The sequence below is a fragment of the Myotis daubentonii genome, chromosome X (genome assembly GCF_963259705.1).
Source record: "Myotis daubentonii chromosome X, mMyoDau2.1, whole genome shotgun sequence".
NCBI lineage: Eukaryota > Metazoa > Chordata > Mammalia > Chiroptera > Vespertilionidae > Myotis > Myotis daubentonii.
Window position 1 is genome coordinate 113,658,408 of NC_081861.1, and position 72,089 is coordinate 113,730,496.

Below are 72,089 nucleotides of genomic sequence, written 5' to 3' on the forward strand. Positions count from 1 at the left end.
TGACAAAAAAAGCCAAGATAGGTCAATACAGAATGCTTAAGTGCCTTCCCCAGGAGGCCCTCCGCACAGTGGAAAGGAATAAATCCCTTCATGTAAAGCATTCAAATTCATTTGTAAATTTGTTTGGGATAAATGCACAATATACTGTTATAAAGCATCAAAAATTATTAATAAAACTTTGTAGAATAATACCATGTAAGAATATTCTTTGCTCTAGGTCATGGCAACTTAATTTTAAACTCAAGGTTTGGAATGAGGAACCTAGTTTTCAAAAAAAAAAAAAAGAGAGAAATTTACAGAAGCAGAGACAGTAGGCTATCCAAATTACAGTTCTGGGTCTCCAGAGCACTGAGTTGACACGCTAACTGGATCCTTATGACTTTGGAATAGCTATTCTGTCCTTCCCAGGTAAAGGAAAAATGTGCCTTCTAAGACATATGAAACTTATAGTTTTTACCTGAATTAATTGTTACCATACTTCACTTTACCGTGCCCCAGGTGGTCTCTGGGCTGTTGGTTGTCTGGTTTGTCTTCTTCCTGTTCCTCATCTTCAGTGGACTGCTTGGAGTCGCTGCTCTCTGTGGCTGAAGTAGTTGATTGTTTACAGATACATGTTATGGCTCCAGGCGCAAGATCTTCAGTCTGGGTAGATTCCTGATGCAGTTTAATATTTCTAGCAGGAATCCATACAGGTTTGGAAAAATTCTCTGGGAATATACAAGCGTACCCTCTGCCAAAGGTTAATAATGGGTCAGGTCCCTTCCATAAACCAGATTCGGGATCCTTCCATTTAACTAGACCATTTTCTTTTGTTTTATTCTGACACCAATGTAGCTCCATAGGTGTCTTTCCATCAGCATCACAAGTGAAAAAATTTAGAGTAATTAAGGCTTGATGCAGCCTACCTGCAGGTGATTTCTCCATCATCCTCCCTTTTTGTTTTTCTAATTGAGATTTCAGTCTTTGGTGTTGACGTTCAATAATGGCGTGTCCTTGGGAATTATATGGTAGTCCCGTAATGTGCTGAATTTTCCACTTTTTACAAAATTCCTGGAATTGACAGCTTGTATAAGCAGGTCCATTATCAGTTTTAATAATCTTTGGAATTCCCATGATGGCAAAAGCAGCTAGACAATGATTAATAACCTGTTTTGCCGTCTCTCCTGAAGATACAGTGGCCCATAGGACCTTTGAAAAAGTATCTACAGAGACATGTAACGCCCCAAGACGTCCAAAAAGAGTATAATGTGCTACATCCATTTGCCAGATATGGTCCCTTAGCGAACCTCTAGGGTTGACTCCTGTGTTAGGCCCTTGAGGTAGATGTAACATGCAACTGGGACATTCCTTGATAATCTGTTTTGCTTTCTGTCCAGAGATTGAGAATTGTTTGGATAACATTTTAGCAGGCTGATGTAAAAGCTGATGAGACTCTGAAGTCTCTTTTAATAAAGCAACCAATTGATCAGCATGTGCATTTCCTTTAGTTAATGGGCCAGGTAATACACTGTGAGCCCTGATGTGAGTGATATAAAAAGGGTATTTTCTCTGCTGCACAATCTGCTGAACCTGCTTAAATAGTAAGAATAAACTTTGGTCACTAAGCCATTTCAACCGGGCAGTTTCAATTCTACTTACTAGGCCCGAAGCATAAGGGGACTCAGAAATTATGTTAATAGGCTGTTGGAAATCTTGCAATGCAGCCTTAATAGCTTCTAATTCAATTCTTTGCACAGAAGTATGACTGGTCAGTATGACTCAGTGAGAATTTATAGTATGATAGGCAGCTTTCCCATTTGATGACCCATCAGTAAAAAACAGTTAAAGCTCCAGGAATTGGTCCCTGCCTAGTATTTTTTGGTATAATGATGGGGGTCTTATTTAAAAATTGTAAAAGTTTATCTTTTAATAGGTGACAACTAAGTTCCCCTGAATATCCACTTAACCCAATTTGCCAATTTACGTCAGTTTGAAACAACATTTCTAATTGCTTTCCAGTGAGGGGAAGATAGATGCATTTAGGTTCTTCTCCTCTAAGCTGCCTGCAACGCTTCCTAAGCTGATATATTAATTGAGCCATCAGTTCTATATAAGTAATAGCAGTTTTAGAGGACTGATGGCCTAGGTGGACCCATTCAATAATAGCGGGAGAGTCTTTATTTTGGAAGATGACTCCAGTGGGACTATTTGCAGTATGGTTAATCTGTCCCAATAAAGGCAATTCAGGCTGTACCTGTGCTACTTGAGCTGAGGATATCGCTTGTTCAATTCTTAGCAACTCCTTTCTGGCATCATCTGTTAGTGTTCTGGGTGAGGAAAGGTCAGAGTCACCCCTAAGTATATCAAATAAATTTGTCATTTCTCCCGTAGAGATTTTTAGGTAGGGTCTTAGCCAGTTAATGTCCCCTAATAATTTCTGAAAATCATTTAAAGTTTTAAGACAATCTTTTCTTAGTTCCACCTTTTGTGGCCTAATGCATTGGTTTTCAATAATAGTTCCCAGATATTTAAAAGGTGTTTGTTTTTGTACTTTTTCTGGAGCAATTTTTAAGCCCCATTTAGGGAGCTCCTTCTCTAATTGGAAAAATATTTCTAAAGTCTGCTCTTCCCGTGGACTTGCTAAGAGAAAGTCATCCATGTAATGGATAATGTAACATCGGGAATATCTGTCCCTTAAAGGTTGAACAGCTTGAGCCACATATTTTTGGCACAAGGTAGGGCTATTGGCCATTCCTTGAGGCAAAACTTTCCACTGATATCTTCTCATGGGTTCTATATTATTAATAGATGGCACTGAAAAGGCAAATCTTTCTTTATCTTGAAGTGCCAAGGGAATGGTGAAAAAACAATCCTTAAGATCTACTACTATGAGAGACCAATTTAAAGGGATTTGTGAAGGCGCTGGGAGTCCAGGTTGCAAAGCTCCCATGGTATACATAGTAGCATTAATTGCTCTCAGATCATGTATCAAACGCCATTTCCCTGCCACCTTCTTAGGTATAATAAATATAGGCGTATTCCAAGGGCTATTGGAAGGCTCTATATGACCAGCTTCTATTTGTTCCTGTATGAATCCATGAATATGACCTAATTTCTCCTTGGTTAATGGCCACTGATCCACCCATACAGGTTTATCATCTTTCCATTGTATAGGATCAGCATGGGGGCGAGGAGACTGAGCAGTGACCACTCCTAAAAAGGTTGATATCCTCGCCTTCCTGGGTTTTTTACACCTTGATCACTCTGATGTCCCATCTGACTTACAAGCTGCCGACCTTTGCTGGTAATAATACAAGCTTGTAAACCTTCTAAGACATCCCGGCCCCATAAATTGACTGTAATTCCAGAGACAATGTAGGGCTGAAACCATCCTGTCTGTCCTTCCTCATCTTGCCATTTTAAGACTGCAGCACTATGTTGTGTGTTATCAGGAACTCCCACCCCTCTAATTGAGTCCATAGCTTCTACCATGGACCAACTAGGAGGCCAGAATTCTTTGCTGATAACGCTGACATCTGCCCCAGTGTCTACTAGGCCTTTAAACATTTTTCCTTCTATTCTCAAATTAATCATCGGACGAGTTTTGCTAATTTCCTGTATCCAATAGATGTCTGAGCTTTCAAGTCCTTGCATTCTTCTTTTCCTATTTATAGCCTTTCCTTGTTGAACATAAGGTAGAAGTAGTAGTTGAGCAATTCTCTGTTCTGGAGTAATTTGCTTAATATGATTGCATTCCAATATAACTTTAATCTCTCCCTCATAATTTGAATCTATGACTCCAGGCAAAACAGTTAATCCTTCCAGAGTGTTTCCACTTCTCCCTAAAATTAATCCTAAAGTTCCTGATGGCACAGGTCCCCAGATTCCTGTAGGAACAGCTTGCCGAGCCATATCAGGGGTCAAAGTGACCGCTATAGTACTGTTAAGATCTAGGCTTGCACTTCCTGGAGTGGCCCAAATTAGAGATTCCACTGTGGGCTTTGCAGGGCAGATCTCCCCTTTTATTGACGGGGCTGGGGGTTGCCCCATTGGCCGTTTCCCTGTGGTTGGCCATACCCTGTGTCTTGATTTAACAGCTGCCCATTTTTGTGGAATCTCGATTTCCAATGGTAGCCCTTCTGGCATCTAGGACACAGAGAGGTTGGATCTGTTTTGATTGGCTCACGAGGCGAAATGTTAGCGCCTTTCCTTGGAGCGCCCCCTTGTGTCTTTCTTGGTTGTCTACATTCTTTTCTAAAATGTCCTAAGTTTCCACAGTTATGACACCTTTTATTTACAGTAGCAGCAGCAGTGAGTAAATTCACTTGAAAAGTGCCTGACCCCACATTCTGACATGCTCGAATCATTTCTGTAATGGTACTACCTTTTCTCAGAGGCATCAGGCATTTCTTACAATCATCATTGGCATTTTCATAAGCTAATTGTTGAATTAAAATGTCTCCCGCTGCCTCATGTTGAACCTGTCGTCTCACTGCTCGAGTGAGACGAGCCACAAAATCAGAAAATGATTCTAAAGGTCCCTGTAAACATTTACTAAAAGCTCCCTCAGAGTCCCCTTTTGCTGGTAAAGTCCACCACGCTTTCCTTCCACAAGCTCTAATTTGCCCATATGCCAGTTGCACATAATCTAACTGGGTTCACACATCGTTGTATTGTCCCAGTCCTGCTAGCATTTCATAAGTGATTTGAGCATTCAGCCCGCGGTTTATTTGGGCTTGCTCCTGGCATCTCTCCAAGAATTCTCCTTTCCATAGTAAATAATCTCCTCCATCCAGAGTTGCACGTGCTAGAGAATACCAATCATGAGGGATTAGGAAAGCTTCAGAAATACTATGCATAATTTCGCCTGTAAAAGGAGCTGTTGGACCATTTTGGACTACACTTTCACGTAAGGCTTTTATCATTTTAAAGTCAATTTTTACATGCTGTCTGATTACCTGATTTGGTAGCTGTGGATCAGGTACCTCTATGATAGGGAAAGCAAGCCTTTCTTCCGCCGGTATTTCCCTCAATCCTTCTCTGATGGCTTTTTGCACAGGTGATTCAAATGACAGCGAATTAAGCATATCAGAATTAGGACGTGCATGCGGAGGTGGAGAGGACCTTGAAGGCCATTCCTCTAACGTGTCATCCCACTCCTCACTAGGAGGAGCGGAGGGAACGAGTTGAGGAGACTCCTCAGCCTCTGGAAAAGGCTTTGGCAAATGCGCCATTATGTTCCCCATGGAAAAAGGTTTTTGAAATGAGTTTTTTCTTGCCGCTAACCTTTTTTCAAGTTCTAACTAACTTTTTTGGCAACTTCTTAAGATCTAATGTACCTTCTTCAAGAAAAGCAAAGGTTCTGTTCTATAATAACATGCAAAAACTGTAAAAGATTACCTTCTAAAATTTTAACACTTTAAGCATGCAAATCAAAAGCACATAATACAGTTTCTTAGTTTTTAAAAGCCAAATATACCTTTTTAAAGCTGAATCTACTTTTTTAAAGCCAAATCCTTCCCCGTTTGTTAGCCTGGTTAAGAAAACGTTCCCAGTGTACTTACAGACCGGGCTTCTGTAGTTGATCCTGGGCATTGCGTGTGGTAGACTTCCCCTCAACTTTTTTCGGTGAGTTTTCCACACCTTTTCGGTGAAAACTTCCTTTTCTCGCTCCAGCGAGGCCTGCACTTCCAGATTACCCATTGGGCGCCAGATGTTGAGTGTGTCTCCTTCCAGGACCCACGTGGAGTAGGGTTCGGTACCTGAAAGAGGAGCCGCACAACAAATGAGAGAAAAGACACGAGATAATTTTGCAATATCAGAGGTCCAGGCGGGCAAGTCCAACTCAAGGAGAGGGACTTCCACCCATGCTCAGGCTGCTCCAATCTTTTATTGATCTGGAGTAGCCCTTAGGCAGGCGACCCCCCAGTAACAAGCAGACTAGCCAATCAGCAAGGATTTACATAATAATAAATGGGGGAGTAGTTTCAGCTACCACTGTCTGGACAAACAGAGGTGGCGCCTAGCTCCAGGCTTTGCTAGGGCTTCAAAGGCACCCAGCCTTGGGGGGGGTTTCGGGGAGTGCTCTGTCTATGCTTATCAGATAGTGAAGGCAATAAACAGTTTTCCACACAAACCACCAGCAAAGAGGGTGGGGGCAGAATCTGTCAATGCTGAGCTTATATATAGAAGATAAGGTTAAGAATTGGATGAATATGGGGAGGATCTCAGTTCAGTATAGACGAAGTAGAAAGGGGATGGGTGGATAAGAGGAAAGAGAATGAGAAAATATAATAATAAAATCAGAAAAACTTTGATTTCAAAAATGGTTTTAAAAATAGCAAATAAAATAAAATAGGGTGATGGAAAAATAATGTGAAAAGAAATAGAAAATAAAGCAACAAACAAAAACAGAAAAACAAAGAAAAAAAGAAAAAAGAGAGAGAGAACAAAGTAATAAAAATAAAATAAACATGAAAAAGTGAAGTGTTCCTTTGGCTGGCTTACCCTTAACATCCCAGTCTTCTGTACTGCAGTTTTTCTCAGGTTCCGATTGTGGGGACTGAAAGTCTCTCTTTAATCCAGCCACTTTGGACTGGCAAGGACTATTTAGGGGTTTGTTTGTTTTTTAATCCTTCGTTCCATTGATGGTGGAATCTGGGTGTGGCTGTATTGGTTGCCTGGATACTGGGGGGAGGGGCTATCTCTTCAGGACAAAATGGCTTCCCGGGTCCCAGGCTCACTATGACTCAGCACCAAACTCACTGCCACTTCTCCTGGATCCCCCTCTCTCCCCAGATTCCACAATCCCGCACCTTCTCCCACACTCCAGCCACGGGTAAGTGCCTGTCTATGAAAGGTCCTATGAACTAGGCTCCATGAAGAAAGGCACAAGCCACAGAGAGAGAGAGGCTGTACCTCTGTGCACTCCTCTCCTGCCTGCACCCCTCAGCCTTTCCTGACTGTGGACCCAGATCTAGAATCCCCTGGAGGGGGGAAAGGCTGCGCATCTGTGCACTCATCTCCTGCCGGCACCCCTCAGCCTTTCCTGACTGTGGACCCAGATCTAGAATCCCCTGCCGACCAGCAGTTCTGGTACCTTCTTTCCACAGCACCTGTCCCAAGGGACTTGGCCCAAGCAGGTGCCATGTGGATTCGCTCTGATCCTCAGGGATCAGATGTCTGGCCAATTATCTTTCCCAGACCCTTGACTTTACCTTTCTCCTGGAGTCCTCTGCCTTTCCCAGCTTCGAACTGTCTTCCAGCTGAATCTCCTCTGCCAATTCTGGCTGGATGTTACTCATTTCAGCTGCTCCCCCTATCTGCTCTGGGACAAGGCACGGAACACATCTGTCTGTACCACCGCCATTTTGTCTCTCTCACTTGGTCTTTCAATGATTCTTATACACACCAAAATCTGAGAATTACTTTTCATGAGCCCTGTGCCTTTTATAAGCCCAAAACTACTTTTAGTCTTAAAAACCACAGTCTTAATTAATGGTATTATTCAACATAACCAAATTTGGAGAAAATTAAAATTCAGCATATACAAAATGAGAAAGGAAATATCAGAGGAGCCTGTGGACAAAATATTTCACTGAGATAATATATAAATAACTGGTAGGCCCACACGAAAATAGGGTCATGATACAAAAGCTAAGAAGATACAAAATGTGCAAGCATCCAAGTAGCAGTAAAAAAAAAAAAAAAAAGTAGAAAAGGAACCAACTTGTTTATGCAAACACCACTCACCACTTCCTGTATCAAAGAAAAGTGACATCACTATAGAGTGCAGAGAAATTACAACCCGCCTGTTCAATCAACAGGCAGTAACTGCCTTAGTATGAAGTGTTACTCCAAAAATGACTACTTCAGAACTGACAACCCAAAGCAACACCCACCAAGCTAATAAGCAAATGCTCCAGCATGTTGAAAGATTAACTGGAGCACCATATAATGAATGAGCAGGTGAAAACGAGAATGAGAATAAACTATGAAAATCAATGTGATGAAACTCACTAGTTAAATGATGCTTAGGCCCAATTCTAACCAGAACTGCTCCAAACTATAGAGGACATGAGAAAAAAGGAAAAGACTACTGTGTGCCTCTTCCCACCTGCAGTTGCCTACCAAATTTACTGTAGACTTAACACTGGCTCAGGATATCATTTTCATACCCCAACAGATTCAGGTGATCTGAAATCTTGCTCCTTCCCCCACCCACACAGTATGACCAACCCTTCTCATATACCCACTCACATTCACTCTGATTGAACTCACTTAGTCATTCTTCTGCTGGCATCAGCCCTCACTAAAGTTTACCAGCTGTGATGGTTAATTTTATGTGTAAACTTGGCTAGGCTATGGTACCCAGTTGTGTTGTCTAGAAGTCGCCTTGGTGTTTTTTAGATGTGATTAACATGTAAATAAATAGGCTTTGAATAAAACAGATAATCCCTCTATAGCAGGGGTCTTCAAACTTTTTAAACAGGGGGCCAGTTCATTGTTCCTCAGACTGTTGGAGGGCTGGATTATAGTGTAAAAAAAAAAAACTCTGAACAAATTCCTATGCACACTGCACATATCTTATTTTGAAGTAAAAAAACAAAACGGGAACAAATACAATATTTGTATTTGCATGTGGCCCGTGGGCCATAGTTTGAGGACCCTTGCTCTATAGTGTGCATTAGCATCATCCAGTCAGTTGAAGGCCTTAGGAGCAAAGGCTGAAAGCCTCCCCAATGAAAGAATTATCAACTAGGCTGGTGTGTCTCAGTTGGTTAGTGTTGGCCCACGCACCAGACGGTCACAGGTTTGATTCTTAGTCAGGGCACGTGCCTGGGTTATGGGTCCCATGGATGTGTCTCTTTTCTATGGACATGTCCATTTACATTCCTTACTCTCTAAAATCTTTTTTTTTTAAAGAATTACTTATGCCTATAGATTGCAAAATAGAAATTCTGTCTGAATTTCCAGTCTTTGGACTCATAACTACAATATGAACTTTTGCCTAAATTTCCACCCTGCTAAACTGCCCTGAAGATTTCTCACTTGCTAGCCCCCACAATCACATAAGCCAATTACTTAAATCAATCTCTCTCCCCCCCCCCCCTTTTCAGTCTCTCCTTCTCCCACTCTTCTATGCTCTTATATTAATGGTCTACCTTACTATTGGGTCTGTTTCTCTGGAAAATCCTATACATTGCTCATTCTAATCATTTTTCTACCAATAACACTATATCTTTTCTTATAATGAGACTAGAGGAATGGTACACGAAATTTGTGCATTTGGGCAGGTCCCTCAGCCCAACCTGCACACTCTTGCAGTCCAGGAGCCCTCGGCAGATGTCCAACTGATGGCTTAGGCAGGGAGCAGACCTAAACCATCATTCAGACGCCCTAAGCACTGCTGCAAGGGCAGTGAGGGTACCGCCACCAACTCTGCACTCGCCAGCCATGAGCCCGGCTTCTGGCTGAGCAGCACTCCCCATGTGGGAGCACACTGACCACCAGGGGGCAGCTCCTGCATTGAGCATCTGCCCCCTGTTGGTCAGGGCACATAACAGTGATTGGTCCTTCTGCCATCTGGTTGATTTGTATATTAGCCTTTAATTATATAGGCTACATGGCAGCTATTTTACAACTACTACAACTAATGACATTTTTTCTTAGCAAGGTATAATCCTATATAATAAAGAGCTAATATGCAAATGGTCATCACACCCTCACTCTGTGATGCCCTTACTCCATCCCAATCCATCACCATGAGGCTGCATTCACAGTGGGCACACGTGGGTGGGTGAGGCTGTGTGTGCAGTGAGGCACATGTGGGTTGGCAGGGACTTGACACTACATGCTTGGCGCAGAGGCGGGTCCCAGCAGCTCCATGTGGCAAGGCCTGGGGGTCCCGCAGCTCCATGCAGCATGGAGGCGGGAACCCTGGTTCCAGCCTACCTCTTTGGGGCAATCCATCAAGGAGCCCCAGATGGGTGGGTGGGGCCTACCTCTTTTTAAAAAAATATATTTTATTGATTTTTCACAGAGAGGAAGGGAGAGGGGTAGAGAGTTAAAAACATCAATGAGAGAGAAACCTTGCTCAGCTGCCTCCTGCACACTCCCTACTAGGGATGTGCCCGCAACCAAGGAACATGCCCTTGACTAGAATTGAACCTGGGACCCTTGAGTCTGCAGGCCCATGCTCTATCCGCTGAGCCAAACCTGTTAGGGTAGCCTACCTCTTTGGGCCTGCTGACCCAAGGGTCCCAGGTTCAATTCCAGTCAAGGGCATGTACCTTGGTTGGGGGCACATCCCCAGTAGGGGGTGTGCAGGAAGCAGCTGATCAATGTTTCTCTCTCATCCTCTCATCGATGTTTCTAACTCTCTATCCCTCTACCTTCCTCTCTGTAAAAAAAAAAAAAAATTCACTGAAGACACACATACAATCAGCTAAGATGCAGGTTCCCACTAATTTCTACTCTACCTGTCTCATGTCCAACATTGGAAGAGTGGGCAAAAGTATTCAATATTAGTATTATCTATAAAGTATGTCAATCTAACCTTAATTGTGAAATGTAGGTTACCAATTTATGATAATAACTAGAGGCCTGGTGCACAGAAATTTGTGCACTGGGGGGTGGAGCGGGTCCTTCAGCCCGGCCTGTGCTCTCTCTCAGTCTGGGACCCCTTGGGAGATAACGACTTGCTGGCTTAGGCCTGTTCCTGGGTGGCAGAGGGCAGGCCCAATTCCTAGGTGCAGTCCCTGGTTGGGCTCAGAGCAGAGCCAATTGGGGAGTTGCGGCGCCACCTCCTGTCATGCACAGAGCAGGGCGGATTGGGAGGTTGTGATGCCACCCTCAGTCACACTCAGGGTAGGGCTGATTGGCGGGTTGGGGCACCACCCTCTGTCACACTCAAGGCAGAGTCGATGGGGAGGTTGTGGCGCCACCCCCTGTCACGCACAGAGCAGGGCCAATCAGGGGGTTGGGGCGATGCCCCCCCGTCACACACAGAGCAGGGCCAATCAGGGGGTTTGGGAGCTCCCCCCCATCACGCACAGAGCAGGGCCAATCAGGGGGTTGGGGAGCTCCCCCCCATCACGCACAGAGCAGGGCCAATCAGGGGGTTGGGGAGCTCCCCCCTGTCACGGACATAGCATGGCCCATCATGAGGTTGAGGAGCTCCCCCCTGTCACTCGCAGAGTAGGGCTCATAGGTGAGTTGGCACACCGCCCCCTGTCACACAAGGAGCAGGGCGGATCAGGGGGTTGGGGCACCGCCACTCTCACACTCAGGGCAGGGCCGATGGGGAGGTTATGGCTCTACCCCATCACACACAGAGCAGGGCCCATGGGTGGGAGGGGGCGCCGCCCTCTATCACCCACAGAGCAGGGCTGATCAGTGGGTTGGGGAGCCTTCCCCTGTCAGGAACAGAGTAGGGCCAATAGTGAGGTTGCGGCCCCACCCCTTGTCACACACAGAACCGCAGGGCCATCAGGGGGTTTGGACGCTGCCCCCTGTCATGCTGATCCCGGTGCCAGGAGGCCTAGTGGCTCCGCTGATCCCAGTGCTGGGAGGCATATTACCCTTTTACTATATAGACTAGAGGCCTGGTGCATGGGTGGGGGCTGGCTGGTTTGCCCTGAAGGGTGTCCTGGATCAGGGTTGGGGTCCCCACTGGGGTGCCTGGCCAGCCTGGATGAGGGGATGATGGCTGTTTGCAACTGGTCACACACCCTTCAGGGTGGGGGTCACCACTGGGGTGCCTGGCCAGTCTGGGTGAGGGGCTGAGGGCTGTTTTCAGGCTGGGACTGAAGCTCCCAACCGCTCCTTTGTTTCTTTTTTTCTTTTTATTCTGGGCCGGCTTTAGCTCTGAGGCTCCAGCTCTCAGGCCTCCGCTCCTGAAAGCAGGTATCTTGATTATTTTGGTTATCAAACTATGTATCAACTCCAGCTCTGAGATCCCAGCTCACTGAAAGCTGGTTTCTGGAGTTTTGTTTAGCGTTTGTATTTGTTACAATGTTTGAAACTGCAGGCTCAGAGTCTTGCAGTGGCCGGCGGGGAACGTTGGAGTCCTCCGTCACTGAAGCAAGCAAGCCTCATGTTAGTTTCAAGCTGCCTGGCTGCTGGCCGCTGTCCTGGCTGACAGTTAATTAGCATATTGCCCAGAGTAGCTAATGGGAAGGGTAGCAGTCGTACGCCAATTACCATGTTTCTCTTTTATTAGTGTAGATAATATCTCTTCAGAATGCTATATAATAAAAGGCAAATCCACTGAACAGCGGAACAAGCGGTTGTTATGACACATACTGACCACAAGGGGGAAGATGATCAACACAGGAGTTGCCCCATGGTGGTCATTGTGTTGCTCAGCGGGAGTGTTGCTCAGCCAGGAGCCAGGCTCATGGATGGTGAGGACAGCGGCAGTGGCTAGAGCCTCTCCTGCCTCCATAGCATCGCTAAGAATGTCTGACTGGGAGCAAGCCTATGCCATCAGTTGGACATCCCCCAAGGGCTCCCAAACGGAAAGAGGGTGCAGACTGAGCTGAGGGAAGCCTCCCACCACCACAAGTGCACGAATTTCATTCACCAGGCCTGTAGTAATTTATAATATGCATTCGTATCACATTCCACATTAAGGTCCAAACCTCTGTTAATAACATTGACTAAATAGTTTAGTTAATAACATTAGCAATCAAAACTTTATCTGAACATACAAATGGATGTATTTGATACGCACATACACACACCATGGTTTTCTAAGACGTTATTGAACTTATCACAAAATATAAATTGAATTATTTTATAAAAATAGTTCTAACATTATATTATTACCTACTTTCTCTTGTTCATTTAACCCAACAGAACTCCTTTGCAAGAAGATAGCCTAAGGAATATTCTACATTATCTAGCTATGAAAAAGTTTTATAAAACCAAGTGTCTCATACATTTACTCCAATGAAGTGGTTCAATTTAGAATGTAATCTAAACAAATATATTTAATAGCATGGCCAGGAAAATCACCAACATGTATATACATAAAAGCCTAAGTGACCAAACAACCAGTCGACTGGTTGCTATGATGCACACTGACCACCAGAGGGCAGAACGCTCAACTCAGGAGCTGCCCCCTGGTAGTCAGTGTGCTTTCACAGGGGGAGTGCCTCTCAGCTGACCTACGGGTGCCAGATGCAGGGATCATGGCTGGCAAGTGTTGCTGTGGTGGTGCAAGCCTCTCCCAATTGGGTCTGACTGGGCATGAGCCAGCACAGCACAGGCACAGTGGGGCCAAGATGAGCGGGGGCAGCAGGCAGGAGCGACAGGCTGCATTGGACTGCCAATTTCGGCTCAATCCCCGAAGGCCATGCCAAGGGAACCCCACTGCAGGGGTCCTCTGGTGGTTTATAAAACAATATCTGTGAGAGAAAAGGAAGTGGCTTCTTGATTCTGCATGGAATCTTCTTAATTTGTATTTCTACTTCTCCTCCTACATTTGTAACAACTGAATAAACTGAGAATGTTGTTTCTTCTTGTAGCTATAATCACTCTAGACCTGTGGTCAGCAAACTGTAGCACGCGAGCCACATGCGGCTCTTTGGCCCCTTGAGTGTGGCTCTTCTTAAGCCTTAGGAGTACCTTAATTAAGTTAATAACAATGTACCTACCTATATAGTTTAAGTTTTAAAAATTTGGCTCTCAAAAGAAATTTCAATTGTTGTACTGTTGATATTTGGCTCTGTTGACTAATGAGTTTGCCGACCACTGCGACAAAATGATTAGCTAAAATACACTGATATGATCAATATATTTATCAATTAATAGTGAAAAAGGCCCTAGCTAGTTTCACTCAATGAACCATTTTACTTCCCATATTCCTCTAATTCCTTATTCTGATTTTATTTATTACAGCTCTGCATCTATATATTCCAGATCCCCCTTTCTTATTGTTTTTATCTGTTCTTTTTATTCTTCATTTATTTCATTTTATTTTCTCCTCATATGATATACCCTTTTATACCCCTTTTTCTATCATTCTTACTCTATTTTCTCTTTCCTAATTATCTGTTCTCTGATGTTTGCTTTTTTTGGTGGTGTAGGGGTCTTGTGTACATTTTTCTTTTGTTTATTCTGTTTGTTTGTTTTTGTGTGTGTTTTGGTTTTTTTTAAAATATATTTTATTCAGATTTTTTACAGAGAGGAAGGGAGAGGGATAGACAATTAGAAACATCGATGAGAAAGAAACATTGATCAGCTGCCTCCTGCGCACTCCCTACTGGGGATGTGCCCACAACCAAGGTACATGCCCTTGACTGGAATCGAACCTGGGACCCTTGAGTCTGCAGGCTGATGCTCTATCCACTGAGCCAAACCAATTAGGACAGTGGTCGGCAAACTACGGCTCGTGAGCCACATGCGGCTCTTTGGCCCCTTGAGCGTGGCTCTTCCACAAAATACCGACTTCTGTGCATGGGCCACGAAGTTTCAATCGCACTGTACGTGCACGCCACACTCAAGGGGCCAAAGATCCACAGTTTGCCGACCACTGGGTTAGGGCAATGTGTGTTTGTGTGTTTTATGCTGTATTTTGTTCTGTTCGTTCAGCACTTCCACAACAGCACCCATGAAATGGTCGGGGATGAGCCACATAGTCAGCCAGCCTAAGAGGAGACTCCATCCATGAAAAGGACAATAACATTCAAAACCCAACTAAAAGAGCAGAACCCAAATAACTCAAGTAATGGGCTTGCCTAGATTACCCAGCTCAGGAGATCTAAGAGACTGCACTACTGGGTTCCCCAAACATCTACTACAGAAGACCACCCCACGAAATCTGGGAGGCATAGCAATTTGATCTAATACACAGAAACAAAATCAAAGGGACAGCAAAAATGGCGAGACAATAAACAACAAGCCCCAAAAGAAAGAAAAGGTGGAATCAGCAGAAAATGAACTAAATGAAATGGAAGTAAAGAATTTGTCACATAAAGAATTCAAAGTAATGGTAATAAGGGTGCTCAAACAATTCAGTGAGAACTTCAAGCAATTTAATGAGAATTATAATGCTTAGTGAGATCTACACCAACATGAAAAGAGAGCTTGAAACAATACTTAAGAATCAACAGGAAATCAGGAATGACATATCTGAAATAAGTAACACACTGGACGGATTCAGCAGTAGACTAGAAGAAGCTGAGGACTGAATCAGCGAGTTGGATGACGGGTAGAAGAAAACACCCATTCAGAGAAGCAAATAGGAAAAAAATTAAAAAGCAGGAGGAGAGTCTAAGGGAGCTTTGGGACAACATGAAATGTAACAACATTTGCATTATAGGGGTACCAGAAGGAGTAGAATCTGACAAAGGAATAGAGAAATTCTTTGTAGAAATGATGGCAGAAAATTTCCCTAACCTGGTAAAAGGAAAAAATTACTCAAGTTCAGGAAACCAAGAGAGTCTGAATCAAGATGAACCCCAAAAGTCCAACACTGAGATACATATTAATGCCAAAACCGGTTTGGCTCAGTGGATAGAGCGTCGGCTTGCGGACTGAAAGGTCCCAGGTTCGATTCCAGTCAGGGGCATGTACTTGGGTTGTGGGAACATCCCCAGTAGGAGATGTGCAGGAGGCAGCTGATCGATGCTTCTCTCTCATCGATGTTTCTAACTCTCTATCTCTCTCCCTTCCTCTCTGTAAAAAATCAATAAAATATATTTTTTAAAAAAGAGATACATATTAATTAAAATGGAAAACATTAAACATGCAGAAAGAATCTTAAAGGCTGAGAGAGAGAGAGAGAAAGTTACCTATAAGGGTGCGCCCATTAGATTGTCAGCTGACTTCTCAATAGAAACACTTCGAGCCAGAAGGGGATGGCATGAAGTATATACAATAATGAAAATCAAGGGACTGAACCCAAGATTACTCTATCCAGCAAAGTTATCATTGAAAATCAAAGGTGCATTAAAAAGCTTTGAAGTTTAAAAAAGTGGCTAAAAAAGTTTATTATCACCAAACCAACACTGCAAGAAATGCTAACAGGACTGTTGTTAGAAGAAGAAATAGAGATAAAGAGAAAGTCACAGACATAGAACATAAGAATGACAATACATAGGTAGCTATCAGTAATAACCTTAAATGTAAATGGCTTCAGTGCTCCAATAAAAATACATAGGGTAGCTGAATGGATAAGAAAATATGACCCATATGTATTCTTTCTACAAGAGACCCACCTCAGAACTAAGGACTCACACATAAAAAATTTCCTATCAGTCCTTTGCAATGTAAAATGCAAACAGAAATGAAAAAAAAAAAAAAGCTGGGGTAGCAATGCCCACATCTTACAAAATGGATTTCAAAGTGAAAGCCATAACAAGAGATAATGAAAGCCATTTCATTATATTACTAAATAGATTGATAAAACAGGAGGATATAATTCTGGTAAACATATATGCACCCAATACCATAGCATCCAAATATATATATAAAAAATCTGGGAGTTGTATGCATTCATATAAGCCTAACCAATGGACACAGACACCAGTGGGGTTAGGGCATGAGTGGGGGGTTGGGGAGCTATGGAGGGATAAGAACACATATGTAATACCTTAATCAATAAAGAAAAAAATCTGAAGGATTTTAAGTGAGATCAACAGCATTATAATCATAGGAGGGGGAATTTAATATCCCACTGACAGCATTGGATAGATCTTCTAGTCAAAAATTCAACAAGGAAACAGCGACCCAAAACAAAACTCTAGATCAGATGGAATTATTTGACATTTTCAGAACATTTCACCTAAAAACTATAGAAAATACATTCTTCTCAAGTGCACATGGGGTATTGTGAAAGATAGACTGCATATTAGGACACAAAACAGTTCTCTACAATTAAGAAGATTCAAATCATATTAAGCATGTTTTCAGATCACAATGGCATGAAATTAGAAATCAACTACAATAAAATACTCAAAAGCATCCAAACACATGAAGGCTAAATAGCATGCTATTAAACAATAAATGGGATACCAAAAAGATCAAAGAAGAAATAAAAAAAACATCCCGGAAACAAATGAAAATGAAAACACAACAAACCAAACCTATCGCATGCAGTGAAAGCAATCATGACAGGTAAGTTCATAGCATTACAGGTCTATTTAAAGAAAATAAGAAAAAATGTTTAATAAATTATCTTACCCTACAACTTTAAGAATTACAAAGAGAACAACAATAAAATACAAAAGTAGAAGGAAGGAAATGATAAAGATCAGAGTAGAAATAAGTGAAATAGAGATTATAAAAACAATACAAAAGATCAATAAAACCAAGAGTTGGTTCTTTGAAAAGATAAACAAGATTGATGAACCTCTAGGCAAACTTATCAAGAAATAAAGAGGACCAAAATTTTTTAAAAAAATCAGAAATGAGAGAAGTGAAGTAACAATTGACCCCACAGAAATACAAAGGACCATAAAAAAAATACTATGAATGACTATATTCCAAAAGAAACTGAACAACCTGGACAAAATGGACACATTCCTAGAAAAAGATAATCTTCTAAAAATCAATCCAGAAGAATCAGAAAACCTGAATAGGCCAATATCTACTGATGAAATTGAAACAGTAATTAAAATATAAAAAATAAAAAATCCCAGCAAACAAAAGTGCTGGTTCAGATGGCTTTACAGGTGAGTTTAACTAAACATTCAAAGAACTAACACCTATCCTCCTCAAACTATTCCCAAAAATTCAAGCGGAATGAACATTTCCAAGCTCTTTCTATAAGGCCAACATTACCTCAGTTGCAAACTCAGATAAAGACGCTACAGAGAATGAGACTTATAGGCCAATATCCGTGATGAATTTATTTGCTAAATTCTCAAAACATATTAGCAAATCAGATCCAGCAATAGGTTAAAACTATCATACACCATGACCAATGGGATTTAGTATGGGGTTGCAAGGCTGGCACAATATTCACAATTCAGTAAATGTGATATCTCATATAAACAGATGGCAGGACAAAAATCACATGAAAATATCGATTGCTGCAGAAAGAGCATTTGACAAAATACAACACACTTTTTTGATAAAAAAAAAAACTCTCAGCAAAGTGGGAATGGAGGGATCATACCTCAAAATAATAAAAGCCATATATGACAAACATACAGCCAACATCATACTAAATGGGCAAAAACTAAAACAATTTCCACTAAGATCAGGAATAAATTGAGGATTACCATTTTCACCACTCTTGTTCAACATAGTACTGAAAGTCCTAGCTATAGCAATCAGACAAGAAAAAAAAATAAAAAAGAAACCAAATTGGAAAAGATTATATAAAACTCACATTATTTGATGATGACATGATATTGTACATAGAAACCATAAATACTCCACCAAAAAACTACTAGATATAAAAAATCAATTCAGCCACATAGCAGGTTACAAAATTAACACCCAGAAATATATGGCATTTTTATATACCAACAGTGAATTCTCAGGAAGAGAAACTAAGAAAATAATCATATCTACCATTATAACAAAAAAAAATTAGGTACTTAGGAATAAACCTAACCAAGCAGATTAAAGATCTGCAATTGGAAAACTGTAGAATGTTCAAAAAAGTAATAGAAGAAGGTTTAAACAAGTGGGAAAATACACAGTGTTCATGGATTGGTAGAATCAATATCATTAAAATGTCCATACTACTCAAAGCAAACTATAGCTTCATTGCAATTCCTATTAAAATACCAATGGCATATTTCACAGATCTAAAACAAACTCTTCAAAACTTTATATGGAATAAAAAAAGACCTCGAATAGCCATAGCAATCTTGAAAATGTAGACCAAAGTTGGAAAAAGAACACTATCAGATATGAAGTTATACTACAAAGCCACTGTACTCAAAACATCCTGGTACCGGCAAAAAACAGCAGCAGCAGCAACAACAACAACAACAACAAAAAGACCCACACACAAAAACAGGCATATAGATCAATGGAATAGAACAGAGAACCCAGACATTGACCCAAGCCATTATGTTCAATTAATATTTGACGAAGGAGGCAAGAACATGCAATGCAGTAAAGACAGACTCTTTAATAATTGGTGTTTGGAAAATTGAAGGAAAGAAAGAGAAAGAAAGAAAGAAAGAAAGAGAGAAAGAAAGAAAGAAAGAAAGAAAGAAAGAAAGAAAGAAAGAAAGAAAGAAAGAAAGAAAGGGGAGGGAGGAGGGAGGGAGGGAGGGAGGGAGGGAGAGAGGAAAGAAGGAAGAAAGAAACTATCCCACCAACTTACACCATACACAAGAATAAACTCAAAATGGATAAAATACTGAAAGTAAATTATGAAGCCATAACAATCTTAGGAGAAACCATAGGCAGCAAAATCTCAGACATCTCCTGTAGCAATATGTTTGCCAATACATTCCCTAGGGCAAATGAAACTAAGGAGAAAATAAATAAATTGGGACTACATCAAAATAAAAAGTTTCTGCACAGCAAAAGAAACCATCAATAAAGTGAAAAGAGAGCCCACTGAATAGGAGAATATATTTGACAATCATACATTCAATAAGGGTTAATTTCCAAAATATGTAGGGAACTCATACAGCTTGACAAAAGGAAAACAAACAATCCAATTTAAAAAAGGACAAAGGACCTACATAGACGTTTCTCCAAACTGAACATACAGAAGGCCAACAGATATACAAAACATGCTCAGTCACTAATCATCAGTGGGATGCAAATTAAATTGACAATGAGTTATCATCTCATACCTGTCAGAATGGCTATCATCAACAAATCAATAAACGAAAGTGTTAAAGAGGATGTGGAGAAAAGGGAACCCCAGTATAGTGCTGGTGGGAATGCAGACTGATGTTGCCACTGTGGAAAACAGTATGGAGTTACCTCAAAAAGTTAAAAAAGGAATTCCTATTTTACCCAGTGATCCCACTCCTAGCAATATATCCTAAGACATCAGCAACACCAATCAGAAAGAATATATGCATCCCTAAGGTTCATAGCCGTGCAATTTATAATAACTAAGATTTCTAAACAGCCCAATTGCCCATCAGAAGATCAGGGGATAAAAAAGCTGTGGTACATTTACACAATGAAATACTATGCACCTGTAAAAAAGGAATATCTCTTACCATTTGCAACAGCATCAATGGTCATGGAGTGTATTATGCTGCAACGAAATGGTAAAACATCTAATGTTATATGCTAAGGAGTTTAGTATTTATTTTATGGATTTAAAAGTAGATGAGTATCCTGAGTAGTAAGAAAAAAAGAAAAATAGATTGTTATGGATTATAAGAGAGGAATTTGTTCAGTAATGTGTGATCTACAATCTCTAATCATGGAGAACAGCAAGAATTTTAAGGTATTTGATGGTTTAGAAGTCATCGGTGACCTTTGAAAAGGCAGACTTACCACTAATCATCCGAGAGATGCAAATCAAAACAGCAATGAGGTACCATCTCACACCTGTCAGACTGGCTATCATCAACAAATCAACAAACGACAAGTGCTGGAGAGGATGTGGAGAAAAAGGAACACTTGTGCACTGCTGGTGGGAATGCAGACTGGTGCAGCCACTATGGAAGACAGTATGGAGTTTCCTTAAAAAACTGAAAATGGAACTCCCATTTGACCCTGTGATCCCACTTCTAGGAATATATCCCAAGAAACCAGAAACACCAATCAGAAAGGATATATGCACCCCTATGTTCATAGCAGCACAATTCACCATAGCTAAGATCTGGAAACAGCCTAAGTGCCCATCAGTAGATGAATGGGTTAGAAAACTGTGGTACATCTACATGATGGAATACTATGCTGCTGTAAAAAGGAAGGAACTCTTACCATTTGCAACGTCATGGATGGAACTGGAGAGCATTATGCTAAGTGAAATAAGCCAGTCAATAAAGGAAAAATACCACATGATCTCACTCATTCAGGGACAATAGAGACCATTATAAACTTTTGAACAATAATAGATACAGAGGCAGAGCTGCCTCAAACAGATTGTCAAACTGCAGCGGGAAGGCCAGGGAGGGTTGGGGGGCAGGAGGTAGGGGGGTAAGAGATCAACTAAAGGACTTGTATGCATGCATATAAGCATAACCAATGGACATAAGACACTGGGTGATTGGGGAGGCTAGGGGACTGTCTAGGGTGGGGGGATAAAATGAATACATATGTAATACCCTTTGTAATACTTTAAGCAATAAAAAAAAATGAAAAAAAAGAATAATTTAGGTAGGCTGTGTTAAATAAAATGTATAAAAGACAAAAAAAAAAAAGAAAAGAAAAGGCAGACTTACAAATTGATGGAGACAAAAGAAAAGAAGTAAATTATATTTTCTGTTCTGGCCAAAATAGAGTAACAGGGATCAGATATATGCCCTGGAACACCTGGAAAAATAATGAAATAAAATAAGATAAAATTATAAAAGACACTGGACATCAGGAAGCAGAGACTGATCCCTCACAGATAGTAAATAAAGGAAGTGAGTCCTATGATGGCTCCAAATTCCTTGAGTTTCTAGGCCATAGCTCAGAGAGGCAGAACCCAAGCAAAGACCAGCAGTCTCGCTACTAGTATGTAGAGGAGATGGAGCTAAGACACTGTAGAGAACAAGGTGGGTAGAGTTCTCAAGGCAGACAACCAGAGAGTAAAATGAGAGAAAGAGAGGGAACTACAGAACCTTGCCCCCCACACGAATGATTCTGCTGATTACTGATCAGCTCCTGTGTGAATACATTATTAGAAGCCAGGAAAGAAACCACTGGAAAGGATTCTTGATAACTGATACTCACACAGGGCCTGCAATAGTGACCTTTACTGTCAGCCAGACTAAAACATCTCTAGATGCACAGGCATTGAATAATTTACGTGGAAGGGTCTTGCTGCAGAAGTGAGGAACAGTTAACCATACAACATGGTAGAACAGCATTTAGGCCTGTACTATCACAGGGAACTGCTCTGCTTATTTCAGTAAAATTTTAAAAAGGACACCAAAGAATCAAACTGTTTCCAAGCAACATACCAGTATCCAAAAAAGGCAAATACTATTTTTAAAAAGAAAACCAATGGTGAACAACACATGGGTTTTAAATTCAGACAGGTTCAGTAGGAGTACTGATCTATCCTTTGCCCTCAGACTTTAATATGGCACTGTTTTTCAGATTATGTTGGCAATGTTACCTTAAAAGATAACTGATCTTGATTTCTGAGGGGGATTTTGGGAGCCACATTAAGTTGTATACCCAATGCCTCACTCACCTCACCCATATTTGGGCAAATATCAAAACCTGAGGGCTGTGAGTACAGTCCATAAGAAAAAACAAACCTCTCAGAAGCACCTGCCTTTCAATTCCTAGCTATAATTGATCCAGGAGAAATGAAAGTACTTGTATGAAGATGTGAATAAGTGAAATATTCATGGCCACTTGATTTACAAACAGCCTCAGACTGGAATCAATCCAGAAGTCCATCAAAAGATGAATGGGCAGCTGACCTGTGGTGTGCCCATACACGAAGACAATTCTCTACCACAAGCAAGAATGCAACCTTGCGGGCCATCCCAGGACAATGCAGGCTGTGCAGGGGCGCGTGCTGACCTGCCTCAGGAAAGAATAAGAATGCTGCCACGCCTGGCAATGGTCTCCTAGCAACTGGGCCGCTGGGACAACAAACCCCTGAGGCCGCTGGGCGCCCTGGGCCAAGGGCGCCATGGCGGGCCGGCAGTGGCCCTTACCTGAGCCCCATGAGGGGTGGCTGTTAAAGTCGGACTTGCGGAAGAAGGCGCTCATAGCGTCGGGGCTGATCAAGCGGTGGCAGTCAGGGCCGAAGCTGGACAAGAAGCCAGAGCCCAGAAAGAAGTGGATGCCTGCGCCCAGGCCACTGGAGCCCTTGCCCCTGGGCGTGAAATGTAAGCCCTCTTTCAAGGACAGGGACAGGTTGCCTTCCCGCTATCTCTCCAGGCAGAACAAGCAGCTTGGGAAGTGCCCCGCCTCCATGGACAGCAGGCGGTGGGTATTTGTGAAGGAGGGACTGGACGACTTCAGAAAGGGCTGTCCATCTGCTGAAGATGTGATCACTCATGGCCCTCGGGAGGGCTTTCCCCCCTTGATTGCTCATAGAATTCCCCGCCCTCCACCCAAAAAGATTCACAGGCAGCCGCCCAAGGGAGCGGACCTGTGTTCCACGCTCTTGGCAGCCCAGCCAGCACGGAAGGCCTTTGTAGAGAACACTAAAGCCAGCCTGACCCAGCATCCCTTGGCAACCTACCTGAAACTGGAGAAAGATCTCCCTCCAGACCTCCTGCTCAAGGTCCTGGAAGTGCTAGATCCTGACAGGGAGCTGGAGGACACGTGGGCATATTGTGAGGGCACCAAGGAAAGAAAGAAGACCCCCACACACCTGTGTGAAGAACATCCTGAGGAGGGCAACCTGGAGCCTCCCCAGGAGGTCAACCTAGAACCTGCAGAAAAAGCCCACCTGGAATCCACCAAGGAGAGTTTCCAGTCAGATTTAAGCAGTTTGTTTCCTGAGGAAGAGACAAAAGCTTCATGCATGATGGATATCCGCAAACTTCCTGTTTACGAAAAACAAAGAAGAGCATCAGTGATTAAATCATGCAGATTGATGAATGAGAAGTTTGAAAACATAGACATTGATGAAGAGGACATCATGAAAAAGTTTGAAATGAACCTTGAGGTCCCACTGGCCGATAATACAGGCAAAATAAAGGAAACAAGCCAGCATCCTTTGAATATCAGGCCCTGCAAACAGCTAGATGAAATAAAGCAGAGAAAATTCTCCCTGCAGGAAGGTAACTGGGAAACGAAACTCGGAAAACCAGAAGACCATTATAAACCCAAACGGGAGAAGATAAGGTATGGAGCATGGTACCAGGACCCCAAATGCTGGAAAAAGCTGGCCAATGACCAGCTTTTGCTCGACCCTAAACTTGTCCGTGCCAAGGAGTATTGGAGCAATGGAAGGCATCTTGAACCAGACAATTTTGATGAACTTTATGGACCAATTGCTTTCAAAGATTTCATTGTAAGCAAGGGCTACAAGATGCCAGGTGTGATTGAGAAGATGTTTATGAGGAAGGGGTGGAAATATGAGTCTGTGACAACTCCTATACACCGAGTAATGAAACTCCTCTCCAAACCCAAAGAGGAGGATTCAGAGGAAGAAGAGGATTAGACAATTTTCTATTTACTACTCACTTAGCTAGTGTCTCGCTCTCATTTTAACATCAGTCAGAATTCAACATGAGTGCCTCATTGTGTATAGACAACTTTTATTCCACAACATCTGTAAATTTAACACCTAGTGCAAATAAAAATTTCTAAATCAGCTTCTGCTTGGGTTCGTCAATATTATGTATGTGTTTATTTTACCAACTATGGAGCCAATATTTTTAATATATTCCTCTCGGTTTTTATTGCATTAGTAGTATTCTATTTTTATTTCAATCATTCATTTAAAAAAACATAAATAAAAGAATTACTTAAAAAGGATATTGTTGCCCAGCCAATGTTGCTAAGTGGTTGAGCATTGACCTATGAACCAGGAGGTCATGGTTTGATTCTGGTCAGGGCATATGCCTGGCTTGCAGGCATGATCCCCAGTGAATGCCTGGCTTGCAGGCATGATCCACAGTGAGGGGAGTGGGCATGCAGGATGCAGCCGATTAATGATTCTCTGTCATCATTGATATTTTTCTCTCTCCCTCTCTGAAAATCAGTAAAAACATATTTTTTAAGAAATTATTCCAGCTTAAGCATGGGGTGAATCCCAAAATAATCCTGCAAAATGAAAGAACTATCACTCTGGTTATATTCAGTTTCTAATGCATTATGACAATTATTTTTTAAGCAAAACTTGTAACCCACAGCCCAAGTAATTTTTTGAATTGCTTGTGAATTGTCTATGGCTACATTTGCACTACAACATGAGAATTTAGGAATTGTCACAGAGATCATATGGCCTAGAAGCCTAACATATTTCCTATCTGAATTTTTACTTTAAAATTTACTGCCCCCCTGATCTGGAAGAAAAATATATTCATACATATATTAAATCAATGATGCCACACTTTAGCCGAAGGAAAGATAGTACACACTCATCTATGGAACAGAATGAAGTAAAATATTTTTATAAAATTAACTATTTAGTTAGACCTTTTGGAACACTTTTCAAATCTGCTTTTAATTTTAATATTCTTAGGGACAAAAATCCCTGAGGCATATCATCATATCTGATAGTCCCTGTTTCTTGTAATTTCTTTCCATGTGATGACTTGTCTTACAGAGATTTCCCATGACTCCAAAAATGTGGGTGTTAAATGTGAGGTAGGGCAGCCTGAACATGATACAGACAGACTAACTTTCTTCCCACTGAAATGGCTAATTAATTCAATTGGCTGTCCACAAAGGTCGGTTGGCCAGGAGACGTGGTTTGTATGTCACATATATATTCCAACCCTACACCCACCCCCTGTGGGACCAAATGAAATTTATTTAGGGTATTGTGCTGAGGAGTGGACCCTAAACCTCCATGGAGGCTTTCCCGGAATATTTTTTACTTTCCCAGACTACACAGGGTACAAGACTGCATGTTTCCCTTGGTGTCTGGGGCTGCTGCTTGCTCTCTACAGCCCAGGACACCAGCAGGGCACTGCTTCTTACAGTCTTCTGAGCCAATCAAGTGTCAGGACAAAGGTTTCTTCAAAGGAAATGGATTCCTCTCAGCTGCCACATGGTGGGGGCACAGTACCTGTGCTCAGGGCCAGTCCCTGGAAGCAGCATTGGGAGGCTCAGGGAAGGGCAGAGGTTCCAGGATAACACATGAGGTCTGGATTTCAGGAAGTGAGCTGGAAGTCTCTCCCACAGATTCAACTTAATGAAAGCGGCGACCTAGGGCCAATACTCAGTGTGAAAAGCAGCTTTCAAGCTGGGAGACCTCTCAGTCAAAAGCACATCTAGCATTTATGTTTGTTTTTGGGGGCATGGGCTGAAATAGGCCTGTGCCCATTAAACTTCCTGAAATGAACACCTAGACTTCAGGCTGTCTAGCCCTCAGGTTTAAGGGTCTATGTGGGGTGGGATGTTTTCCAATGGAAGTCCTCCTAGGGGCTGAGCAGGCAGCTCAAAAGGTTTCTTGGGAAAGGATGACACTGGAGAAAATGTACTGACAGACACAAGGGGTTACAGACACCAGGAATGGGAAGCCATGTGATAGAGCCTCTGGGTAAATTATGGTTCTTTTGTGCAGATATAAAATGGGCGTTATTTAAAGTCGTAGGACAGCTTCCCAGTGGTCAAGAACACTTTGACTATCTCTTCCCTGGCCTCCTTGCACCTGGCCTGGTGCTCCGCAAGGAGGTGCTGCAGGACCTACAGGTGATATGCTCCAGTTTGTCCTCATCCTCGAGGAAGAAGGTCATGTACATGAAGGGCATGTCCACCTGGCAGTTTTCCTAAAACTGCCTGTGCTCCTCGATGGTGACTCTCCCTCCAGAAAAAGCATGCTTGTTGACCTTGGATTGATCTGCTTGTCAGTATCTGTGAAGAAGATGGGGGAGTTGGGGTCGCTGGCACTCCTTTGAGTCTTCGTCCCCTGCAGGGAGGGGAAGAAGGTCGAGTGTAGCAGGGTGGTTAAGGATAGAAGATCCTGGGTGTGATATCTTGTCATCCTGAATTAGGAATCCTGGTTGATGGTACAGGGGATGAGTTCCTGGACATCCATCTTGGCCCCCAAAGATCTGTGGGAATGAGTTCCTAAAGGAGGGAGCAGCATGGATGGCAGGAAAGCTGATCTTCCCCGTGCAGTCACTGTCTGCAATGCCAAAAATGCCTTCATTTGGTTGAAGTTCACATGTTTCTGAATCTTCACCATGTTCTTGTAGAAGTCTGGGCTCAACGACATGTAGTCGAGGTCAGAGAAGATGGGCTTGTTGATGTGAATGCCGCAGGTGATGATGTCCTTGGCGTTTTCCATGGAGTAGCCATAGGCCTGGTCCAGGGTCAGGTCTTCCACAGGTACTTCTACTCATCTGCCATCTGGATGAGCAAGAGCACATTCAACATGTCCTGCAGCCACTTTGTGAAAATGAACAGGATGTGGTGGCCTACATGCATGGCTTCGGAAGAAGGGCCCCTGCCCACATACAGGCGAGACAGCTTCTTGTTTTCATAGGCATCGAGGACTTGGTTCATGTCTCTGTGTGAGAAGAATGTGCATCTGTGCAGGAAGCGGTGCGGTCTCTGGCCCCTTGACTCTCTCTATTCTGTTTATCAGCTCTTGGTCAGTGCCACTGCTTCCAAACAGAACAATGAGCTTGTCATAGTCACTGCCTTTTACACTGTTCCTCTGTACAGTTCAGGGGTCCACAAAATCCACTTCAGCTTCCGTGGCACCTGGGCCACTAACCCAGGTGCAAGGTTCTCTGGAAGGCAGTCCGCCTTGTAGTTCTCCCCCGTGGCCACATTGTAGCTCATTTTTAGCAATAACAGCCTCTTCACTGCAGAACCAATTTCATCCTGGGCTGTGGGGGGCACTGAAGAGGTGGCCAGTGGAGTAGCTGAGATTTCTGTGCAGCTGGGCTCTTCTTTTTTAGTCTTCCCCCTCTTACTGTTTCCTCTTATAAGTCCCTTTCTTCTCTTTTCTTCCTGTTTACTCCACCCTGCAGCTATTTGCAGTAAGAATTTCTTAGAAATCAACCAGCTTCTCACAAACACTTGAGCCTCTTGACCAATTCCTCATGAGACAGTCCAATCAGGTTTTGGTTGTGAGTGTGTGTGTTTGGGAGAGGGTAGGTGTAGAGACCAATGAAACCCACTCTAAATTCAAACTATTAGCTGGTCATTGCATCATTTGCTGGTCATTAGCCACCCCACACTGAAAGCTGGCATCCATTTAACCTCCCCACTTACTTCCCATCTCACATCTTTAGCCTCAGTATGAGAACTGAGTTTTCATTTGTCCTGATGGGAAGAAAGGCAGACTCCAAGTGCCCTGTGGGTATTGTGCACTAAGGCAATGTTGTGAAAGATCAGTTCTGGGGTCACAGGGACCTGATTTTCCAGACAGCTTTAATTTTTTTTAAAAAAAAATATTTTTATTCATTTCAGAGAGGAAAGGAGATGGAGTGAGATGAAAACTTCAATGATGAGAATTATTGATCATGTGCCTCCTGCACACCCCCTACGAGGGATTGAGCCCATAACCTGGGCTTGTGCCCTTGACCAGAATCAAACTTGGGACCCTTCAATCTATAGGCCAATGCTCAATCCACTGAGCCTAACCGGTTAGAGCTGGCTTTTTACTTTTCTTTTTATTGCTGAAAGTATTATATATGTCCCTTTTTTTTTTACCCCTAGTGACCTCTCCCAGCACCTTACCCCCAAAACCTTCACCACCCCATTGTCTGTGTCCATGGATTATGCATATATGCACATGAGTTCAGTGGTTGAATTCTTCCACCCTCCCTCCACCCTCTCCTGCTTTCCCTCTGAGGGTTGACAGTGTGTTCCATGTCTCCATGTCTCTAGGTCTATTTTTTCATCACTTTATGTTCTTAGTTATGTTTCACATATGACTGAGATCATATGATATTGATCTTTCTCCCACTGGCTTATGCAAATTAACCGCCATCTTTGTTGGATTAATTTGCATACTCATCCTGATTGGCTGGTGGGCATAGCAGAGTGACACCAATTTGCATGTTTCTCTTTTATTAGTATTGATATAAAAACCAAGTGACCAAAGTGACCAGTCACTATGACATTAACTGTTGCTGGCCAACCGGCCTGATCAGGGGTGGTGCTGACCAGTCAACCTCTCATGTTCCATCCCGTGGGCTGGCCTAGCCCCAATTAGCCCAATTGGGGCAGGCCGGCTGGACCCCACCCATGCATGAATTCATGCACCGTGATTCTAGTGTTATATATAATTAAGAACAATGTCAAAAAGTTTACTGCCTATCTTTCTTCTAGGAGTTTTATGGTTTTGCATCTTATATTTAAGTCTTTAATCAGTTTTGAGTTTATTCTGATATATAGTGTAAGAAAATGGTCTAGTATCATTTTTGCATATATTTGTCCAGTTTTCCCAACACCATTTATTGACCAGAGTGATGGCGAAACTATGACACGCGTGTCAGAGGTGACAGGCGAACTCATTTTTTGGTTGATTTTTCTGTGTTAAATGGCATTTAAATATAGAAAATAAATATAAAAATATAAGTTTTTGTTTTACTATGGTTACAAATATCAAAAAATTTCTATAGATGACACGGCACCAGAGTTAAGTAAGGGTTTTTCAAAATGCTGACACGCCCAGCTCAAAAGGTTCGCCATCACTGGACTAGACTGTGCTTATCCCATTGTAAGTTCTTCCCTCGTTATCCATAGATTAATGTCCCGTATAGGTGTGAGTTTGTTTCTGGGTTATTCTGTTCCATTGATCTATACATCTTATGCCAGTACCATGTTGTTTTGATTACTGTGGGCTTGTAGAATAGTTTTATCAACGGTAGCATGATACCTCCAACTTTGTTCTCCTTTCTCAAGATTGCTGTGGCTATTTGGTGTCTTTGTTTTTCCATATAAATTTTTGGATTATTTGTTCCAGTTCTATGGTAAACGGCATTGGTATGTTGATATTGATTGTGTTGAATCTATATATTCCTTTTGGTACTATGGACATTTTTTACATTAATTGTTCCTATCCATAAGAAACAGTATATGCTTTCATTTATTTGCTTCCCCTTCAGTTGCATTCTTCAGTGTGTCATTATTTTCAGAGTTCAGACGTTTTACCTCTTTGGTTAAATGTACTGCTAGGTATTTTTGATGCAATTGTAAATGGGATGTTTTCTAGATTTCATTTCTGATGTTTCATGATTGGTACATAAAAATGCTATGGATTTCTGAATACTAATTTTTTTATCCTGTAACTTTACTAAATTCATTTACAAATCTAATAGCATTTTGATGGAATCTTTAGGATGTCAGCGTTGAGACCATGGGAACTGTCCCCTTTGGGGCAGACAGGGAGGGAGGAATGGGTGTCTGGGCTGTGCTGAGGGATGGAGAGGAGACAGAGTAAAGGGGGGGAAGGCAAGTTCACAGGAGGGAAGATGGGAGGCGGAGAGTCTGTGAGGCTGTGGAGGCCGGGCTCTGCCGGCAGTCAGGGGGGCCTTGATGGTGAACAGGAGGAAGTGGAGGTCGCTGGCGTCACCAGGCCGAGGACCCGGGTCAGGCTGTGGGAACTGTGGGCGCGGACGCTGACGTCATTCTGACGAAGCTTTGGGATTCATGTTGATGCAACAAGGATTCCCCAAAAGGGCTGGGCGGCGGTTAAGGAAACAACCCCATCAGGACCACAGTCACACAAGTTGCCCCGAGAAACCAAGTGCGGTTGACGTCCTGGCAGCGGTCACACTTGTCCTCGTGGGTCACACTTTAAAATGGCAGGAAGGCCAGGGCCCAGCATGAGACGGGCATGGAATCCGGAGAAGGTCGGCGCTGCCCGCCTCCTCGGGCCCCCTCACGCCCCCCTGTGAGGGCCCCCCGCCCCTCCCCCAGGCCCTGAGTAAAGGTCACTGCTTCCGGACCCCTCAGAGCCAACCGCCACCGCCAGCGGCCCGCAGCCTCCCGCGTGTCCTGTCGCTGCGTCCGCCTGTCCCCGGTGCCCTGCCCTCACCCTGGACCTTCCGAGACCCCAGCCGCCTGACTCCGGTGCCTTGCCCTCTCCCGGGACCTTCCGAGACTCCAGCCGCCTGACTCTGGTGCCCTGCCCTCACCCGGGACCTTCCAAGACCCCAGCCGCCTGTCTCCGGTGCCCTGCCCTCACCCAGGACCTTCCGAGACCCCAGCCGTCTGTCTCCGGTGCCCTGCCCGCACCCAGGACCTTCCAAGACCCCAGCCGCCTGCACCTGTGACCCGGGGCCTCCTTCACTCCGCCTTGGCCTCTGACTGCTCCTGCGCCTGCAGGCATGGCCACTCCTCCGCCCTCCTCTGAGCGCCAGGGCTACCATCCAGACTGCGAGGCCGCCATCAACCAGCAGATCGGCCTGGAGCTCTACGCGGCCTCCGTGTACACCTCCATCGCCGGCTACTTCCAGAGCCGGGCCTGGCAGCAGGGCTCCCAGTACTTCCAGAAGCGGGCCCTCAAGAAGAGGGAGCAGGCGGAGCGGCTGGTGTGGCTGCAGAGCCAGCGCGGGGGCCGGGTCCTGCTGGAGGTGGTCCCCAGGCCGCAGCAGCACGAGTGGGACAGCAGCCTGATGGCCCTGGAGCAGGCCCTGCTCCTGGCGAAGAGAGTGGACCAGGGCCTGTGGCACCTGCACAGCCTGGCCACCCACCGGGAGGACGCCCACCTGTGCCAGTTCCTGGAGAGCCACTGCCTGCACCCAGAGGCCGCCTTCCTCCAGGAGCTGGGCGGCCACATCAGCCAGCTGTGCCAGATGCAGGCCCCCGAGTCCGGCCTAGAGGAGGACCTGCTCCACAAGCTCACCCTGGGCGACGGAGAGGAGCACTGACCGGGACTGCCTTCCCGAGAGCCTTGGGGGCCTCCCTGCCCCGTGCCCGGATGCCCATGGCCACATTGCCCGTGCAAAACGGGCACCTCAGTTCCATGTTCAAGGTTCGCTGTCTCTTCAAATAAAGCCATTGGTTCTTAAATAAATAAAGGTCTTTCTCTGATTCCTGTGTGCAAATCCCTCACATTTCAGTTTTAAAACCGGTATCCAGGAGTCTCCACCCAGGCCTCAATTAGTGCAGCTCTGGACCCTGGATGGAGGGAGGACGGAGGAGTGATTCCATAGGATCCTGATGGAAGAGAGAGGAGGGATTCCATAGGACCCTGATGGAGGGAGGAGGGATTCTATAGGGCACTGATGGATGGAGGAGGGATTCCATAGGATCCTGATGGAAGGAGGACTGAGGAGGGATTCCATAGGGCACTGATGGATGGAGGAGGGATTCCATAGGATCCTGATGGAAGAGAGAGGAGGGATTCCATAGGACCCTGATGGAGGGAGGAGGGATTCCATAGGATCCTGATGAAGGGTGGGGGATTCCATAGGACCCTGATGGAGTGGGGAGTGATTTCAGAGGACCCTGGATGGAGGAGGGAGGAAGGATTCCAAAGGACCCAGATTGAGGGAGGGAGAAAGGATTTTATAGGATCCTGTTGGAGGGAGGGAGGAGGGATTCCATAGGATCCTGGATGGAGGGAGGAGGGATTCCATAGGACCCTGGATTGAGGGAGGAGGGATACCATGAGACCCTGATGGAGGGAGGAGGGATTCCATAGGATCCTGGATGGAAAGAGAGATTGGGATGCCATAGGATCCTGATGGAGGGAGAGAAGGAGGAGGGATTCCATAGGACCCTGATATAGGGAGGGAGGAGGGATTCCATAGGATCCTGATGAAGGAGGGAGGAGGGATTCCATTGGACCCTGATGAAGGAGGGAAGAGGGATTCCATTGGACCCTGATGGAGGGAGGAGATATTCTATAGGACCCTTATGGAGGAGGGAGGAGGGATTCCATAGGACCCTGCAAGGAGTAGGAGGTATTCCGTGGGACCCTGCATGGAGGAGGAGTTATTCCATGTGAAACTGGATGGAGGAGAAGGTATTCCGTGGCACCTGGGAAAACACAAAATTAACCTACCCTTATAAACAATGTATATGAAGGTGCAGTAAGGTGGAAGGTCTTCGACCCTTTCAATGTGGATGAATGTTCATGCTAAACATATAAAACATATCCTTAAAATCACAGCTGTGCTTACCTCTGGGAAAAGGGTGAATAGAATGGGATTGGGCTGGGACTAAAAGAAAGGATTCTTGTATTTAACCTACAGTTTTTGGTTTACTAAAATATGCAAATATTAACATTTGTTAACATCTGGGTGGCAAGATGGAGACCCCTTACTCTAAGATCAGAGTAAATGAAATTGCAACACTGCAGATGGTCCTTGGTCAATTGTGAGAGTAAATAGCTGCTCTGTGAATAGCAGATCTGTTTTAACTTGCTCAGCTCTAACCCTCCCCCACCCCTACTTACATAGGACAGTAAAGGTCTTTGGCATCTGAGCCTTTTAATCTCCCCAAACTACACTCCAAGACAGTGAATGAATGTAAGACAATTACAGACCTGCAGAGAAGGGAAATAATAGGACACATTTTCCTAGAAGGAAAAAACACTAGCGTTCCAATGTGAGAAATATTGTGTTTGTTTTGGCATCAGAAAGGGTTCCTACCCTACCTGTAAGCTCTATGCCATGTATCCCCAAAGGAGAAAGAAACTGAATAACTGACACACTCCACTCTCCCATTTTGAGCAAAACCCTAGTAGTGAAATGGACATCACAATTCTAGATCTGATCCATGCTACTTACCGAGGTGAATGAAGTAAGTCCTTTATTCATAAATATAAATGAAAAAGGTTTGCCAGATGTATGAGGAAGGTAAAATAGAAGATCACAATAAATACACAAAACTATCTCATTTAGAAGAAAAATCAGATAAAATATCGAAATAAAAGGTAATTTTGCCAAAAATTCAAATTCCTGTTCTCAGAATTTTAAGGGAAGAAAATAGATTTATAAAATTACCATAAAATGTCTACTATAGAAGGAAACAATTAGAAGACAGATGAAGTACTTGCAAGATAGAAATATTTGCAACAGCATGGATTGACCTGGAGAGTATTATGCTAAATGAAATAAGCCAGTCAGAGAAAGGTTGTCACATGATCTCACTCATATGTGGAATCTAATGAACAAAATAAATCCATAAACAAAATAGATCCAGAAACAATGTCATTTTGATTTTTTTAAAAATGAAAACTAAAAGGTGAAGTTAGAGGAATAATCTGATGTTGAAAAATGTTGCTACATTACAAAGTATCAGAATTATCTTAAATGTGCTTATTATAAGTGATCAAAGTTATGGTAACAACTACCTGTAAGACACAATCTTCACATGCTGTCTATTTAAGAAGCAAAAAATGGGACAATTTGAAAGATGAGTACTCTACATCAGTAATCACTCTTCAGAAATATTTGCTTTGGGAGATGGCAAACAACTACAGCAGGCTCTTTTTCAATAGCCATATTTCCTAATGTTAACTGCCATAGCCAGAGTAGGATGAATACTTGCAAGATGCTTATGTTCATAAGGTAATGTGACCTCTTGTATTTAAGAGTGAAGAGAGCTCTAGAAACATTATTTGGAACACCTGATGCTCATTCATTATATTTCATTGGCTAAATATATATATATATATTCATTTTAGAGAGATAGGGAGAGGGAAAGAGGGATAGAAACATGTGATGAGAGAGAATCATGGATCAGTTGCCTCTTGTAGGCCCCTACTGGGGATTGAGCCTTCTTGTCCCCACCACCTGAGCACGTGACCTTCACCAAAATTTTACCTGGGACACTTCAGTCCCCAGGCTGAGGCTCTTGGTGAAACTATTGAGCTCCGTGAGCAAGCATTTTGAAAAACCCCTAACTTAACTCTGGTGCCGTGTCACATATAGAAATTTTTTGATATTTGCAACCATAATAAAACAAAGACATATTTTTGATATTAATTTTATATATTTAAATGCCATTTAACAAAGAAAAATCAACCAAAGAAATGAGTTCAGGTGTCACCTCTGACATGCGTGTCATAGGTTCTCCATCACTGCTATCCAATGATCCAAAACAGCTAGGATTCACTTGATAATTTTGATATCGGGTACATGTAATTTCTGTGCACATCTATCTTTCCTCTTTGGAAAAAGTATATGTCATATGACAAATGGGGACAATAGTGAACTTTTAAAGGGGTTTGAATATACTGGGCATTACCTTTTGGCTGCTTGTCATTTTTCCTATGAAAATGTCACTTCGTTCTTATCCTTCAATGGAGATATTCTCCCTGTGCTTCACACTGCATGAAACAATAATATTAATATTAATAATGATATTAATAATAATACTAATTTACAAGCAATGATTTCTAGAATAGATTGAGTTCCCATTGAATCGTGGTCACTGATTTTCTATTCCTTAGCTTCATATTTTAACTTATACCAACCATCTTAAGTCATCTTAGCTGTATTAATATATTTAATTCTGTTTCATTGATTTGTAATCTCAGCCTGCTTCACTTAACACTTTCGCAGAAAGAATGTACTTCAAGGGTGAAGTCTGAAGAAAATCTTTAAAATAATCAGATGGCAAAAATTGATGGGAATTTGATTACAGGGAAAGTATGGTGTTTGTATCTTTAATTGCAATAGTTTGAGTATTGGACACACTACCCCATACAAAAGGAGAACTGAACCAATGTATGCTGAATAAGTAAATGAATAGAAAATGTATTTTAGGACAAGATTCAAGTTGCTGCCATGGTTGAAGAATTACATCTAATCTGTAATTTGTGTATTAGTGTATTATTGGCTATGACCAAGAAAAAGCCATGCTGCATTGAAATTGTAAAACACCTAATGCTACATGCTAAGGAGTTTACTATTTATTTTTTGGAATTTGAAGTAGATGGTTATCCTGAGTATTAGGGAATAAAATTGATTGGTATGGATTTTAAAAGAGGCATTTGTTTCAATAATGTGGGTGTGATCTACAATTTCTAATCACGGAGAATAGCAAGAATTTACGGTACCAGGAGATGGACAGCCCGACTTCACAAAGGGCTCTCCATCTCCTGAAGATGTGAACACTCGTGGCCCTCGGGAGGGCTTTCTCCCCATGATTGCTCAGAAGTCATGGGAGACCTTTGAAAAGGCAGACTCACAAATTGATGGAGATGAAACAAATACAAAGGAAATTATATTTTCTGTTCTGGCCTACGTAGAGTAACAGGGATCAGATATATGCCCTGGAACACCTGGAAAAATAATGAAATAAAGTAAGATAAATTTATGAAAGACACTGGACATCAGGAAGCAGGGACAGATGCCTCACAGATAGGAAATAAATGAGGTGACTCCTATGATGGCTCCACATTCCTTCCGTTTCTAGGCCACAGCTCAGAGAGGCAAAGACCAGCAGTCACGCTATGTAGAGGAGATGGAGCTAAGACACTATAGAGAAGAAGGTGGGTAGTGATCTCAAGGCAGACAACCAGAGAGCAAAATGAGAGAAAGAAAGGGAACTCCAGAATCTTGCACCCCACAAGAATGATTCAGGGGATTATTTTTTTAATATATTTTACTGATTTTTTACAGAGGGGAAGGGAGAGAGATAGAGAGTTAGAAACATCGATGATAGAGAAACATCGATCAGCTGCCTCCTGCACATCTCCCACTGGGGATGTGCTCACAACCCGGGTACATGCCCTTGACCGGAATAGAACCTGGGACCTTTCAGTCCGCAGGCCGATGCTCTATCCACTGAGCCAAACCGGTTTCGGCGATTCAGGGGATTATTGATCAGCTCCTGTGTGAATACATTATTAGAAGCCAGGAAAGAAACCACTGGAAAGGATTCTTGATAACTGATACTCACACAGGGCCTGCAATAGTGACCTTTACTGTCAGCCAGACTAGAACATCTCTAGATGCACAGGCATTGAATAATTTATGTGGAAGGGTCTTGCTTCAGTAGTGAGGAACAGTTAATTAACCATAACACATGGTCTAACAGTATTTAGTCATGTACTATCACAAGGAACTGCTCTGTTTATTTCAATCAAATCTTAAAATGGATCCCAAAGAACCAAACTGTTTCCAAGAAACACAACAGTATCCAGAAAGGGCAAACATTATTTGTAAAAAGAAAATGGATGTTGAAGAACACATGGGTTTTAAATAAAGACAGGATCCGTAGTAGGGTACTGACCTATCCTTTGTCCTCAGGGTTTACTATGGCACAGTTTTTCTGATTATGTTGAAATGTTACCTTAAAAGATAACTGATCTTGATTTCTGAGGGGGATTTTGGGTGCTGTCTTAAGTTGTATACCCAATGCCTCACTCACCTCACCCATATTTGGGCAAATATCAAAACCTGAGGGCTGTGAGTACATAGTAAAAACATGCTTCTTAGAAGCTCCCGCCTATCAATTGCTATCTATAATTTATCCAGGAGAAATTAAAGTACTTGTATGAAGTTGTGAACACGTGAAATATTCGTGGCCCCTTGATTTACAAACAGCCGTCCAAGGGAGTGGACCTGTGTTCCAAGCTCTTGCCAGCCCAGCGAGCACGGAAGGCCTTTGTAGAGAACATTGAAGCCAGCCTGACCCAGCATCCCTTGGCAAAATGCCCGAATCTGGAGGAAGCTCTCCCTCCAGACCTCCTGCTCAAGGTCCTGGAAGTGCTAGATCCTGACAGGGAGCTGGAGGACACGTGGGCGTATTGTGAGGGGACCAAGGAAAGAAAGAAGACCCCCACACACCTGTGTGAAGAACATCCTGAGGAGGGCAACCTGGAGCCTCCCCAGGCAGCGAACCTGGAGCCTCCCCAGGCAGGGAACCTGGAGCCTCCCCAGGCAGGGAACCTGGAGCCTCCCCAGGCAGCGAACCTGGAGCCTCCCCAGGCAGTGAACCTAGAGCCTCCCCAGGCAGTGTACCTGGAGCCTCCCGAGGAAGTCCACCTGGAATATCCCTGGAAGCTCAACCTGGAACTTCCGGAGGAGGTCAACCTGGATCCTGAAGACCAATCATACCTGGAAATCGCCAAGGAGAGCTTCCAGTCATATTTATTCAGTTTGTTTCCTGAGGAAGAGACAAATGTAACATGCACAATGGATATCCACAAAGTTCCTGTGTTCCAAAAAGCAAGAACAGTTCGTGAATTCTGCAGATGGATCGATGATAATTTTGGTTCATAGGCATTGATGAAGAGGACCTCATGAAACAGTTTGAAGTTGACTTAGAGGTCCCACTCACCCATAATACAGTCAAAATAAAGAAAATAGGCCAGCTTCCTTTGAATATAAGGCCCTGCACACAGCTAGATGCCATACAGCAGAGAAAATTCTCCCTGCAGGAAGGTAACTGGGAAAGGAAACTCCGAAAACCAGAAGACCTTTATAACCCCAAACCAGAGAAGATAAGGTATGGAGCATGGTACCTGGACCCCAAACCTGGAAAAAGCTGGTCAATGGCCAGCCTTTGCCCAACCCTAAAGCCGTCCCTGACAAGGAATATTGGACCTATGGAAGGCATCTTGAACCAGACATTACTGATGAACTTTATGCACCAATTGCCTTCAAAGATTTCATTGTAAGCAAGGGCTACAAGATGCCAGATGTGATTGAGAAGATGTTTATGAGGAAGGGATGGAAATATGAGTCTGTGAAGACTCCTATACACCGAGTAATGAAACTCCTCTCCAAACCCAAAGAGGAGGATTCAGGGGAAAAAGAGGATTAGACAATTTTCTCTTTACTACTCACTTGGCTAGTGTGTCTCTCTCATTTTAACATGAGTCAGAATTCACCATGAGTGCCTCACTGTGTATGGACAATTTGATTCCACAACATCTGTACATTTAAGACCTAGTGCTAATAAAAATCTAAATGACCTTCTGCTTGGGTTCATCAATGTGTTATGTATTTTACCAACTATGAGGTCAATATTTACATATACTCCTCTTGGTTTTTATTGCATTAGGAGTATTATATTTTTATGTCAATTATTCATTAAAAATAACCATAAGTAAAAGAATTACTTACAAAGGATCTTGTTGCCCAGCCGATGTGGCTCAGTGTTTCAGCATCGACCTATGAACTAGGAGGTCATGGTTTGATTGCAGGTCAGGGCATATGCCTGGGGTGCAGGCTCAATCCTCGGTGGAGGTGCAAGCAGGATACAGATATTTCTCTCTCTTCCTCTCTCTCTCTCTGAAAAACAGTAAAAATTTATTTATAAAAAAATTATGGGGGAGAACCAAGATGGCGGCGATATAGGCAGACGTGTCCCAGGTCGTGTTCGGAGCAAATGGAGCGAGCAGCTGAAGCTAGTAACACTCACACCGAATTGGCGAAATTGCTCAGCTGGTGAGAGGGTTTACAGCCGGGAAGAGCAGAACTCCCCTGGTAAGGTAAAAAAAAAACCAGGGATTTCGGCAGGAAAGTTTGCCAGACCTCTGAGCCCAGAGAGTCGGAGGGAGACCGCGTGGCAGACAGCCGCGTCCCTTGGGACAGGCACAGCCCCTGACGGGGGAAAGGAGAACCGCAGGATTCCTGGCGCCGCCAGGGAAATTGAGAGCTGGGTTCTGTGACCGCGGAGGACTGAGCCTAAAGGGGGCAGCCTGAAGAGCTGACCTGACCATGCAGTCCCGGTAAGAGAAGAAGCTTACAGAAACCAAGCCTTCCCCGTTTCCGCGGCCGGCATTTGTTTGTTTGTTTTCACTGAACCCTGTTCATGGGACATTTCGGATACAGACACTCACCTGTGCTGAAGAGAGGGAGAGTGTGCTGAGGAGTGGAATCTGGGGAGAGACTGGGGAAAGAGGGGGAGCCGGGAGGGGTGGTAGTGAATTGAGTGCTGAGACACCCCAGAGCCCGGGACTGGGGCAGCCACCTGCTCCTGAGAGGGAGTCTCCTCCCCCCAGCCCCCAGGCAAGGAGCACAGCCACACCCAGATTCCACCCTGTAGGAGATCAAGGATTAAGATAACCTGATCAGTCCCTGGGAGTTAACAGGGTCTGGCTTATAGGGGGATTTTCAATCCCAGCAACAACATAGCGCCGGTAACTAACTATTACGCAGTCAGCTCTGGGCAGTGAACTTCCACTGGACAGAGAGGCCCTATAGCCTCAGAGGCCAACCCCAGAACACTGCCACCCAGAGGCTGACCCACAAACTGACTCTTTGCTAAACACAAAATAAGGCAGTCTGGGAAATAAATGCGGCATGCTTTAAAATAAGGACTGTGGTTTACAACACAGAGGAACAGTATATCGCAGGGAAACTCAACACTCTCCTGAATACCTGGAAGGTCTAAGGCAAGTCACACTGAAGAATAGAAGAAATGAAGGACCTTCACTACTGCAATTTTTTTTCTTTTTTCACTTTTTAACTAAGAAACCAATTTTTTTTTCATTCTTTTTTTTTTCTTTTTTTTTCTTTCTTTTCTTCTTTTTCCATCACCTGATTTTACCCTTTTAATTACTACCTTATTATTTTTAACCAGTATTATTACTGCTACCATTTTACCATTTTTTTAAAGTGCCATTTTATTTTTTCTTTATTTTATTTTGGGATTAGTGTTCACCATTCTATTTTCATCGTTATATTATTGGTTGTTTCTAGTTTGCATTCATATCCAGGGAGCTGTTGCTGGAATTTGTTGGGATTAATGGCTGTTCTATAGGAGTATTCTCCTCATATAAAAAGTCTCTTCCCTCTTCCACTTCATTCTCTCTTTTCGCTCTTTTTTTTTTTCTTTTCTTTTCTTTTCTTGCTTTTATTTTCCCCCTTCCTTTTTCCCAATTTCATTTTTGCACTCCCTTTTTTTGGTCCCTACTTTTCTTTTCCTTTTTCTCTTTTATCTTTTTCTCTTCCTTCTTCCTTATCCCCTAATTCTCTTAATTCAGGTGGTCACCTTTAATTGGGGTTATTAATATCGTGAATATATTTGTGTATAGTGCCTGGTACGTGGTGCCTTGTTGTGTTGTATTTTGTGCCTTTAAATCAACGCAGCAGATCCAAGCAACAGCAACCTCCTGAGCACCTAATCCTCTGCTGAGGAACAGCAGCTGTACGTGAAACCTCGCCCCACCAGCCGGAAGAGCCACCACAGCTGTGAACAGCACCCACCAGAGGAGCTGCTGCCAACTGAAGAGCAGCTGCTACCGCAACCGCCCGAAGAGCAACCACAGACCAAGGAGTCACTGCCACCAAGGGAGCAACCACTGAACAACTCAACGTCTAGATATGTCAGTGAGATCAAACATGGGTAGACAAAGAAACCCCCAAAGGAAAGAGAAGGAGGACTCTCCAGAAAAGCAGCTAAGTAATACACAGGCATGCAACATGACAGATAAAGAATTCAGAATAAGGATCCTAGAGTGCATAAACCGGATGGAGGAAAAAACCGACAACCTCTGCAAGAAGCAAGAAGAAACAGATGAAAAAATCGATAACATATGGAAGAAGCTAGAAGAAACAGATGAAAAAATCGATAACATATGGAAGAAGCTAGAAGAAACAGATGAAAAAATCAACAACCTAAGTAAGACCCAAGAAGAAATGAAGAGTGATATAGCTGCAATGAAAAACTCCATTGAAAGTATCAACAGTAGACTAGGAGAAGCGGAGGACCGAATAAGTGAATTAGAAGACAAGGAAGCAAAACACACCCAAAATGTACTGCAATTGGAGAAAAAAATTAAAAGACAGGAGGAGAGCCTAAGGGAGCTTTGGGACAACATGAAACGAAACAATATACGAATAATAGGAGTACCAGAACAACAGAAAGATGAACAAGGATTAGAAAACCTACTCGAAGAAATAATATCAGAAAACTTTCCTGAGGTGGGGAAGAAAAAAGTCACACAAGCCCAGAGAGTCCCAAACAAGGTGAACCTGAAAAGACCCACACCAAGACACATCATAATCACCATGGCAAATGTTCAGGACAAAGAGAGAATCTTACAGGCTGCAAGAGAGAGACGGAAAGTTACATACAAGGGATCTCCCATTAGATTGTCAAATGACTTCTCAACAGAAACACATCAGGCCAGAAAAGAATGGACTGAAATTTACAAAGTGATGCAAAGCAAAGGACTGAATCCAAGAATACTCTATCCAGCAAGGCTATCATTCAAACTTGAAGGGGAAATAAGAAGCTTCACAGACAAAAAAAGACTAAGGGCGTTTGTCACCACCAAGCCAGCAATGCAAGGAATGCTAAAGGGACTGGTATAAAAATAAGAAATTAAAAGCTCAGAAAGAAAACAGCCACACAAAAAAAGAAATGGCTACAAACAAGTACCTTTCAATAATAACTTTAAACGTAAACGGACTAAATGCTCCAACCAAAAGACATCGAGTGGCTGAATGGATAAAAAAACATGACCCATACATCTGCTGTCTACAAGAAACCCACCTCATTAGAAGGGACTCACACAGACTGAAAGTGAAAGGATGGAAAAATATCTTTCAGGCAAATGGAAAGGAAAAGAAAGCTGGGGTAGCAATACTTATATTGGACAAAATAGACCTCAAAGTGAAGGCCTTAACAAGAGATAAGGAAGGCCACTTCATAATACTAAAGGGATCAATACAAGGAGAAGATATAACCCTGGTAAACATATATGCACCCAATGTAGGAGCACCCAAATTCATAAAAAAAACTCCTGGAAAATATCAAAGGAGAGATCGACAACAATACAATCATAGTAGGGGACTTTAATACACCATTGACAGCACTGGATAAGTCCTATAGACAAACAATCAGCAAAGATACAGCAATCCTAAATGACTCACTAGATCAGATGGACTTAATAGACATCTTCAGAACACTTCACCCCAAAGCCAGAGAATATACGTTCTTCTCAGGTGCTCATGGGACATATTCAAAAATAGACCACATATTGGGTCACAAGCAAAGTATCCCCAAATTCAAGAAGATTGAAATCATAAAAAGCGTCTTCGCAGACCACGATGGCATAATATTAGAAATAAACTACAATAAAAACAACCCAAAATACTCAAACACCTGGAAGCTGAATAGCATGCTATTAAATATTGATTTGGTTACCAATGAGATCAAAGAAGAAATTAAAAACATCCTGGAAACTAATGACAATGAAAACACAACAATCCAAAACCTATGGGACACATTGAAAGCAGTCCTGAGAGGGAAGTTTATAGCTCTACAGGCCTATCTCAAAAAAACAAGAAAAAATGGTAGTAAATCATCTAACTCTACAACTCAAAGAATTAGAAAGAGAGCAACAAGAAAACCCCAGAGTGAGCAGAAGGAAGGAGATAATAAAGATTAGAGCAGAAATAAATGACATAGAGACCAAAAAAACAATACAGAAAATCAATGAAACCAAGAGCTGGTTCTTTGAAAGGATAAACAAGATTGATAAACCTCTAGCCAGACTCACCAAGAAGCAGAGAGAGAGGACCCAAATAAATAAAATCAGAAACAATAGAGGCGAAATAACAACAGACCCCACAGAAATACAAATGATTGTTAAAAAATACTATGGACAGCTTTACTCCAACAAACTACACAACCTGGAGGAAATGGACAAATTCCTAGAAAAATACAGCATTCCAAAACTCAATCAGGAAGAATCTAAAAATCTCAACAGGCCAATAACTATGGAAGAAATTGAAGCAGTCATCAAAAAGCTTCCATCAAATAACAGCCCAGGACCAGACGGCTTCACAGGGGAGTTTTACCAAACATTCAAGGAAGAACTAAAACCTATCCTCCTCAGACTACTACAAAAAATTCAAGAGGAAGGAACACTTCCAAGCTCATTCTATGAAGCCAGCATCACCCTAATACCAAAACCAGGTAAAGACAACACAATGAAAGAGAATTACAGGCCAATATCCCTCATGAACATAGATGCCAAAATCCTCAACAAAATCTTAGCAAATCGGATCCAGCAGTACATCAGAAAGATCATACACCATGACCAAGTAGGATTTATCCCAGGGATGCAAGGATGGTACAATATCCGCAAATCAATAAACGTGATACATCACATAAACAAATTGAAAGAAAAAAACCACATGGTCATATCAATTGATGCAGAAAAAGCATTTGACAAAATTCAACACCCATTTTTGATAAAAACTCTCAGCAAGGTGGGAGTAGAAGGATCATACCTCAACATAATAAAAGCCATATATGACAGGCCCACAGCCAACATCATACTCAATGGACAAAAACTAACACCATTTCCCCTAAGAACAGGAACAAGACAGGGATGCCCCCTCTCACCACTCCTGTTCAACATAGTACTGGAAGTGTTAGCCATTGCAATTCGGCAAGACGAAGAAATAAAAGGCATCCAAATTGGAAAAGAGGAAGTAAAACTGTCCTTATTTGCAGACGACATGATATTATACATATAAAACCCTAGAGATTCCATCAAAAAGCTACTAGACTTAATACATGAATTTGGCAATGTAGCAGGATACAAAATTAACCCCAAGAAATCTGAGGCATTTCTATACACCAATAGTGAACTTTCAGAAAGAGAGATTATAAAAACAATCCCGTTTACCATTGCACCGAAAAAACTAAGCTACCTAGGAATAAACTTAACTAAAGAGGTAAAAGACCTCTACTCAGAAAACTACAGGACGTTGAAAGAAGACATAGAGGAAGACATAAACAGATGGAAGAACATACCGTGTTCATGGATTGGTAGAATCAACATCATTAAAATGTCCATACTACCCAAAGCAATCTATAAATTCAACGCACTTCCCATTAAAGTACCAACAGCATACTTCAGAGATCTAGAACGAACTCTCCAAAAATTCATCTGGAATAAAAAAAGACCCCGAATAGCTGCAGCAATCCTGAAAAAGAACAAAGTAGGTGGGATCTCAATACCAGATATCAAGTTGTATTACAAAGCCACTGTTCTCAAAACTGCCTGGTACTGGCACAAGAATAGGCATATAGATCAATGGAATAGAATAGAGAGCCCAGAAATCGGCCCGAACCAATATGCTCAATTAATATTTGACAAAGGAGGCAAGAACATACAATGGAGCCAAGATAGTCTCTTCAATAAATGGTGTTGGGAAAATTGGACAGATATATGCAAGAAAATGAAACTAGACCACCAACTTACACCATACACAAAAATAAACTCAAAATGGATAAAGGACTTAAATGTACGACAGGAAACCATAAAAATTCTAGAAGAATCCAAAGGCAAGAAAATCTCAGACATATGCCGAAGCAATTTCTTCACTGATACAGCTCCTAGGGCACTTGAAACTAAAGAAAAAATGAACAAATGGGACTACATCAAAATAAAAAGCTTCTGCACAGCAAAAGAAACCATCAACAAAACAACGAGAAAACCCACTGTGTGGGAAAACATATTTGCCAATGACATATCTGATAAGGGCCTAATCTCCAAAATTTATAGGGAACTCATACAACTTAACAAAAGGAAGATAAACAATCCAATCAAAAAATGGGCAAAGGACCTAAATAGACACCTTTCAAAAGAGGACATTCAGAAAGCCAAGAGACATATGAAAACATGCTCAAAGTCACTAATCATCCGAGAGATGCAAATTAAAACAACAATGAGGTACCATCTCACACCTGTCAGACTGGCTATCATCAACAAATCAACAAACGACAAGTGCTGGAGAGGATGTGGAGAAAAAGGAACACTTGTGCACTGCTGGTGGGAATGCAGACTGGTGCAGCCACTATGGAAGACAGTATGGAGTTTCCTCAAAAAACTGAAAATGGAACTCCCATTTGACCCTGTGATCCCACTTCTAGGAATATATCCCAAGAAACCAGAAACACCAATCAGAAAGGATATATGCACCCCTATGTTCATAGCAGCACAATTCACCATAGCTAAGACCTGGAAACAGCCGAAGTGCCCATCAGTAGATGAATGGATTAGAAAACTGTGGTACATCTACACAATGGAATACTATGCTGCTGTAAAAAGGAAGGAACTCTTACCATTTGCAACGTCATGGATGGAACTGGAGAGCATTATGCTAAGTGAAATAAGCCAGTCAATAAAGGAAAAATACCACATGATCTCACTCATTCATGGACAATAGAGACCATTCTAAACTTTTGAACAATAATAGATACAGAGGCAGAGCTGCCTCAAACAGATTGTCAAACTGCAGCGGGAAGGCCGGGGAGGGTTGGGGGGCAGGAGGTAGGGGGGTAAGAGATCAACTAAAGGACTTGTATGCATGCATATAAGCATAACCAATGGACATAAGACACTGGGTGATAGGGGAGGCTAGGGGACTGTCTAGGGCGGGGGGATAAAATGGATACATATGTAATACCCTTTATAATACTTTAAGCAATAACAAAAAAAAAAGAGAAAAAAAAATTATGCCAGCTACTGCATGGGATGAATCTCAAAATAATTTTGTAGAATGAAAGAAATGTATCGCTCCAATAATATTCAATTTATAATGCATTATGCAATTATTTTGTTAAGCACAACTTGTAACCCGTAGCCAAAGTAACTTTATGTATTTCTTGTGAATTATCTATGGCTACCTTTGCATTACAGCTTCAGAATTTAGGAATTGCCACAGAGATCATATGGCCTGCAAGCCTAACATATTTCCTATCTGAATTTTTACAGTAAAATTTACTGTCCCTCTGATCTAAAAGAAAAATATATTCATACATATATTAAATCAATGATGCCACACTTTCGCTGAAGGAAAGATGATACACCCTCATCTATGGAATAGAATAAAGTAAAATATTTTTATAAAATTAACTATTTAGTTAGACCTTTTGGATCATTTTTCAAATCTGCCTATTAATTTTAATATTCTTAGGGTCAAAAACCCCTGAGGTATATCATCATATCTCATAGCCCCTGTTTCTTGTAATATCTTTCCATGTGATGACTTGTCATAGAGATTTCCCATGATTCCAATTATGTGGATGTTAAATGTGAGGTAAGGCAGCCTGAACATGATAAAGACACACTAACTTTCTTCCCACTGAAATGGCTAATTAATTCAATTGGCTGTCCACAAAGGTGGGTTGGCCAGGAAACATGGTTTGTATTTCATATATATACTAGTGGCCTGGTGCACAAAAATTTGTGCACTCGGGGGGGTGAGGGGGGTCCCTCAGCCCGGCCTGTGCCCTCTCGCAATCTGGGACCCCTCAGGAGATAATGACCTGCTGGCTTAGGCCTGCTCCCGGGTGGCAGAGGGCAGGCCCAATCCCTAGGTGCAGCCCCTGGTCGGGCTCAGAGCAGGGCCAATTGGGGAGTTGGGGCGCCACCCCCTGTCATGCACAGAGCAGGGAAGATTGGGAGGTTGTGATGCCACCCTCAGTCACGCTCAGGGTAGGGCTGATTGGGGGGTTGGGGCACCGTCCCCTGTCACACTCAAGGCAGGGTCTATAGGGAGGTTGCAGCGCCACCCCCGTCATGCACAGAGCAGGGCCAATCAGGGGGTTGGGGCGTTGCCCCCTTCACATACAGAGCAGGGCCCATCAGGGGGTTGGGGCGCCACCACTCTCACACTAAGGGCAGGGCTGATGGGGAGGTTATGGCTCTACCCCATCACACACAGAGCAGGGCCCATGGGGGGGGCGGTTGGGGAGCTCCCCCCTATCAGGCACAGAGCAGGGCTGCTCAGAGGGTTGGGGCCCCGCCCCCTGTCACACACAGAGCCACAGGATGATCAGGGGGTTTGGGCGCTGCCCCCTGTCACGCTGATCCTGGTGCCGGGAGGCATATTACCCTTTTACTATATAGGGTAGAGGCCTGGTGCATGGGTGGGGCCGGCTGGTTTGCCCTGAAGGATGTCCTGGATCAGGGTGGGGGTCCCCACTGGGGTGCCTGGCCAGTCTGAGTGAGGGGCTGAGGGCTGTTTTCAGGCTGGGAGTGACTGAAGTTCCCAACTGCTCCTTTTTTCTTTCTTTTTTTTTTTTATTCTGGGCCAGCTTTACCTTGAGACTTGGCTCCAGCTCTTAGGCCTCCACGGATGAAAGTAGGTTTCTGGTCTTTGCTTACAATGTTGCGAATTTGCTGGCTGAAGTCCCGCAGTATTTGTTACAATGTTTCTTAAACTGCCCGCTCAGAGGCCTGCAGCCCCAGGCGGGGAACGTTGGTTTCCTCCAACGATCCTCTGTCACTGAGGCAAGCAAGCCTCATGTAAGTTTCAAGCTTCCTGGCTGCTGGCCGCCAACTTGGCTGGCATTTAATTTGCATATCTCGCTGATTAGCCAATGAAAAAGGTAGCAGTCATACGCCAATTACCATGCTTCTCTTTAATTAGTGTAGATTCCACCCCTACACCCACCCCCCGTGGGACCAAATGAAGTTTATTTAGGGTATTGTGCTGAGGAGTGGACCCTGCACCTCCATGGAGGGATTTCCTGGGATAGTCTTCTGCTTTCCCAGACTACCCAGGGCACAAGACTGAATGTTTCCCTTGGTGCCTGGGGCTGCTGCTTGCTCTCTACAGCCCAGGACACCAGCAGGGCACTGCTCCTTGCAATGCCTCACAGCCAATCAAGTGTCAGGACAAAGGTTTCTACAAAGGACACCCATTCCCCTCAGCTGCCACAGGGTGGAGGCACAGCGCCTGTGCTCAGGGCCAGTCCCTGGAAGCAGCATGGGGAGGCTCAGGAAATGGCAGAGGTTCCAGGAGAACACATGAGGTCTGGATTTCAGGAAGTGAGCTGGAAAGTTTCTCCCACAGACTCAACTTAATAAAAGCGGCCACCTGGGGCTAATACTCAGTGTGAAAAGCAGCTTTCAAGCTGGGAGATCTCTGTCAAAAGCATATCCAGCATTTCTGTTTGTTTGTGTGTTTTTTTGGAGGGAGGGGGGGGGGCTGAAATAGGCCTGTGCCCGTTAAACTTCCTGAAATGAACACCTAGACCACAGGCTCTCTAACCACCAGGCCTTAAGGGTCTATGTAGAATAGTGGGATGATTTCCAATGGAAGTCCTCCTATGGACGGAGCAGGCAGCTCACAGGGTTTCTTGGGAAAGGATGACACAGGGAGAAACAGTACGGACAGATACACAGAGTTACAGACACCAGGAACAGGAAGCCATGTGACAGAGCCTCTGGGTAAATTATGGTTCTTTCTGTGCAGATATAAAATGGGCGTTACTGAAAGTCATAGGACAGCTCTGGGTGGGGCGGGATCAAGAACACTTTGACTATCTCCTCCTTGGCCTACTTGCACCTGGCCTGGTGCTCTGCAAGGAGGGGCTGCAGGACCTCCACGAGCTCCTTCTTGAGCTCCCAGGTCAGCATGGCTCCACTGCTGTAATCCTTCCTGATCCGCTCCAGCTTGTCCTCATCCTCAAGGAAGAAGGTCATGTACATGAAGGACATGTCCACCTGGCAGTTTTCCTAAAACTGCCTGTGCTCCTCGATGGTGTCTCTCCCTCCAGAAAATGCATGCTTGTTGACCTTAGATTGATCTGCTTGGCTGTGTCTGTGGGAAAGATGGGGGAATTGGAGTCTCTGGCATTCCTGTGGGTCCAGAAAATGCATGCTTGTTGACCTTGGTCTTGATCTGCTTGGTTGTGTCTGTGAAGAAGATGGGGGAGTTGGGATCGCTGGCACTCCTTTGGGTCTGAGTCCCCTGCAGTGAGGGGAAGAAATTTGAGTGTTGCAGGCTGGTTTAGGATAGAAGATCCTGGGTGTGAAATCTCTTGTCATCCTGAAGTAAGGATCCTGGTTGAAGGCACAAGGGATGAGGGCCTGGACGTCCATCTCGCCCCCAAAGATCTGTGGGAATGAGTTGCTGAAGGAGGGAGCAGCCTGGATGGCAGGAAAGCTGATCTTCCCCTTGCAGTCACTGTCTCCAAAGCCAAAAATGCCTTTCACTTGGTTGAAGTTCAGGTGCTTCTCATCTTCACCATATTCTTGTAGAAGTCTGGGCTCACCCCCATGTAGTCGAGGTCAGAGAAGATGGGCTTGTTGATGTGAATGCCGCAGGTGATGATGTCCTTGGCGTTTTCCATGGAGTAGCCATAGGCCTGGTCCAGGGTCAGGTCTTCCACAGGTACTTTTAGTCATCTTCCATCTGGATGAGCAAGAGCACATTCAACATGTCCTGCAGCCACTTTGTGAAAATGAACAGGATATGGTGGCCTACATGCATGGCTTTGGAAGAGAGGCCCCTGCCCATATACATGTGAAACAGCTTCTTGTTTTCATAGGCATCGAGGACTTAGTTCATGTCTCTGTGTGAGAAGAATGTGTATCTGTGCAGGAAGCGGTGCGGTCTGTGGCCCCTGGCTCTCTCTATTCTGTTTATCAGCTCTTGCTCAATGTTTCTGCTTCCAAACAGAACAATGAGCTTGTCACAGTCACTGCTTTTTGCACTGTTCCTCTGTATAGTTCAGGGGTCCACAAAATTCACTTCAGCTTCCATGGCACCTGGGTCACTAACCCAGGTGCAAGGTTCTCTTGAAGGCAGTGGCCTTGTAGTTCTCCCCCGTGGCCACTTTGTTGCTCATTTTTAGCAATATCAGCCTCCTCACTGCAGAATCAATTTCATCCTGGGCTGTGGGGGACACTGAAGAGGTGGCCAGTGGAGTAGCTGGGATCTCTGTCCAGCTGGTTTCTTCTTTTATAGTCTTCCCCACTCCGGCTCAGTAGTTAAGCACCTACCCATGAAATACCGGTCATGGTTCACTTTCAAGTCAAGGAAAATGTATAGATTGTGGCTCAATCCTTCTTCCTGTCTCTGAAATCAAGAAAAAATATTTAAAAAGAGTATTAAAACACAACCTTTGGAGCCATGTAGAAATAAGTTCATATTCCAGTTTAGCCATGTTCTTATCCTGTGGTTACAGGTAGATGCTTCACAGAATATTTTGGCGCTGATGTGGAGAAATGGAAACCCAAGTACACTGTTGGTGGGAATCTATTCTTGTGCAGCCCATATGGAGTTTCCTCAAAATATTAAATATGGAACTGCCATTTGTCTCAAGTTCCCATTAGCAGATGAGTGGATAAAAATGCTGTGGTACGTTTGCACAATGAAATGCTATGTGGCAGTATTAAAGAAAGAACTCTTACCATTTGCAACAGCTTGGATAGATCTAGACAGTATAATGCTAAGCAAAATAAACCATGAGAAAGGTAAGTATCTCATGTTCTTACTCATATGTGGAATCTAATGAAAACATAAACTGATGAATAAAATAAAAGCAGAGACAAAGCAGCATGGAACAGAGTGAGGGATTTCAGAGGAAAAGCAGGAGTGGGGGGGTGGTTGGGAATGATTAACCAGGGAACTTCTATGCATATATAGTGGTGAAGGCCTTGAAGAGGTAGATATGGAATGGAGGGGTCAATGGGACAAAAACACAAACATACAAAAGAAAAATCTGTAATACTTTGAAAAGAAATAAATTTTGGAAAGAAAATAAAATGTGAAACTTGTTAATTGGATATTTTAAAATATTAGTAATGCATTTGCATATGCAACATTTTTTGTTCTTTGCATGTATGCTATGTTTTTCTCATAAGCTATAACAACATAAATACACATGTATGCTATGTTTTTCTCATAAGCTATAATAACATAAATACCCCAAGGACAATTTAGAGAGCCTTTATTATTATTATTATTATTATTATTTAATATATATTTTTTATTGATTTTAGAGAGGAAGGGAGAGAGAGAGATAGATAGAAACATCAATGATGAGAGAGAATCATTGATCAGCTGCCTCTTACATGCCTCCTAGTGGGGATTGAGCCTGCAACCACCATGTGACCTTGACCAGAATTGAATGCAGGATCCTTCCTTCTGCAGGCCGATTCTCTATCCAGTGAGCAAAACTGGCTAAGGCTAGAGGGCCTTTAAATCCTTGATTGAAAATTTGTTATAAGCATCTTCAGTTTATCCTAATATATAAAAACCCAAGGTCCATAACATCCCAAACAACCGAAGACTCAACCGACCAGAAGTCAGTCCTGCAGTCAGTGCTGGGTTGCCCTGGTGACCCAGCACTGACTGCCACTGCTGTGGGCACCACAACTCAGCACTGACTGCCCAGGGAGCTATGGATCAGGTCCATAGAGAGGCCTGGAGAGAGAAACAGGGTCTGATTCGTAGCCTCCATGGCAGATCTTGATCAGCCCTTCCCTCTCTCTTTCTCTTGGGGCCTGAACAGCAGCCGGGCCTCTCTTTCTCTCAGGCCTCTGTTGGGGCTGCTGATCAGCCTCGCCTCTCTGATCAGGCCCATTGATAAGCCCAGAGATGCTGACTCACATAGAAACTGACCAATCAGAATCAAATCTCAGTGAAGTGTGAGGAGCCAATGGTTGCCTAGGAGGTGAAGCTGTTGACAGCTGACTGGCATAGAAACCGACCAATGTGAACCAAATCTGGGTGAAGTGTGAGGATCCGATGGCTGCCTAGGAGGTGGAACTTTTGACTCTGACTGGCATCAAAACCGACCAATCAGAGCCTACTCTGGGTGAATTGCAAAGGCAGAGCCTAAGGTGGGGGCTGAGCAGGGGTTTTAAGGGCAACAGCTGTTTGGTGTAAGGTTTAAGAAAGCAGTTCAATTTTATAATAATCGGTTTGGTTGTATAGTGCATATGGCTGGTTATCTGTCCAGATATAGGGATTATGTATTTTTGTCTACCAAGGTCATCTCCTCCTGATGAAAAAGGACCCCCCCCCCCATTTAAGCAACCTATCCTCTATAATCTATCCATACTATAAAAGGGTAATATGGTCATTGGACCAGGTTGACCGGCCATCTTCCAGACATCCAACTTCCTTCCGGACAAAGCCATGCTGCTGGGGGCCAAGGCAGAGGCTGTTAGGGGTGATCAGGCTGGCAGGGGAAGGCAGTTGGGGGTGAGATCAGGCCAGCAGGGGAGGGCAGTTGGGAGCAACCAGGATGGGAGGGGAGGGCCGTTGGGAGTGAGATCAGGCCAGCAGGGGAGGGCAGTTGGGGGAAATCAGGCAGGCAGGCAGAGGCAGTTAGGGGTGATCAGGCAGGCAGGCAGGTGAGTGATTAGGAGCCATCGGTCCCAGATTGTGAGAGGGATGTCTGACTTCCCCAAGGGGTCCCTGATTGGAGAGGGTGCAGGTTGCTCTGAGGGAACCCCCTGTGCACGAATTTTGTGCACCAGGCCACTAGTTGCTCTATAAAAGGCGCTTCTAATTTTATTTATTGAAAAAGTTGTGTTTTCTTTTTGTGTTTTCTCTGAACCCTGAAAATATTGTAAGCTCCCATTAGAGAAAGTAGTAACTTCACATGTGTAATCATTTTAACAACCTCTTTTCTTCTCCAGTAATAGTGTCGTAGGCTATAAAAGTTGCATATCCACTTTTTCTTCATTGAGTGAAATTGGCTTTTGACTCCTCTGATTACATGATAATTAAATGAGATGCCTATTTCTAAATGGTATGTTTCCTTTACTTTCCCATTTGTTTATTGTTGTTTGGGTTGCTGCAAACACATTAAAACTGGATGCTGATGAAAAGAGCTGAGTTCTGACTGTCACATGAGAAGAGCAAGCTTGCTGGCTGCAGATGCCATTTTCACTGAGTCTTTCAAGTGTATATTTTCTCTTCTGTAGTTCTGATAGTGGGGAAGGGCACAAAATAAGAATAGAGCTACAACTGTTTAATAATTATTCACCTTCTGAACTATAGATAAGAAGTTTTCTTACAGACCCTGGGAAACTGGAGGATGAAACAAGGCTATAAAAAGATAAGATGCCTCAATGGGTCCATTACTCAGGAAAGAAACACATTTCGAGAACAGACCAAGGACAGGACATACTTTGATTTGGTTGCTGTGCTCGGACCCTGACCCCCTCCAGGAGTTTTCCAGGAACTAAACATTCTCCAGTTCCAGGAAGGGCCTGAGCTGTTTGTAACATCATAGAAGATTAGCCACCTTGTTATCAGACTTTGAGCTCCTGAAGGCCAGACTGCAGACCCTCTCCTCCCCTTCCCCTGATACACTTGTAGCTCACAGTGCACGTAGCTATCTTCTCTGATGCCCATACATAATCAGCCAACAGGCGTGGGGAGTCAGAACAGAATTTCCAGGGTGACCAACTGCTCTCTCCATACTTCCGGCATTATTTGAAAAAATGCTCAAATATGATTCAACCCTGTCTCTGCTTAATTTGGCTCAAGTAGTGACAAGCGGCCTTGGACCCATTGTATCCAGTCTCATTTCTTTCTCCAAGACATGTTTTTCTCTTCGAATCAGATAACACCTTTCAGAAGGTAGAAAATGACGAGTCAAGGCTTTCACCCCCAATCACCACTTGTATCAGATGGCTGCATTGATGCCACAAAATAATAGGGAAAAGTTCTCAATTAAATCTAGCAACACTTTGTCACATGAAGTAGGATTTTAGATGCATTTTTATGCTTTCTTTGAGAACTAAATAAATTTAGCTAATATCCTAGATGTTGGGTTTATAAAAGTCTACATTTTATTTACATTTCCCAATTCTGGATAAAGGACTTGGGCTAATTATTGAAGAAACCAGGAACAATATGGTTCAGTATTTTATGTTAGGTTTTCACAATACTCATATAGAAGACCCAGGAATCTCATTTATGTAATAGGAAGTGATTTAATAAGCCTAACTCCTAATGACAATGTATTCCAGGAAATGTACACTCAACTATGATCTTTGCCTTCAACAATTTGCAAATGATTTTAATATGCCCCAAAGTGCTGTTCTTGACATTGTTCAGTGTAAGAAGACGGAAGCAGCAGGTACTATTGTATATGTTTCAGATCACAAGAAAATGAGGGTATATCCTGTTTCCACTGTATCCAGAAAATCTCTATTGATTCTCACAAAAGTAGGAAACCAAATTATTTTGAAGGCTGTTAGTTTCTCCTTATTATAATTAGATATAATACTATGACTCCAGAGTTTATTTCACTTCTGGAGATTCCTGCAATTTGGGAAAGCTAGTAATAAAGCATTATTAAAGTCAAAAATAAAACAACATGCCAATAATCTGAGCTATAAACAGTCATGGTTCTCCTACCTTCTCTTTTAGTAAAGCACAGATGTTACGTTTTATAACAAACCTTCTGTTGTAATTTGCTTGAGAATAAACAACTGGCAGTTTCACTGAAACAAATTTACCTGCTTTTGATTAGTAATGCTTAGCATTTTAAGAGCATGGAAGGAAATACGGGAGGAAGCAATCATACAATCATTGTTACTTCATGAACATAACAAGGAAAATTACTTAAATTAAGGTTTATGGCTAAATCCATTCTCACACCTCCCAATAGATTTCATACTGAGGCCCTTCAATCCAGCTAAGGAAGTAACCTGGTGTTTTGTAAAGCATTGACTTATAAAAGCCAGAAAATCCACAGGAGATGCTTGATGGTTGGTGACTTATTGAAATAAGATGTAGAAAGAAAAAAAATAGGGTTATTTTAGCATCAGTTCTTGAAAGAGTACAACATGTTGCTGCAGTTTGACTTTCAGTACAGTGAATCAAAACAGGATAAAAGTATCTGTCTTATTATTCCTTTGGCAGAACACTTGCAGGGAAGGATAAAGAAAAAGTAGGAAGCAGGAACAAAGTTAGGCTCTCCAAGTAACATCACATAAAATGGAGTTACTTAATCCTAATTCCATTTTTAGAATCACCTGGAGAGTTGCTAATAACTCCTGGACCTGGATACAGACAAATAAATGCATATATCCAGGGTTGACCATGGGCATGTGGAGTCACATTTGAGAATCATTAATTTAAATGATCATAATGGTTTTTTTCCTATTATATACTTGTGATAGGGAAATATTAAATTAATTGTTTAAAAATATTTTTCTTCACCAAAGAGGATTTGCACAGTTTAAGAATATTTACTTATTAGAGCAATGTGTGTGTGTGTGTGTGTGTGTGTGTGTGTGTGTGTGTGTGTGTGTGTCTCATAGGAGTGGTAGTAGTATTGGTGATAATGGGAAACAGGTAGATTCCAGGGAAAGCAATCATCAATGTCTACTACACTGATCAAAATAACCTATTTTAAACAACTCATCAAACAAGGATTAATAAATCAGAATTCATAAACATGTTGTTAGGCATATCCTTTACCTTTCCCCTGAACTCAGTTTCTCTCCTGTGCTCAGCACTTTTTCATTGTGCCCCACTTAGGGCTCCTGTCCTCTCTGCAGTTTTCCTGTTATTCTCATGTCAGGTGTCATAAAAGACAGATAAGCAGCCAAGAAGAGCAACTCGAGACCCTGCTTCCCACAACACCTGCACCTGCATCTGGCTTAACTATTTGCCCAGACCCACATAAGAGACATATAAATACCCTGTCCTTCCTGCTCTTGCTTGCTGAAACCACTTTGGCCTCAGCCCTTGCTTTTAATTTCATTCAGCCTAGTTCCTCTTGGCATCAACCTAACATATGTATGAATATTTTTATTGTACAACATGTATGATTATATTATTAGATGTAATGAAGATGCAACAGCAGTTTCTTTTATAGATAAATTGAGGATGTAAGGTATTCAACACAACACTATATATTTTTTTAATGTTTAATTTTTAAAGTATTTTTATTGATTTTTAGAGAGAGAGGAAGAGAGGGGGAGAGAGAGAAACATGGATATAAGAGCAAAACATCGATCAGCTGCCCCTTGCATGCCCCCTACTGGGGATCAATCCCCAAACCTGGGCAGGTACCCTGAACAGGAATCAAACCTGCAAACTTTGGATGCATAGGAAAATAAACAACTGAGACACACTGGCCAGGGTTATATAAATTTATAAATCCACATCAACTATACTTTTGAGTAAATTAAAAACGATTTGCAGCCACAACGTCACCTGTATTTAAATACTAGAGGCCTGGTGCACAAAATTTGTGCATGGGGGGGGGTCCCTCAGCTCAGATTGTGAAAGGGCGCAGGCCAGGCTAAGGGACCCCACTGGTGTGCAAGGGACTGTGGAAGGGCTACAGGGCATAATCAGCATGTCTGGCTCAGTCCTTATCCTACCAGCAGCAAGCTAACCTAGCAGTCAGGTCAAAGCGTCTGCCCCCTGGTGGTCACTGCACATCATAGCAAGCAGTTGAATAGCCTTAGCATATCATTAGCATATTAAGTTTTGATTGGTTGAAGAGATGACCAGACAACTGAACACTTAGCATATTAGGCTTTTATTATATAGGACTAGAGGCCCAGTGCAAAAAAAATTGTGCACTCAGGGAGGAAGGAGGGGGTCCCTCAGCCCAGCATGTGCACTCTCGCAGTCTGGGACCCCTCGGGAGATAACGACCTGCTGGCTTAGGCCTGCTCCCTGGTGACAGAGGGCAGGCCCAATCCCTAGGTGCAGCCCCTGGTCGGGCTCAGAGCAGAGCCGATTGGGAAGTTGGGGTGCCAACCCTGTCATGCACAGAGCAGGGCGGATCGGGAGGTTACGATGCCACACTCAGTCATGCTCAGGGTAGGGCTGATTGGGGGGTTGGGGCACCGCCCCCTATCACACTAAAGGCAGGGTCGATAGGGAGGTTGCGGTGCCACCCCCTGTCACGCACAGAGCAAGGCCAATTAGGGGGTTGGGGCGCTGCCCCCTGTCACTCACAGAGCAGGGCCCATCAGGGGGGTTGGGGCTCCATACCCTGTCACGCACAGAGCAGGGTCGATCAGGGGGTTGGGGAGCTACCCCTGTAACACACAGAGCAGGGCCCATCAGGGGGTTGGGGAGCTCCCCCTGTCACGCACAGTGTAGGGCCGATAGGGGAGCTGGGGCACCGCCCACTGTCTCACATAGAGGAGGGCGGATCAGGGGGTTGGGGTGCTGCACCCTGTCACACTCAGGGCAGGGCCGATGGGGAGGTTATGGCTCTACCCCGTCACACACAGAGCAGGGACCGTGGTGGGGGGGGGGGGGGTTGGGGCGCTGCACCCTGTCACACACAGAGCAGGGCCAATCAGGGGGTTGGGGCGCCACACCCTGTCACACACAGAGCCGCAGGGCAATCAGGGGGTTTGGGCGCTGCCCCCTGTCACGCTGATCCCAATGCCGAGAGGCCTCGCGGCTCCGCTGATCCAGATGCTGGGAGGCATATTACCCTTTTACTATATAGGATAGAGGCCTGGTGCATGGGTGGGAGCCGGCTGGTTTGCCCTGAAGGGTGTCCTGGATCAGGTTGGGGGTCCCCACTGGGGTGCTTGGCCAGCCTGGATGAGGGGATGATGGCTGTTTGCAGCTGGTCACACACGTTTCAGGGTGGGGGTCCCCACTGGGGTGCCTGGCCAGCCTGGGTGACGGGATGATGGCTGTTTGCAGCTGGTCACACACCCTTCAGGGTGGGGGTCCCCACTGGGGTGCCTGGCCAGTCTGGGTGAGGGGCTCAAGGCTGTTTTGAGGCTGACGGGTGACGGAAGCTCCCAACCGCTCCTTTTTATCTTTTTTTTTATTCTGGGTCAGCTTTAGCTCTGAGGATCCAGTTCTTAGTCCTCCACTGCTGAAAGCAGGCATCTGGTTTGTTTCGGTTCTATAATCGAAACAATGTATAACTCCAGCTCTGAGATCCCGGCTCGCTGAAAGCAGGTTTCTGGGGTTTTGTTTAGCTTCTATATTTGTTACAATGTTTCAAACTGCAGGCTCAGAGGCCAGCAAGGCAGGCGGGGAATGTTGGTTTCCTCCGTCACTGAAGCAAGCAAGCCTCATGTTAGTTTCAAGCTGCCTGGCTGCTGGCCGCCATCTTGGCTGGCAGTTAATTTGCATATCACCATGATAAGCCAATGGGAAGGGTAGCGGTCGTGTGCTAATTACCATGCTTCTTGCCAAAACCGGTTTGACTCAGTGGATAGAGCATCTGCCTGCGGACTCAAGGGTCCCAGGTTCGATTCCGGTCAAGGGCATGTACTTGGGTTGTGGGCAATCCCTGTGGGAGATGTGCAGGAGGCAGCTGATCGATGTTTCTTTCTCATCGATGTTTCTAACTCTCTATTTCTCTCCCTTCCTCCCTGTAAAAAAAAATCAATAAAATATATTAAAAAAAATTACCATGCTTCTCTTTTATTAGATAGGACTAGAGGCCTGGTGCAAAAGAATTTGTGCACTTGGGGGGGAAGAAGAGGGTCCCTCAGCCAGGCCTGTGCCCTCTCGCAGTCTGGGACCCCTCGGGAGATAAAGACCTGCTGGCTTAGGCCTGCTCCCGGGTGGCAGAGGGCAGGCCCAATCCCTAGGTGCAGCCCCTGGTCGGGCTCAGAGCAGAGCTGATTGGGAAGTTGGGGCGCCGCCCCCTGTCATGAACAGAGCAGGGTGATCGGGAGGTTGTGCTGCCACCCTCAGTCAAGCTCAGGGTAGGGCTGATTGAGGGGTTGGGGCACCGCCCCCTGTCACACTCAAGGCAGGGTCGATAGGGAGGTTGTGGTGCCACCCCCTGTCATTCACAGAGCAGGGCCAATCATGGGGTTGGGGAGCTGCCCCCTGTCACTCACAAACAGGGCCCATCAGGGGGGTTGGGGCTCCGTACCCTGTCATGCACAGAGCAGGGCCCATCAGGGGGTCAGGGAGCTCCCCGCTGTCACGCACAGAGCAGGGCCCATCAGGGGGTTGGGGATCTCCCCCCTGTCACTCACAGAGTAGGGTCAAAAGGGGAGTTTGGGCACTGCCCCCTGTCACATACAGAGCAGGGTGGATCAGGGGGTTGGGGTGCTGCACCCTGTCACACTCCGGGCAGAGCCAATGGGGAGGTTATGGTCTACCCCGTCACACACCGAGCAGGGCCCGTGGGGGTCAGTTGGGGCCCCGCCCTCTATCACCCCCAGAGCAAGGCCAATCAGGGGGTTGGGGCGCTGCCACTGTCACACTCAGGGCAGAGCCGATGGGGAGGTTATGTTTCTACCCCATCAGACACAGAGCAGGGCCCGTTGGGGGCAGGGGTTGGGGAGCTCCCCCCTATCAGGTACAGAGTAGGGCTGATCAGGGTGTTGGGGCGCCTTCCCCTGTCAGGAACAGTCCAGAGCCAATAGGGAGGTTGTGGCCCCACCCACTGTAACACACAGAGCCACAGGGCAATCAGGGGGTTTAGGTGCTGCCCCCTGTCACGCTGATCCCGGTGCCAGGAGGCCTCATGGCTCCGCTGATCCCGGTGCTGGGAGGCATATTACCCTTTTACTATATAAGATAGAGGCCTGGTGCATGGGTGGGGGCAGGCTGGTTTGCCCTGAAGGGTGTCCTGGATCAGGGTGGGGGTCCAGCTTGGGTGCCTGGCCAGCCTGGTTGAGGGGCTGATGGCTGTTTGCAGCTGGTCACACACCCTTCAGGGTGGAGGTCCCCACTGGGGTGCCTGGCTAGTCTGGGTGAGGGGCTGAGGGCTGTTTTTAGGCTGGTGGGTGACGGAAGCTCCCAGCTGCTCCTTTCTTTCTTTCTTTCTTTTTTTTTTTTTTTTTATTCTGGGCCAGCTTTAGCTCTGAGGCTTGGCTCCAGCTCTGAGGCCTCAGCTGCTGAAAGCAGGTATCTGGTTTGTTTGGGTTCTATAATCAAAACACTGTTTCAACTCCAGCTCTGAGATCCCGGCTCGCTGAAAGCATGTTTCTGGGGTTTTTTTTTTAGCTTCTATATTTGTAACAATGTTTAAAACTGCAAGCTCAGATGCCGGCAGGGGCAGGCAGGAAAAGTTGGAGTCCTCTGTCACTGAAGCAAGCAAGCCTCATGTTTGCTTCAAGCTGCCTGGCTGCCGGCCGCCATCTTGGCTGGCAGTTAATTTGCATATCACCCTGATTAGCCAATGGGAAGTAAGTGGAAATACAGCTAATTACCATGTTTCTCTTTTATTAGATAGGATTACACTGGAGAGAATATATATATATATATAATTGAGAGGTTCCTTAAGTTTCTCACCCCAGATGCTCATAGTGTTTCAATAATATTTTCATGTGGGATCCTAGGCCAAAATAAATATGTAAGAGTTCTATTTATTGAGTTTTTAGGTTCAAATAACTTACTAGGTATGTTTGTGCTAATGATTTAGTAGAAGCAATTAGGAAGATATATATATATATATATATATATATATATATATATATATACACACATATATACAAATATATAAATTGGAAGAAAACTAAAACTTTGATTTAACGTATAAATAACCATAAGATGTATTTGCCTTTGCACACTGCATACCTCAAACCTTGGAATGCATTTGGATATCATCACCCTCATTTCTTGATCTGCATTGATTTTTTACAGTACTTGCTTTTCATCAGAGCAAATACCAAAATCCAGCTTCACAAAGATATGATATTGAAGGACATCAAAGTTTTTCCTTATGCAATATTGATTTTAAGTTGGTTATTAAGAAGTAAAAGGCTCAGAAAGAACCATCCCCTTTCCTGCTCAAGAGCTTCAGATAGACAAAGACCTGTTCCAGGAAGGAAATCTTAACTTATTCACCTTAGCTTAATTTGAATTAAGTATGGTAGATAGGAAGGTGGCAAGCAGGGGTCTGTTAACTAGATCACCCCACTGTGTCTAATTGTTATTGGGGTTGCCTAACAAAAATTTGCCTGCCATGTATATTCTGTTCTTCCTCAACTACATGTAAATTTCCCAGTCCTTTTGAAATCTCAGATCCCTGCTCTTCCTTGCCATTCTCCTTTGTTCAAAATGACATATATACCCAATTTTGCCTCACTGTCATTGGAATTTTCATGCTTATGTGAATTCCCCATGCACACATATTAAAATTTTATTCCCCCTTGTTAATCTGTCTCTGTTCATTTGATTAATAGCCCAGCTAGAAATACTTAGAAGGTGGGAGAAAAGTATTTTTGCCCCCATGATATAATCAATGGGAATTTTATATGATCTAATGAAAAATCTGTGAACTACTTTGTCTTATTAGTTTTTACCGTGTCTGACAGATATTGTTGGACTTCTTTTGAAAATTTAAAACGTCTCTGAGGGTCCTAGGGTATATTGGTGCACAGTTATAGTTGTAACAGAAGACAAAATAAAAGTCAGAATTGGAGGGCGAAATTGCTCAGCTGGTGAGACGGTTTGCAGCCAGGAAGAGCAGAACTCCCCTGGAAAGGTAAAAAAAAACCAGGGATTTGGGCAGGAAAGTTTGCCAGACCTCTGAGCCCAGAGGGTCGGAGGGAGACCGCATGGCAGACAGCCGCGTCCCTTGGGACAGGCACAGACCCTGACAGGGGAAAGGAGAACTGCGGAATTCCTGGCGCCGCCAGGGAAATTGAGAGCTGGGTTCTGTGATCACGGAACACTGAGCCTAAAGGGGGCAGCCTGAAGAGCTGACCTGACCATGCAGTCCCGGCAAGAGAAAAAGCTTACAGAAACCAAGCCTTCCCCGTTTCCATGGCCAGTGTTTGTTTGTTTGTTTTCACTGAATCCTGTTCATGGGACATTTTGGATACAGACACTCACCTGTGCTGAAGAGAGGGAGAGTGTGCGGAGGAGTGGAATCTGGGGAGAGTCTGGGGAGAGAGGGGGAGCCGGGAGAGGTGGCAGCGAATTGAGTGCTGAGACACCCCTGAGCCCAGGACTGGGGCAGCCATTCTCTCCAGAGAGTGAGACTCCTCCCCCCAGCCCCCAGGCAAGGAGCACAGCCACACCCAGATTCCACCCTGTAGGAGATCAAGGATTAAAATAACCTGATCAGTTCCTGGGAGTTAACAGGGTCTGGCCTATAGAGGGATTTTCAATCCCAGCAACAACACAGTGCCGGTAACTAACTATTACACAGTCAGCTCTGGGCAGTGAACTTCCACTGGACAGAGAGGCCCTATAGCCTCAGAGGCCAACCCCAGAACACTGCCACCCAGAGGCTGACCCACAAACTGACTCTTTGCTAAACACAAAATAAGGCAGTCTGGGAAATAAATGCAGCCTGCTTTACAATAAGGACTGTGGTTTACAACACAGAGGAACAGTATATCGCAGGGAAACTCAACACTCTCCTGAATACCTGGCAGGTCTAAGGCAAGCCACACTGAAGAATAGAAGAACCGAAGGACCTTCACTACTGCAATTTTTTTTTTCTTTTTTCACCTTTTAACTAAGAAACCAATTTTTTTTCTTTCTTTTTTTTTTCTTCTTTTTCCATCAACTGATTTTACCCTTTTAATTACTACCTTATTATTTTTAACCAGTATTATTACTGCTACCATTTTACCATTTTTTAAAGTGCCATTTTATTTTCTCTTTATGTTATTTTGGGATTAGTGTTCTCCATTCTATTTTCATTGTTATATTATTGGTTGTTTCTAGTTTGCATTCATCTCCAGGGAACTGTTGCTGGAATTTGTTGGGATTAATGGCTGTTCTATAGGAGTATTCTCCTCATATAAAGAGTCTCTTCTCCTCTTCCACTTCATTCTCTCTTTTCGCTCTTTTTTTTTTCTTTTCTTTTCTTTTCTCGCTTTTATTTTCCCCCCTCCTTTTTCCCAATTTTATTTTTGCACTCCTTTTTTTGGTCCCTACTTTTCTTTTCTTTTTTCTCTTTTATCTTTTTCTCTTCCTTCTTCCTTATCCCCTAATTCTCTTAATTCGGGTGGTCACCTTTATTTGGGGTTATTAATATCGTGAATATATTTGTGTATAGTGCCTGGTACGTGGTGCCTTGTTGTGTTGTATTTTGTGCCTTTAAATCAACGCAGCAGATCCAAGCAACAGCAACCTCCTGAGCACCTCATCCTCTGCTGAGGAACAGCAGCTGTACGTGAAACCTCGCCCCACCAGCCAGAAGAGCCACCACAGCTGTGAACAGCACCCACCAGAGGAGCTGCTGCCAACTGAAGAGCAGCTGCTACCGCAACCGCCCGAAGAGCAACCACAGACCAAGGAGTCACTGCCACCAAGGGAGCAACCACTGAACGACTCAACGTCTAGATATGTCAGTGAGATCAAACATGGGTAGACAAAGAAACCCCCAAAGGAAAGAGAAGGAGGACTCGCCAGAAAAGCAGCTAAGCAATACAGAGGCATGCAACATGACAGAAAAAAAATTCAGAATAAGGGTCCTAGAGTGCATAAACCGGATGGAGGAAAAAATCGACAACCTCTGCAAGAAGCACGAAGAAACAGATGAAAAAATCGACAACCTCTGCAAGAAGCAAGAAGAAACAGATGAAAAAATTGACAACCTCTGCAAGAAGCTAGAAGAAACAGATGAAAAAATCGATAAAATATGGAAGAAGCTAGAAGAAACAGATGAAAAAATCAACAACTTAAGTAAGACCCAAGAAGAAATGAAGAGTGATATAGCTGCAATGAAAAACTCCATTAAAAGTATCAACAGTAGACTAGGAGAAGCGGAGGACCAAATTTGTGAATTAGAAGACAAGGAAGCAAAACACACCCAAAATGTACTGCAATTGGAGAAAAAAATTAAAAGACAGGAGGAGAGCCTAAGGGAGCTTTGGGACAACATGAAACGAAACAACATACGAATAATAGGAGTACCAGAACAACAGAAGGATGAACAAGGATTAGAAAATCTATTAGAGGAAATAATATCAGAAAACTTCCCTGAGGTGGGGAAATAAAAGTCACACAAGCCCAGAGAGTCCCAAACAAGGTGAACCCGAAAAGACCCACACCAAGACACATCATAATTACCATGGCAAATGTTCAGGACAAAGAGAGAATCTTACAAGCTGCAAGAGAGAGACGAAAAGTTACATACAAGGGATCTCCCATTAGATTGTCAAATGATTTCTCAACAGAAACACATCAGGCCAGAAAAGAATGGACTGAAATTTACAAAGTGATTCAAAGCAAAGGACTGAATCCAAGAATACTCTATCCAGCAAGGCTATCATTCAAACTTGAAGGGGAAATAAGAAGCTTCACAGACAAAAAAAGGCTAAGGGAGTTTATCACCACCAAGCCAGCAATGCAAGGAATGCTAAAGGGACTGGTATAAAAAGAAGAAATAAAAAGCTCAGAAAGAAAACAGCCACACACACACACAAAAAGAAATGGCTACAAACAAGTACCTTTCAATAATAACTTTAAACGTAAATGGACTAAATGCTCCAAACAAAAGACATCGAGTGGCTGAATGGATAAAAAAACATGACCCATACATCTGCTGTCTATAAGAAACCCACCTCATTAGAAGGGACTCACACAGACTGAAAGTGAAGGGATGGAAAAATATCTTTCAGGCAAATGGAAAGGAAAAGAAAGCTGGGGTAGCAATACTTATATCGGACAAAATAGACCTCAAAGTGAAGGCCATAAGAAGAGATAAGGAAGGCCACTTCATAATACTAAAGGGTTCAATACAACAAGAAGATATAACCCTGGTAAACATATATGCACCCAATGTAGGAGCACCCAAATTCATAAAAAAACTCCTGGAAGATATCAAAGGAGAGATCGACAACAATACAATCATAGTAGGAGACTTTAATACACCACTGACAGCACTGGATAAGCCCTCTAAACAAACAATCAGCAAAGATACAGCAATCCTAAATGACTCACTAGATCAGATGGACTTAATAGACATCTTCAGAACACTTCACCCCAAAGCCAGGGAATATACATTCTACTCAAATGCTAATAAGACATATTCAAAAATAGACCACATATTGGGTCACAAGCAAAGTATCCCCAAATTCAAGAAGATTGAAATCATAAAAAGCGTCTTCGCAGACCACGATGGCATAATATTAGAAATAAACTACAATAAAAACAACCCAAAATACTCGAACACCTGGAAGCTGAATAGCATGCTATTAAATATTGATTGGGTTACCAATGAGATCAAAGAAGAAATTAAAAACATCCTGGAAACTAATGACAATGAAAACACAACAATCCAAAACCTATGGGACACAATGAAAGCAGTCCTGAGAGGGAAGTTTATAGCTCTACAGGCCTATCTCAAAAAACAAGAAAAAATGGTAGTAAATCATCTAACTCTACAACTCAAAGATTTAGAAAGAGAGCAACAAGAAAACCACAGAGTGAGCAGAAGGAAGGAGATAATAAAGATTAGAGCAGAAATAAATGACATAGAGACCAAAAAAAAATACAGAAAATCAATGAAACCAAGAGCTGGTTCTTTGAAAGGATAAACAAGATTGACAAACCTCTAGCCAGACTCACCAAGAAGCAGAGAGAGAGGACCCAAATAAATAAAATCAGTAATGATAGAGGCGAAATAACAACAGACCCCACAGAAATACAAATGATTGTGTTTTTGTTTTTTTGTTTTTTTTTCCTGTTATTTTTTTTTTATTGCTTAAAGTATTACAAAGGGTATTACATATGTATCCATTTTATCCCCCCGCCCTAGACAGTCCCCTAGCCTCCCCTATCACCCAGTGTCTTATGTCTATTGGTTATGCTTATATGCATGCATACAAGTCCTTTAGTTGATCTCTTACCCCCCTACCTCCTGCCCCCCAACCCTCCCCGGCCTTCCCGCTGCAGTTTGACAATCTGTTTGAGGCAGCTCTGCCTCTGTATCTATTATTGTTCAAACGTTTATAATGGTCTCTATTGTCCATGAATGAGTGAGATCATGTGGTATTTTTCCTTCATTGACTGGCTTATTTCACTTAGCATAATGCTCTCCAGTTCCATCCATGACGTTGCAAATGGTAAGAGATTGTTAAAAAATACTATGGACAGCTCTCCTCCAACAAACTAGACAACCTGGAGGAAATGGAAAAATTCCTAGAAAAATACAACATTCCAAAATTCAATCAGGAAGAATCTAAAAATCTCAACAGGCCAATAACTATGGAAGAAATTGAAGCAGTCATCAAAAAGCTTCCATCAAACAAAAGCCCAGGACCAGACGGCTTCACAGGGGAGTTTTACCAAACATTCAAGGAAGAACTAAAACCTATCCTCCTCAGACTACTACAAAAAATTCAAGAGGAAGGAACACTTCCAAGCTCATTCTATGAAGCCAGCATTACCCTAATACCAAAACCAGGTAAAGACAACACAATGAAAGAGAATTACAGGCCAATATCCCTCATGAACATAGATGCCAAAATCCTCAACAAAATCTTAGCAAATCGGATCCAGCAGTACATCAGAAAGATCATACACCATGACCAAGTAGGATTTATAACAGGGATGCAAGGATGGTACAATATCCGCAAATCAATAAACGTGATACATCACATAAACAAATTGAAAGAAAAAAACCACATGGTCATATCAATTGATGCAGAAAAAGCATTTGACAAAATTCAACACCCATTTTTGATAAAAACTCTCAGCAAGGTGGGAGTAGAAGGATCATACCTCAACATAATAAAAGCCATATATGACAGGCCCACAGCCAACATCATACTCAATGGACAAAAACTAACACCATTTCCCCTAAGAACAGGAACAAGACAGGGATGCCCCCTCTCACCACTCCTGTTCAACATAGTACTGGAAGTGTTAGCCATTGCAATTCGGCAAGAAGAAGAAATAAAAGGCATCCAAATTGGAAAAGAGGAAGTAAAACTGTCCTTATTTGCAGACGACATGATATTATACATACAAAACCCTAGAGATTCCATCAAAAAGCTACTAGACTTAATACATGAATTTGGCAATGTAGCAGGATACAAAATTAACCCCAAGAAATCTGAGGCATTTCTATACACCAATAGTGAACTTTCAGAAAGAGAGATTATAAAAACAATCCCGTTTACCATTGCACCAAAAAAATTAAGCTACCTAGGAATAAACTTAACTAAAGAGGTAAAAGACCTCTACTCAGAAAACTACAGGACGTTGAAAAAAGATATAGAGGAAGACATAAACAGATGGAAGAACATACTGTGTTCATGGATTGGTAGAATCAACATCATTAAAATGTCCATACTACCCAAAGCAATCTATAAATTCAACGCACTTCCCATTAAAATACCAACGGCATACTTCAGAGATCTAGAACGAACTCTCCAAAAATTCATCTGGAATAAAAAAAGACCCCGAATAGCTGCAGCAATCCTGAAAAAGAACAAAGTAGGTGGGATCTCAATACCAGATATCAAGTTGTATTACAAAGCCACTGTTCTCAAAACTGCCTGGTACTGGCACAGGAATAGGCATATAGATCAATGGAATAGAATAGAGAGCCCAGAAATCGGCCCGAACCAATATGCTCAATTAATATTTGACAAAGGAGGCAAGAACATACAATGGAGCCAAGATAGTCTCTTCAACAAATGGTGTTGGGAAAATTGGACAGATATATGCAAGAAAATGAAACTACACCACCAACTTACACCATACACAAAAATAAACTCAAAATGGATAAAGGACTTAAATGTACGACAGGAAACCATAAAAATTCTAGAAGAATCCAAAGGCAACAAAATCTCAGACATATGCCGAAGCAATTTCTTCACTGATACAGCTCCTAGGGCACTTGAAACTAAAGAAAAAATGAACAAATGGGACTACATCAAAATAAAAAGCTTCTGCACAGCAAAAGAAACCATCAACAAAACAATGAGAAAACCCACTGTGTGGGAAAACATATTTGCCAATGTCATATCTGATAAGGGCCTAATCTCCAAAATTTATAGGGAACTCATACAACTTAACAAAAGGAAGATAAATAATCCAATCAAAAAATGGGCAAAGGACCTAAATAGACACCTTTCAAAAGAGGACATTCAGAAAGCCAAGAGACATATGAAAACATGCTCAAAGTCACTAATCATCCGAGAGATGCAAATCAAAACAACAATGAGGTACCATCTCACACCTGTCAGACTGGCTATCATCAACAAATCAACAAATGACAAGTGCTGGAGAGGATGTGGAGAAAAAGGAACACTCGTGCACTGCTGGTGGGAATGCAGACTGGTGCAGCCACTATGGAAGACAGTATGGAGTTTCCTTAAAAAACTGAAAAAAAGTCAGAATTGGAAAGCCAGATCTCCAAATTAAAAGTACCAGGAGGTGACAGCTAGTATTAAGAAAAAGCAATCTTCTTAATAAGTTAAATACTTGATTTGTATAACAAATTTTAATTTATATACTTTTCCAACAAAGCACATTAACAGAAAAAAGTGCATAATATGATATAAATTAATCTTTGGAATTTTAAAAATTCTCCACTATTTCAGTAAATTAGCATTCTATACTCAAGATAACCATGGAATTACAAACTCATTTTAATGAAAAATGGGGAGAAACCAGTCCAGGAAGAGATACAAACACATATTACTATAGATTCAAAATTTTAGTACACTTCTACCTAAAACAATATCAATGGCAATAATTCTTGGGACCAGTTAATGCTCTGAATTAACCCATCAGCTTTATTGATTTATTTCATATTCATGATTAGGGAGATGTTAGAACATAAAATATTTCATCCCCTCTGGATTTCCTCTTACAATGAATGCCTGGTTATCAAAGAATTAGGATAGATAGAGTACTATATTTTTCTCTTAAAAAAAGAGCAATAAAAATCCAAAGGCTAATGTATCACAGTAAGATTCTAGAAGGAGAAAAATCATTTGTCAGTAAGATATTTTGTGATAAATCTTACAGTAGTGACCTTGATTGGCTGCTATATTGTGCAAAAAGAAGAGAAGAAACCAATCAAAATAACATGAATGATTAATATACTTCATACAAAGCCCATGATATCCTTAGAATATACTTGCTAAGGTACTGCAGTGATGAGAAGGCAAACACATTATAGAATTCAAGTAAGGAGTTTCAGAAGAAGTTCTTAATGGAGACACTTGCACTTAATTTCTTAGTTTCTGTTGACTATACAAACTGAAGTACTAATACCAGAATATACATTGTGAGGAAAAAATGACATTCAAATTCTAGGTTGAAAATGTGAAATACTGGAGCTATGTAGTAGATTTTATTAATGAAAAATTCTAGAAAATGATTATGTACTCTGCTCTGCTGACATAAGGTTTAGCCATATGGTTTGCTTTGGCCAAATTGTATCTGTCACTTTTTAGCATAGATTTTAAGACTGACTGGGTGGTTCATCATATCTTCTTTTCCCCTCTTCCATAATGACCAACACTATTCCAGACCTAGGCTTCTCCCTCAATGTAAAGCAGAGTTGCATCTAACCCTTGATGGGTACATGGAATTACTGAGCCGCTGAGATATTCATGTTTGTCACTGCAACATAAACTAACCTCTTCTGACTGATGCAAGTTATTAGCCATTAATATTAGCATAAACTAAATGTGGGGAAATAGAGAAAAGAGAACAAAAGAGTAATTAATTTCAAAACAGGTATATGAAGGTTTTATGAACATGTGAAAGAGTCAAGCCTTGAAAATGGAGAAAGGAGAAAAGAAAATAAATGGTAATAGCTCCATTGTTAGAATCGATGGCCTCAAACTCAAGTGAATAACCATAGCTGTCATGATTATCCAGAAACAGCCATCATCATATATTTTATCTGAGCTCAGAAAGTTTTAGTTACTTTTTCATGATCACACAGCTAGTAAGGGACAGACACAAAATGCATTGCTTTCAATTGTATTACACTGTCACATGAACACAAAGTATGAGCATCTGTCTAGTTGTGGCAGCTGCTTAGATCTCCTTTGAAGAGAGAAGCTGCTGTGGAGAGTACAGTTAGTTTAGAGATCTTCCAGCTCCAGTGCCTTCAGGATTCAGGATTTGCTGTACACATTTGAATCAAGGATACTTTCTCTAGGAAACTTCCCCTCCCCTCTTCTGCCAGTGACTAAGCATTTCTGCCCAATGCAATGTCTCCTCTATGGATAATCTTTATTCTGGGGCTTTCTGTTGGAATGTTTAGACTTTCTCAGAGTTGCATTGTGATCTGAGGCTCTCTCCCCTTCTACCTTCTCAGGTATCATACCCGTATCATGGTCTGAAGGCTTTTGCTGCCCACTCCTGCTCTCTCACCCCTTATCTTACATAGGTTTCACCTGTGAATAAAAAATTCGGAAAATTGTTAAAATGGTAACAAAGACTTTATTCTGAATCTCTGTAATAGATACCAACACTATCACAATAGGGGTGGATATTGGACTCAACTATAAATACAGCAATGATTTAAAGGCAATGAGCAGAATAAGGGGAGTCAGTGGGTGAAAAATTACCAAGAGGAGACATTGAGGGTAGGAGGGTTCTTGCTAAATTGATTTAATAAGATTCTTGCTGATGACAAGCCAGGGTGATCAGATATCAAGAAAGGGAGGAATCTCACTAAACAGACTTAATAGAATTCTTACTAAAACTGGGCTGGGCCTGGCTGGCATGGCTCAGTTGTTGAGTGTCAACCTATGAACCAGGAGGTCATGGTTCGATTCCTGATCAGGGCACATGCCTGGGGTTGTGGGCTTGATCCCCAGTGTGGGGCATGCAGGAGGCAACCAATCAATGATTCTCTCTCATCACTGATGTTTCTATTTCCCTCTCCCTCTCCCTTACTCTCTGAAATCAATAAAAATATATTTTTAAAAACTGGGCTGGGCAGGTCAAAGACAAGATCCAAGAATGAGGCCTAGATGAAAAGAGAGCTCAGAGGGGCCTATCTAAAGTTTGGTCAAGGAGAGTCTTAGTCACATCCCAATAAATCTCATACTCCTTACTCCATCTTGCCACCTACTTCCTGGAGGCTCTGAATTGACATACTAAAGGAACAGGAAAATCTGATTAGTACCCTATTGTGTGGCAAAATGTGTAGACTGTTGTGCCCAGATTACTAAGGCTTGAGTACTAAAAATGTGCTGCAATCCCCTTTTCCTGTTTGTTAAGCTCTGCAGGTAGGTGTTTACAAGGATTGTCTCACTGAATGCTCATATAATGTTGCCAGTTGGATTATTATGATTATTTTTATTTTATACATGAAGAAACTAAAGCTTAGGTGAAATGACTTGTGTAACATGATTCTTCCAATAATGACAGAGGCAAGATTCAGGCCCAGATCTATTAACAGTCTAAACAATTGAAACCACACACAATTCATACTGACCAGCTTAAACTGGCTCTGTTCCCTTAAAGCTGATTGGTGATTAATACATCTCTTGAGTTATTTTACGGAGACAGCACTGCACACGTGCCACCTCTGTCCTCCAGCTGCTCCCTGAACCAAAGTCTCACTGAGTCTCACAGCTCCCCACAGGACCAAAGGATCAGGACATAATGGGAACTTTACCACAGGAACGCTTTCGGGAGCACAGGGTCTCCTGTGCAGGAAGATCCGGTGCTGAAGCCTCTTACCATAAAGGGTCAATTTCCAAAACTCTCCAATCAAACTCACCCCACCAGTGTTTTTGAATACATGTTCCTTGCAACTCCTTAAAACCCTCTGATTATAAGCCCAGATCCCTCAGATTCCTTTTTAACATGTATGTGTATACCTTTGTACTCTTTGGTATTCTTTTGCTTCCAGCAGCCAGCAAATCTGGGTAT

General features: G+C 43.0%; 2 protein-coding genes and 2 pseudogenes across 2 annotated transcripts; 2 read left to right on the forward strand and 2 right to left on the reverse strand.

Moving 5' to 3' along the window:
- The first annotated feature begins 22,720 nt into the window (after window positions 1-22,720).
- LOC132223643 (putative protein FAM47D) lies at window positions 22,721-24,205 on the forward strand. The gene has a single exon (XM_059678716.1). It carries the CDS (start codon window positions 22,721-22,723, stop codon window positions 24,203-24,205), a length of 1,485 nt encoding a protein of 494 aa, XP_059534699.1.
- Window positions 24,206-26,292: 2,087 nt separating this feature from the next.
- On the reverse strand, window positions 26,293-27,946 carry LOC132223644 (tryptophan--tRNA ligase, cytoplasmic-like; annotated as a pseudogene).
- Window positions 27,947-31,004: 3,058 nt separating this feature from the next.
- On the forward strand, window positions 31,005-31,547 carry LOC132223645 (ferritin, mitochondrial-like). Its single transcript, XM_059678717.1, has one exon. It carries the CDS (start codon window positions 31,005-31,007, stop codon window positions 31,545-31,547), a length of 543 nt encoding a protein of 180 aa, XP_059534700.1.
- A 17,279-nt stretch (window positions 31,548-48,826) lies between these two features.
- On the reverse strand, window positions 48,827-50,362 carry LOC132223647 (tryptophan--tRNA ligase, cytoplasmic-like; annotated as a pseudogene).
- Between the last annotated feature and the right edge of the window lie 21,727 nt (window positions 50,363-72,089).

Excerpts from the sequence above, each read along its gene's own strand:
- LOC132223645 (XM_059678717.1), top strand. The coding sequence starts at position 31,005 with ATGGCCACTCCTCCGCCCTCCTCTGAGCGCCAGGGCTACCATCCAGAC.
- LOC132223643 (XM_059678716.1), top strand. The coding sequence starts at position 22,721 with ATGGCGGGCCGGCAGTGGCCCTTACCTGAGCCCCATGAGGGGTGGCTG.